The following is a 71,175-nucleotide window of genomic DNA, read 5'->3' on the forward strand; positions in this document are numbered from 1 at the left end:
TGTCGAGGATCAACAATTTTTATGGCGGCCAAAGCTTCCTTGTAATAAGTTAACTGGCAGAATGAAAAGCGTGGGTTCGTAAGCTGGCTGTTGCTTGGTATGTTGCTTCAAACTCTTGATATGCCTAAAGCAAGCATATCTTGCTAAAGCTCTTTTTGGCAATGTAGTGTTTGCTAGTTTTGCTTGACAATGATGAGTTGCTAGCTGCAATATTGTAAGAATGTTAGATGTAAATATTGATCTGAGTTTAAATTAGAACTAACATAAGAAGCATGTGGTTTAAATTTACGAAGAAATGTTCGATGCAACATGGTGTTGCTTTTGGACCACAGACCAGAACTTGCATACCATCATTTCTTTTTACCTGGATGGAGAAAGTTTGATTTTAAGACAGCAACTAGGTGTAAAAGAGAAGAAAATGGAAGTGGTTTTAAAGAGCAGGCTTTATTCTATTTGTATCTTATGTACAGAAGCTGGTAGGGTAATCTATGTCACTGCATGTCCAATTAGCTGAAGCTTTATAATTACAAGTTCAAAAGGCAGTTCCGAGGAGCACTTCGAATGTATTCTTATAAAGCTTAGTATAAATGTGGAAAGGTGGGGGCAAAGACGTGTCTCTTCAACAAACCTTAAACTTAGCCATTAGGAGAAGTAATCCTGATCATTTGATCTGAGGTCAGTGGTCACTGGCCACTGGCCCCCATTCTGATTGGTTTTGGTTAAAAAGTGGGCAAGAAATGATTATTGAATCACTGGATATGCATTTTGTTTGTCTTAGTGGGGAACAAGAAGGTCTAATCTTGCCAAATCTTACTATTATATTGGGAGTCAAAATGCTTTGAGGCTGTTTTGTGGACCCTTTGTGTGTGTGGTCTTTTAAGGAAGAGGACAAAACCTTTTGTTTGTATGAATGGTGGTTCCTATTTGTGGGCAGTGGGTGCTTATCAGCCATCTGCAGGGTCTAACTCTAAATACTAAATGGCTTCAACACATCTGAGGTCATAGTGGAGGATGTGGACCACATTGGTCTTGGTAAATTTGTTAGATAGGTCAAAAAATGTAGATTGATGGAGGCCATTCCTCACTATTTCAGTAAGCTATGCCTTCTTCACCTTCATGATTGTGACTGGGGAACTGATGTGTATACGAGACATAAAGGATGATGGGATTCAAAAGCCACCTAGGGTTTAGAAATTAACTATTATGCTGTAAGTGGAATCGTGCCAAACATTTTTTTCCGTACTAATGACAGCTCCGAATAAGCTGTTGAATGTGTATTTTGCTCCCGAAGAGGAGTCCTGTGCTCTGTACACTTTTCTTGCTTTGGCATCTATCCAGTCAAGAGGGAAATGTGTTGAAAAAAAAGGTTAGAAGTGGGGAAAAAAATTACACCGTATGCATACAATGTGACTGCTCTAGAAGAAGGTGGAAGATGTTGGAGAGGAGGAGGAATTAGAAGCATACAAAGAAGAGCAGTGGTGGAAATCTATCTGTAGTCTCTTCAGGAGAGAAAAGGTGGAAACTGCACCTCTTTTCTCTTCCTCTTCAAGTTCTCCAACTGGAATGGCGGCAAGGAATCTCTTAATGAATTCTTTACAACACTCTTTTCCCTTGCAAATTATGTCCTCTTTATCCTTGGACCTCTCTTCCCCTGCCATTTCCTCCGTGGCAACATCTTCTTTCGCCACCTTCTCATACATCAAGCTCGAGTCGTCGAACTTTAAGATGTATGCCTGGCCGCAACCCTCAGAGAGTCTCTCACCTAGCGAATCAATGATATAATAAGCTTCAGCATCTACCTTCAACACGAAGAAATGGTCGTTCCAACTCACAATATATATCCTCTGCTCATAATCGTTTGTGTTGCTGGTTATTTCTTGCCATACGTCATCGAAAGATGTGGCTCCCTTTAAGTTTTCAAATTTTTCAGGACTGAAAATCCCAGTAAAAGACTTCTCGTGTGAGATGGTCAAAGGCCGAAGATCAGCTTTCAAGACAGTTTCAAGATCAAAGTGGTTGTCGGGGAAGGAGTTCATGTAGGCCTCATTGTCGCAAAGCTTTCGCCATTCCTGTGAACCTTCTGTTATGAGGTTGTCAAACTGAGACAATGTTGGCATGAATTCTCGGTTTGAGTGAAGCCAATCGGCAATGACCGCAACTATTGCCGTGCAGGCACCCTCTCCGGCGGCCTTTTCACTTCGTTGATCAAAGGAAGCAAGAAACACGTTGGCTTCGAGTTTTGCTTGACCATCTCTGCTGACTAGTTCCTTGACTTCCCACTTATCTTTCTGCAAGAACAACAGTGGAACCAATTAGATCTCAAACTTCCCTTTCCCATAACTTTCAAATGCAAATGAGTTTGTCACAGCAAATGACAAAACTAGGGACATGGTGACCATGATGAATTTTTTGTGGTCCACCTCGCCATTATGCTCCAAGGCAAGTTCTTTCATCATTTCCAGAGCAACTAAAAAAGCTTGCATACTATTCCTGGACATGAAAAGTTCTTTCAATTGCTTATTTTGGATTGATTGAATTATGAAGATTTAACTTTTGAAACCGACGTGACACTACTATATGGGGGCATGTCTATGGGTTTGGCCGACACAACACCATCAGAGATTCAACAAGTAATGCAGGAGTATCTTAATATATAACATAATCTAATGAACAGACAGGATCTATGTACCTGTGTGGAATCGGATTTGTCCACCTTCGCATCAGTTTTCTCAACGAATGGCTCAACTTTCCTCCTGGACAAGCTGAAGCTCAACCTTCTCTTCTTCCATGAGAATAACCCAACCTTGGTAGCTTGGTCTGACCGAGTCTCCAGGGATGAACCCGACTCGATCCCTGAACCCATCTCTTGACTGCTACCGTAGCTCGTGGAAGTCGAAGTTCCGGCCGAATCATCTGAGTCAAACATAGTTGACTCATCCGAGTCACTAGAATTCACTCGGTTTCCTCCGTCCATTTCATTCTTAGAAGCTGTCCTGCCCTTGAAAAGCCCTTCCTTAGTATCTGAATCACCCGAGTTTTGAACAGTTCCTGCTTGGTCACATGAATTTCTGACCTCAGCGAAGCTGACACCAATCTGTACGAAATGAAATAGTCATTGATTAAATTAAATATTTAAGCCAAGAGTAATTCAGATTATATTTAAAAAAAAGGTCAATAGTAGCTACACATCATGTAAGTTACAAGGAAAATATAGACAATGAACAGGTCAAATACTATGAGTAATTGTTTATTGTAAAATTTCGCTGTTTCATTCAAGACTAGGACTTTCGATGGTTGAGTTTTGCTCTTTTTTTCCCTTTCCTTATCTGGCGAAACCTCCAAGTTATTTCATCTCAATTGGTTGCTCAGAGCTGTGTTTTTGTTTTTTACTATATTTTTACAGCTAAATCTTCCATATCAATAAAGGAAGTGGTGCAAACAGCTCAGATACGCTGTTTCCATTTCACTTAATAACACAATTTCTCTTGTTTCTTTCACAGAATTGAACAGAGAGGGTATCCTAATCCTATCCATGGCATAGAATTTGGACACTCTAAAACTCTAATTTGATCGGTTTCTTACAGCCGATAACTATGAAATTTGTAGCTACAGATACAAGTGAATCAATGCAGGCATTTATTACAAGTCAATTACGAAATGTTAGAGAGATTTCCTCTCCTCAATCAAAACATTTTGTGTAACTGAAGATCAGTTTTGATTGAGAAGAGGGAATCTCTCTGATCTTCATTTACACAATGTTTTTTTTTTTTTAGCAGAACAGATCAGCTACAGAATGTGGTCTGCAGCTGGAAATGAAACTTACCAAAAGAGAAGCTTGGCAGTCAACTCCATCAATATGTAAAGAAATTGGCAGCTTTTTTTCAATATGGGAATTCATCCTTGAAGCCAGTTCTGCTATATTCAGTGTAACATTTCCCAAGACTGCCATTTTAGCCATGGATTTCTCATCCTCACCCTGCAAAAAGACCATCACCATCACCATTTTAGTCCTGGATTCATACAAAAGCAAGGATGAACATGACCAGAACAATTTAAAAAAAAAGACGTTATGCCAAAACAAGAAACTTACATATAAAACGCTGAAAGAAACATCCCACTGAACAAAAGAATTGTCTTTGGAAGGAATCCAAACACTCTCAAATTCTTCACCATTCCATTCTATATCAGACTCCCCTTCCTTGAGGAATTTCTGGCTGCTATAATTTCTTTGGCACTTGGAAACTCGATAAAATGGAACTAATCCTGACGACTTGGGACCTTTCCATTTCATCTTGACAACAAAAACCATTCTTTCTCTTCCATTACCATCAACCTTTTCTTTACATAACAATCCTTCTAGCTTCAATGGCCTCACCTTGACATGAACCTTCTTGGTTGTCCCAGCTGCCTGATTCCATGACCACTTCATTGTTATCTTCTTGTTTTGATTTCCTCCTCAAAAACTCATCATCCTGACCTGGTTCAAGCCTTGTTTGTTTGTGTGTGTGTGTGTGTATATATTTATAGGTTAGTCAAAGAGAGAAAGGATTGCTTAATGGAGAATGAAACAGCAAAGACTTGTTCTTTAATTGGCTCCATGACAGCTTATATATATTTATTTATTTTTCCTTTGTAACTACTACTTTTCTTGATTTTCCTTGGCGTGTGTGTTTCCGTGTGAGCTAGCCCACCTTCCTGGATCCACACACCCATACGAAGTCACGTTACTCTCGCTTGATGAGTTTCTATTCTAAACTTGTCATTGTTTTTTTTTTTTTTTCTTTCAAAAATTGGGAGATTAACACGTTATCCTAAACTTGGATATATATATATATATATATATATATATAGAGAGAGAGAGAGAGAGACTTTTTTTTTCCCATTATATATAAAAACTTAGAATATTCTTGATAAAATGACCAAAATAGAGTTTTGATAATCCCAAAGCATTATCATGATATGATTCATATTTCAAGCTTTATACACTAAATATATTATTTTTGGTTATCCAAGAGGACAAACAAATCTTGAATGACATAATAGAAGATAGTATTCTTGTTTTTAGATTGTTTTTTCTTCATGTCCTAAAATAAATAGATAAAATATAGAAAATATAAAAATATATCAAGAGGGAATAACAAAGATAAAAAATATAAATAAGTTCATAGAACAATTTTGAAATTAATTTCTTTTTTTTTAAGAAGGTGTTTGAGAATATGATAGAGATTTTTTTAAAAGTATTTTTTTTATTTAAAAATATATTAAAATAATATTATTTTTATTTTTTAAAATTTATTTTTGACATCAACATATTAAAAAAATAAAAAATAACAATTTAAAAAAATTCAAAATTTAAAGAAAATCAGATTGAATCTCAATGCTAAATACCCTCTAAATAAGGAGTTATATATATAAAAAAAATATTTCCTTTAAACTTTATTATTTTCATCTTTTCTGTCTCGAGAAAACAGCTAAACTGTTTTCTTAGTTCTTAGTTATTATTTGATATTACATAAGATTTTTTTTGTTTTGCAAATATGGACAAAAATTTCAAAAATCTTTACCACATGAGAAGGAATTTTATAATTTTAATACAAAAGGTAAAATACAAATAATTTTTCACATTTCACAATTATAAAATTGGTAGAAATTCTAGATTTTAAAGTGGATGGTGAATCCATCATCATTGTTAGGTATAATCTTTTGAATAATTTTGATAAAAAAAAATTGTTATTTTAAAAAATCCCTTAAATTATCTGAATTCTTTTTCAAATTCTCTAATCCAAAATGATTTTTGAGCAGCGATCAGCCCTCGTCATCAATGACTGGATCATGTCTTCGAGGTAAGGCAAAAGGTATTGGAGTCATGAGGGCATGTGGGGTGGTGACACGTCAGCTCGAACGCAGATAATATTGACTACGCGGTCTCCGCGTCTAAAGATTAGGAGGTGTGAACAGAGGAAAGGCGTGGGTTTTGCGCATATGACCTGTTATTTTTGTTCAATCCATCACACGCTTCAATTGCTAAATTCCATCTCTCTCTCTCTCTCTCTCTCTCTCAAAAAAAAAAAAAAACTTGTAAATGCCTAATATAAAGTTATATTTGATAGCTTATTTTGAGGTTTAACTTTTTGTGTGTATTTATTAGTATTGCAATGAAGGGTGTTTTTTTAAAATAAATTCCGTTTAAAAATAATTTTTTAATATAAACTCATCAAAATCATTAAAAAAATAGTAAAATATAATCAATTTTATATATTTTTAAATAAAAAACACTTTTAAAATACATTTGAAAACATAAGTTACCACATTTTTAAATATCTATTTAATAGCTAATACTTGTTTAATATCGTGATAATTTCTGCTTTTTAAAGTATTTTTTAAATTGTTTTCAATTGAAAAAAAAATTAAATTAATGATTTAAGTATTTTTATGGTTTTGATATGTTGATGTTAAAAATAAAAATAAAAATATATAAAAATATCATTTTAATATATTTTTAATTGAAAAAAAACTTTTTAAAAATATCTTTACCAGAACACCAATCACATTAATACACATCCTATAATATGTTATTTGGTAACTAAGAAGTACAAACATTGAATTGTAAAGACCAAAGAGGGTCAGAGTTTCAATTGATGTCCTATACCATGTTATTTGGTAACTACGAAGTACAAACATGAACATGGATAAAATATATGGCAAAAAGAAATTAGGACATGATACATTATCTTTGTAAAAATAGGGTTTTTTTTTTCTTATTATTTATCTAATCATTCATGTTGATTTCTTTTATTATTTGCAATCTTATCCGAACAAGGCTCTTGCTTTTTATTTTTGAGAATGTTTCTTAATTTTGCTTAAAGATATATTTCATGCCTTACTTAAAGAGTGTTTGTTTGATGAAAAGTGGTTTTCTGGAAATCACTTTTCAAAATTTCATGTGTTTATTTGTTATTAAAAAAGTTGGTTGATGGAAAATACTTTTCAGTCAAAGAAAAATTAGGCTTGGTTTTCAGGAAAGTGTTTTTCTTTTATTTTAAGCGGAAAATACTTTTCGGAAGTTGTGAAAAATTTAGAAATATTATGCTATATATATATTGTTTTGAATATTTTTTTTTCAATTTCATACATTAGAATTTAATTTTTATATTAACTTTGGTTCTCATTTTTATAATTGTTATTTGCTTTTTCCCTTATCATTTTTTAATTGAAATTTTTCATCTATCAAATTTGATCCTCATTATTTTAATTGTTACTTATTTTATTTAAAATGATTTATAAAATGTTAATTATTATTATTTTAATTTCTTCATCTTTTAATTTTTTTACTTGTTAGATTTGATCTTTATTATTTTGATTATTATTTATTTTATTTGAGATAACTTATGAAATTATTTTTTTTCAATTTCATTCTCATTCAACTTTTTAATTTATAAGATTTGTTCTTTATTATTTCAATAAACTTGAAAAAAATAAAATATTAATACGTTATTTTCCGACTCATTTTTCATGACATAACCAAATACTGAAAAATATTTTCTAATTTATTTCCATTACACTATCAAATATTAAATCTGACTAAATTAACGGGGTTTGACTGAATTTTCTCATAGCTAACTAAATCATGGATTAACCTAAATATTTAATTAGGAGAAACCAAGTCAATTCTTTATTTATTTTTATTAAAACCCAGCCCAACCCAATCGATAAATCACCCAAGCAAACCCATCAATCATATTCGATGGGCTTTGATCCCTTCCTTGTTGCTGTTGTTTTGTGGGCTTCGGTAATTTCCATCGTTTTTTGTTCTTTTAAATTCGCAGATAAAAGGCGTTAGTCTCTGCATCGTGAATGCGCAGTTCTTGAAGCCAACCTATTCTTGAAATGTCCTTCTCTTGCCATCGTGAAATTGCAGTTCCTTCAAATTCAATTGCAAAAAGAACTGATTCTAAAAAATAAAAAAAAATTGAATGCAACAACATCTGTTAAACTACTGGGCTCAAATCACAAGACTGGATTTTGAAGGTAACGTATATCCTCACCTTTTCCCTTTATTCTTCATTGCAATAACAATTGAAGAAGAAATATATACTTATTAGCTTTTCACTTGTGTTAACAGAGTAGAAGAACTAAGGAAGATCTCTTGAAAGCTTCTTCTTCTTCTTCTCCTTGCCGAGCGGAGGAGCTACTGCTAATATCCAAGTTTTTGTTTTCTCTTCCCCTCTTCTTCATTCATGAGCTGGGGGGCTCTTCGTTCATGTTCTAGGCAGTTCACTAGTAAGGTAATTCTTTTGGTTGTTGTTAGAGTGTTTGTGTATATATGAACAGAGGAAGTTGAAAGTAGAGTTGGTTTTATACTGTCTTTAGCGATGGCAGTAGCTAATCAAGAACAAGATTTTCCGATAATAGAAGAACGAGGGAGGTAATTCCTTGAATCTGAAACTGAAAATCCGGTGCAGAGGTAGTCCATGTTAAACATATAATTGAATATGGCTCAGCATCTCACAGGCCCGCTTGACATCTATAGCATTAGAGTTTAGATGATCAAAAGGAGACAGTATCGCCACTTTTTTCAAGACATTAGGCGTTGAAAAGATTCAAGGATCAGTGGGTGTTCTGAACCAGCAATGAGTCGCTGGTTCAACCGGCAAACCGTCAGTTCAACCGGTGCACAACTGACCAACTTACTGACTATAGCTGTCAGAGATCTTACCCAGAAAAGATTTGGGTCGGGAGTTCCTACAAGGACGGAAACCTTACGCAAGAAGGAAACAGGAAAGCCACCTTACAGACAACCTTAGGGCACACTTGCTCACCCACCTCGGCGAGCTTCACGGCTCACATTAAACAAAGAGAAAAAAGGGCATCTTAAATGAAACCGATCTCATGCCCGCCGATAGTGGAGTTTTCCCGGATCAAGGCACCGAGATGACTGAAGAAGATAGAGAGAAGTCGAGCAAATCGAATAAGATAGAGGTAACGGCAATTAGTTTGGATCTCGACAGTCCGGCATTTCTGACTGCGTAGGGGACTCAGCTGTCATCGCCGGCAGAAGTGAAAAGTGTATTGTCGAACCACATTAGAATATGCCTTGTGTAAACCTATCCCAATCCCAGTCCAGCGTTCTCTGTCCCTTGTCAAACAGGCAACAATGGAAATCCATGTTTGATTTAAGACACCATTCTCCGACAAGACGCGAGGCAGTTTGCTGCCCCGATTAAAGTCTCTTTCTCCAGGTAAGACGACTCCAGAAGATCAGCAGCCCAGCTGCTTCCTTTCCAGTCGCTTCCTCATATTAGGGATCCCTCTCTCAGGTTCGTCGATCCTCGCGAGTTTCTTATCTTGTTTAAGTCTATTTGTCTTATCGTGTGCCCCCAAAACGTCGAGCTTACCCGGCCGCTTGAAGAAGGTCTCTTAACTCTCCGTGGGCGTGTACCAGACGCCTAGTCTTCACTCATGAACTCATTCAATCGTAATTGAACTCTTCTTCATTCAATCAGCATCTAACTTAGAATAAGAATCTGGATTGCGAGCTCAACCCTATCAATTTTGTCCAAAATGACTCGATTCAGGTTTTTTTTTAAGAAAAAATTATTAGTTTTGACGTGTCAGATTTGGACGGTTTGCCCTGTACTGTATTTTGAGCTAATATTTTTTTAAAAAATATTTTTTATTTTAAAATATATTAAAATAAATTTTTTTTATTTTTTAAAATTTATTTTTAATATTAACTTATCAAAACTATTTAAAAATACATAAAAAACATTAATTTAAATCTAGAACCTTTAATTTTTTTAAAAAAACCATAATTGAACCACAATGCTAAATAAAGTTTAATTCACCCTAAATTTGATTGATTCAATATCAAAATAGACTTAAGTTTAAATGCAGCCGGGTTGCAAATTTGATTGATTCAATATCAAAATAGACTTAAGAAAAAAAAACTTCAAAAAAAAATCTCTACTATAAATATATAATAAATTTCTAAACATGACAATCATATTATTATATAAAAGTTTTGGTAAGCATGCTAAGTATATATTTAAAGAAGCATAAGAGATTGAAAAACAATATTAGCATAAATGCTAAACTAAAAGGATCAAACAAAATAAAATAATGATTATTACTTGTTGAAGCAATTTAAAATTAATGAAACTTTGTTGTTGTTGAGGATGAATTGCTTGTCCTTAACATTTTATCACTCATCTTTTGGGGCAAAGTATATATGTAATAAACCTTTTAAGATTTTAATAACATTATTTTGAATTTTGTAAGTCAAATATCTATCAACAAAATAAACTTAAACATTAGATTTGGAAGAAAAACCAAAACATAAAAAAAGAAGGAAAATACTAAAAATGAGGTGAGGAAGAATATATAAAAATATGAAAAACATTGTTTTTAGCTCTTCCTTCACCCTTTTTATAGTGAATTTTGAAAATTAAAAGGTTAAAAAATTAATTATAGTAATAATTAGAATTAATTCTCATTATTATCAACCTTTAATGATTAGTCACCATAGAAATAATTCTTCATAAATCAACTTCAAGTCTAAGTTTTAGCTAACAAAAAATAATTTCTTGTGATTCAAAATATTATTTTTATAACAAACATAGACCTGAGTTGAGCTATTAGGTGAAAATAGGTTTAAGCACAAAGTTTACTTTACTTAGAATATCTCACCTTTAAAAACTGGAGTGTTTTTTTGAGCTTAATTTTAACTTTTTAATATCCTACTTTATAAACACTAATAAAGCTTTTTTTTTTTTTTTATGTGGGATAAGTTTTTTAAAAAAGATTTGAATTTTACCAAAACATGTCATTCAAGAATTTCTTAAGAATAATTTCTCAATCACCTAAAATTTATTTAAAACATATTAATGTTCCATATTAAAAAGCTTATGTTGAAAATTAAACTCCAACAAAATTTTAACCTAAAAAATAAGTAATCTTACATTTAACTTGATCTAAAATATACCAATTAATTATATTTTAACAAATTTTCCTGCAATATGATCACCAAAAAATATCATTAAATTTTAAAGCTAACAATTAAGTAAGTGTTTGATATAATAGATAAAGATGGACTGAAAAATTGCTCAATTTTTGTTCAAGAATTGTTATTATAAAATGTATATATTGCCCTTTGTATAAAATGTATTTTTAGAAACAAATTTCCGTATGCTTCATGGATTATAGACGAACCTTTTTTTTTTTTAACAAAACCAATTATTGAATTAACGATTCACCAATACAATAAATAAATAATGATTTATCAAGTATTAAAGAGTCCAACAGATATTAACTACAATTAAATTATTTTTTTTTCGTTTAAGAATAATAACGTTTATTTATAGCATGTAAAAATAAATAATCTAATGTCTTCTCAACAAAAATTATTCTGATCTCCTCTTTTCCTTGACACCTTCGTAGGCAAATAAATTCATTACATACATCAAACTCAAAAGTTTTTTTTAAAACCACAAAACTCAAAATCCAAAATTACTCCCATTTATATATTTACTCATTATATTAAAAATAATATAAATTAAATCTTGAATTAAAACATATATTATAATCTATATTTCAAACATTGTACAAAATAAAGCACAATAGATTATTTTCTCTTATCTAATATTTATTAAACATAAAATATAACAAACTATCCAGTTCAATTCAATACATACTAAACAATTCAATTATCCAGTTCAATTCAATCCAATACATATTAAACATAAGATTTGATAATTATTTATCTAGTCTAATTAATTCCCTCCTTCGTATTAAACACTACCTAAATGTTGGAATTCTAATTTTGTGCCTGTCTCTCGGCATTAAATAATTATTTCTCTTATCTTTTATTTTAAAAATGAAGAAAAAAACACCACTAATTTAATTACCTGTAAAAGACTGTAAGATAAGATGGGCCGTAAAGGGTGTGGGCTGCACTTATATTTATTGGGCCAAGAGTTTATCTGGGAAAGATAAAAACTTCCCTTCCCTAGCTGCTGCCCTAACCAAAAGCTTCTCTTGATTGCTCCCACGATTCGAAAATGGAGTTTTCAATTCATCAAAGATATTACCATACACAGATCATGTGCTCCAGCGGATTTTGTAATATTAATTTGTAGATCAAATCCTTCCTTCGATTTTTGCTATTTCTTCATCCAAAATTAAAAATAAATGGCACTTCCAAGTCCTATAATTATATCTCACCATGAATCCTTAATTATTTTTTAAAAGGGTAATTTGTTAGTCCTAATACATGAGGCTGTTAAAGAATAATATAAATCATATCTCAGAACCTTACCTAAAAGCTTAAACTTTTAGGTTGAGATGGTTTTTTAATATGGTATCAGAGCCTTAATAACCAAGCAGTCATGAGTTTGAATTTTATCATTTTTATTTATTTGATAAAAATTAAGTACAATGTAATGTAAGGATGTACAAGTTTCAAGTCCAAAATGTTTTTATTTGAGAGGGTGTGTTAGAAAATAATATAAATCACATATTGAAATCTTATCTTATATCTTAAATTATTGAGTTGGGATTGTTTTTTTTTTTTGATAAAGATCATTTTTTATTTTTAATTAATATAAGGTTTGTTAATTATAAAATATTATATTCTTGTAATTATGAGGTTTTTGCACTTTACTCATATATTCATTAAACCAATATCGTGGATTTTTTTTATAAAAGAAAAGTGATTGAGTCGATTTGGGAAAAAAGAAAAGTTGAGGGAGGTTGATTCTGAGATTTTTAGTTCAAGAAATTCCAGGAAAGTAATTCTAATTTAATAAATAAATTCAAGGGGATGAACTCGCACCTTCTGGGAAAATAAAATAATTAACTTTTGGTTTAAGGATTTATGCTCATCGTCTTTACTGAGGGCAGCATTGTTTTCGCTCGTTCTTATAGAAATTAACTTCAGAGGAGAAAACACACGAAATCCACTGTACCATATATTATTTTCTAGATGCATGTTTCTTGCTCTTGACTGAGCGTCTGGACCGCGTTTTAAAAAATTTAATTTTAAAAAATAAAAATTAATTTTTTTTAATATGTTTCAAATTATTTTGATACATTAATCTTAAAAAAATAATTTTTAAAAAATAAAAAAAATATTATTTTGATTCATTTTAATACAAAAAACATTTTAAAAAATAACTACAATCACACTTTTCAAATAAATCTGATTTAGGATTATAGATTGATTCAAAACTTAATTTCAATTGATTAAATTGATATAATATAATCTAATTATAATTCAGGTTAACTCGGATACTTTTATTTATTTTTCAAAATAATGGGGTTTTAGACTTTTTATTATTAAAAAATTTGAATTAATTGATATCTCGGGACGCTCTAAATTTAACTTGAATCGAGCTTAATATCTATAGTTATTGATATTTCAAATGTGAAAGAGAGACTTCTCGACAACAATTTTTCAGACCTCTTACAATTTTATATATCTCAGACGACATTAGAAAGTTAGTCCCCTTGGGGATCTTCCTTAAAGTTCCTTCCGAGCTTTCTTTGTTGAAATTTTCAAACTTTTAAAAGGTTTACCTAATACATTTTTTTTTATGTAAAACTTGGTTACAATTGGTCTCCAATTTTTTTTTAATAAATTAAAAAAATATTTTTTTCAATTTCACAACAATTGAAAATTTTAGCCAAGCCTTTTTCAGTTACATCATAATAAACTATTTAAAAATATAATTATGATTATTTTTCACTCAGAAATGTATTAAAATAATATTTTTTATTTATTTTATAAAAATTATTTTAACATCAGTACATCAAAATAATTTAAAAATATAAAAAAAATATTAATTTGAAGTAAAAAAACATAAATTTAATTTAATTTTTTTAAAAAAATATTTTTTAAAATACAAAAAGAAATAAAAATGTCTTTCTTTTTGTTACCTACAATACTATACACATATATAAAGGATTGTTGCAGAAGATAAGATCCAATGTAGCTAATCAATGAGCTAAGAAACTAAGTAAAATATGCATAAATCAGGCATTTGCTTGGTTGAAAGTCATAATTATAGTTAATTAAGTGGACTAATGGTGATCAAAACCTAAAAACCTAACAACTAGGCCACAACCCCATGTGTACGTGAAATTGTTTTTTAAGGAAGACAAGGACTGCTACCTAGGACATGATATTATTGGATCTGTCAAACCATTTGAAACCATCCATAGCTTGACGTTTTGGAACTTCGAAGACAAAACCCATCTCAACTCGGATCTCTTCAAAGACTTTTCAGCTCTTGACTCTTGATGACAACAGGCAAAGCATACACAAAACATTTTGTTTATGGAAGCCAGCCAGCCAGCCAGAACAGATAGACTCGTGAGGTGATAGCTGCACCTACCAACCTGTCTGTTTCTCTAACACTTCACCTTTCTCCTTCTTTCAGCTATTGCTCAACAAAAGAACTCAGCTTTCTTTGAATCTGCACACTCTTCTCAGCTTTCACATGTTGTCTGTTCCTACAACGATGTTGGTCTGAATTTATGGTCGATATGAAGAGTGCCCATCTATGAAAATTGATGGTTCTCTTCCTCCTCCTTTAGTACTTGTCAATTCTCATAACTGAAAGGTACCTTTCAATCAGCTGTCATTCTTGATTATGAATTTGGCTTTTCTCATGAGTGGTTCTGGGACTTGAAGTTGTCTGTGTACCCTGTTCTTGAGAGTACATAGGCTGTATCTATTGGCTTGTTTCCTTGACTGACCATTATGGTTTCTCTTTCATTTTGACCAAATTTCGGTACCCTTTCAATCAGCTGTCATTTTGTCCAAATTGAAGGGAAGAAAGTTTAGAAGAGGAGCCATCTTCTTTCACATTTATTCATGTTGAATTTTGTGTTCACGCAATTCTATACTTTAGAATTCAGTAGCCTAGCGTTAGCCTTTTCTTCTGATACCTGAAATTGTCCTCAATTTGGAATTGTTAGCTTTAGATGTACAGCAACCTGCTTCCATGGTTCACCTTGTTTCTGTTGGGAGTACTGATTCTAGATTCTTTGCAGAATGTAGAGTTTTGTCATTGGTTTGTATAATATAAAATGTCCATCAAAGCCCTTTTCTTCGTGTCCTGGATTTCGGAGCTGAATTCTATTCTTTTGTTCAGTTAATTCGCCCTCCTCTTCTTGAGTGGTTATGGACCAATGGGGTTTAGTTCGCTTCATGGGGTCCATTTCAGTGTTTGTCCTCCTTTTTCCTGGAGGTTGTAAGGCTGGTATCCAAAGTGTGGGCAAGATCTATCCAGGGTTTCAAGGGTCTCAAATGACTTGGATCAATCTTGATGGGATGTTTCTTATATCTAACAACTCGGATTTCGCGTTTGGCTTCACAACTACTGAAGATGTTACACAATTTCTGTTAACCATTGTCCACTTGGGTAGCTCGAAGGTCATATGGTCTGCAAATAGAGGTTCTCCAGTTTCAAATTCTGATAAATTCATCTTTGGTGATGATGGTAAGGTCTCTTTGCAGAAAGGGGAAGATGTGGTTTGGGCAGCTGATACTGGCAGCAAGAGGGTTTCTGCAATAGAGATGCAGGATTCAGGAAATTTGGTTTTGCTCGGGAATGACACGAGTGTACTGTGGCAGAGTTTTAGCCATCCTACCAATACACTTATATCAAAACAGGATTTTGTAGATGGTATGAAACTTGTAAGCGATCCCAACTCCAATAATCTGACGCATATCCTTGAAATGAAGTCCGGAGACATGATTCTTTCAGCAGGTTTCCAAACTCCACAGCCTTACTGGTCTGTCCAAAAGGAGAGCCGGATAACCATCAATCAAGGAGGTGGAGAAGTTGCCGTGGCATCTCTCAGTGGAAATTCATGGAGGTTCTATGATGGAAACAAAGTGTTCCTGTCACAATTTATTTTCTCAGACAGTGTTGATGCAAATGCCACTTGGATTGCAGTTCTAGGAAACGATGGTTTTATATCTTTCTACAATCTTGATGAAGGTGGCGGTGCTTCACAAACAAAAATACCAAGTGATCAATGCAGCGTACCAGAACCTTGCAATGCACTTTTTGTTTGTTCTGGTAACAATGTATGCCAGTGCCCTTCAGGTCTTAGTACCCTCTCAAATTGCCAGACAGGTGTTGTCTCTACCTGTGATGGTTCACATGATTCTACAGAGCTTGTGAGTGTTGGGGATGGGCTCACTTATTTTTCTCTGAGGTTTCTTCCACCCTCTTCGAGAACCAATATGGAAGGTTGCAAATCCGCTTGCCAGAGTAACTGCTCATGCCTTGCTTTTTTCTTCCAGAACAGTTCTGGGAACTGCTTCCTGTTCAGTGACATAGGAAGTTTCCAGAACTCTAAGGCGGGCCCTAGTTTTGTTGCATACATTAAAGTTTTGAGCGATGGAGGCAGTGGCTCCAACGCTGGAGGGGGTGGAAGCAGCAAAAAAAGCTTTCCAATTGTTGTGATAATAGTCACTGCCACATTGATTACCATTTGTGGTGTACTTTATCTGGCATTTCGTTATTACAGGAGAAAGAAGAAAATGCCGGAGTCTCCCCGCGAAACCTCAGAAGAGGATAACTTCTTAGAGACTTTATCTGGGATGCCGATCCGGTTTGGTTACAGAGATCTTCAGACTGCAACTAATAATTTCTCGGTGAAGCTTGGACATGGAGGATTTGGCTCAGTTTATCAAGGAGCTCTCCCGGATGGAACCCGAGTGGCTGTGAAGAAGTTGGAAGGCATTGGTCAGGGAAAGAAAGAGTTTCGAGCTGAAGTTAGCATCATTGGTAGTATCCATCATCACCACTTGGTTAGGCTGAAAGGCTTTTGTTCTGAAGGAACTCATCGCCTCCTTGTTTATGAGTTCATGGCAAATGGCTCTTTGGATAAATGGATCTTCAAGGGAAACAAAGAAGAGTTCCTGTTGGATTGGGAAGCAAGATTCAATATTGCTGTGGGAACAGCAAAAGGACTAGCTTACCTCCACGAAGACTGTGATGTAAAGATCATTCATTGTGACATAAAACCGGAGAACGTGCTTCTTGATGGTCAGTTTCTTGCCAAAGTCTCAGATTTTGGCCTGGCTAAGTTAATGAATCGAGAGCAAAGCCATGTTTTCACAACACTAAGAGGCACCAGAGGGTACCTTGCACCAGAATGGATCACAAACTATGCCATATCAGAGAAAAGTGATGTTTATAGCTATGGCATGCTGTTGCTTGAGATCATCGGTGGAAGAAAAAACTTTATTGCAACTGAATCTTCAGAGAAGTCCCATTTCCCTTCTTATGCATTCAAGATGATGGAAGAAGGGAAACTGAGGGAAATCCTTGATTCGAAGCTGAGGTTCGACAAGGACGATGAGAGGGTCTCCACGTCTATCAAAGTTGCGTTATGGTGCATACAGGAAGATATGCATCTCAGGCCATCAATGACCAGAGTTGTCCAAATGCTTGAAGGTCTCTCCCCAGTTCCAATGCCACCTACTTCATCACCATTGGGCTCTCGCCTTTTTTCAAGTTTCTTCAAATCTACAAGTGGGGAAGGCACTTCCTCAGGACCATCAGACAGCAATAGTGATGCCTACCTCTCTGCAGCACAGCTTTCTGGCCCAAGATAACATTTGCTGACTGTTGGTGGAATTCTTATGTTTAGATGTAGAATTGAGCTATTCCTGCGTGTGTTTCCCCAAAGTTCTTATGTTTGGAATTCTTATATTTTTTATATTACTTGAAAGTTTTGTAACTCTAGCCATTGGTAAAGCTGATATGTAAATGAAGAGTGTTGATTAAGACTAAGTGATCCTGTATAGAGAATTTTGACTCGAAACTTTGAAATCCCGTCTTATTTTTAACAAGATTCCATGATTTTAAAGAAGGGACTAGCTGTAAATGATAAAGTTAGGAGAAATGATTGCCCAATCTTATAGCCAAAGTTTACTGGGCACACACAATCATACATCACCTTTCTAGTTGGGAAGGAAACTCATCTCCAGAGTTTTCCTTTTATTTTGGTTTAGTTGCCTTTTTTCCCCCTTGTCTGAATGTTCTCAAACCTTGTACTTCCTTTGGCTGGATCCTAGTCAAGCCATCAAAGATGAATTGACGAGAAAAATCCTTTCAAGAAAAGCCCAGATCTTAAGCCAGCAACCAATAAAAACACCAAGCCTTCCACTTGTGTAAGAAACTAACCAGTAGGATGGAGTCTTCTTGTTCCTTCCACTACTCCGACCTCATCCGATCATTATCTTTCCAGCTTAAAGACCTCCCTGCACTGCACAGAGAAAAACAATAGCATTCTCTAACATCATCCATCAGAGATGGGTTCCTTAACTATCCTCAACACCACCAAACCAAACCCTCCTCTCCTCTGTTCTCCACTCTCCCCTCCTCTTCTCTTCAAGAATTCAAATTTCCCACCAAATCCAGCAACAGTGATAATGGTTCTGGTTAATTACCTTTTTGCTGCATAAGCAAAACCTCTTCTTGTTGTTATTTTGCTGTTCGAGTGCGTCTTGGTGGATTAATGGATTCAAAATAGGATGTTGATGGAGTCTTATTCGTCTGCAGGAGAGAAAGATGATTGCTTGTCAAGTGGAAGGACATTGCTTGTCTGTATATCAACATTACCTTTTCAATTTGGTCCCCATGAATCTGTGGACGATTTTGATGCTTAAAGCAACCCAGCAAGTTTAAGGAATACACCAGTAGTTGTTTTGATTTGGATTTGTGTTCTCTTTCATTCTGAGTTTTGGATGATTTCAGTGGATAACATTTGAGGCTTCAACTGGGGTCCTTGATTAGTGGTTGCTTAATGGAGTTATTTGCATTCTTGACATGTAAATGATCTGCCTTGATATTTGTTCTTAAGTTGAGCTTTGCCCTTGAAGATGCTCTCTAATCTGCAAATGCCTCTTATTGCTTTTCACAGTGGATGATATCTTAGTAGTTTTTCGAGGCTGTTATGTCTCTAAATTCCAACAATTCCGTATAGGATAAAGGGAAAGACAACGTCTCAGTTTTAAATAATCCAGCATCTTCTTTTTCAAACTTGAACAATGTACCTAAATTATTATAGACAGCTGTACATAAATCTCGTGAGTTCTAAGTCTAATTATAATTTTATGTGACTAAGACACCATTTTTCATTGGGTTTGTACCTGCATTTCATTAAATTTTAATATTTTTATTTTGCTAAAATTGAGTGTGATTTGTACTTTTTGGATCGTTTTGATGTGCTGATGTCAAAAATAATTTTTTAAAAAATAAAAAAAAAATCATTGGCATGTATTTCGACACGAAAAGCTATTGGAAAAGCAACCGCTACCACACTGTCAAACACGCTCTAAATCTACGTGATGTTATTATATTCATATAAATATATATTTATTATAAATAAGAAAGATATATTTAAAAATTATGATATATTGTTCGATGGTGTACTTGATTTTTAAATATAAATTAATTAGTTATTAAATTGATAATAAATTAAATTGGGATAATTAATTAAGTGTAACTTGATTGAAAATAATTTTAGAAATTAAGCATTGAAATGTATTTTAATTCAGTTATTATCTATGTATATTATTTAAGGAGCAAATAAATATTTTGTTATTTATAGGGTTTTTAAGATTCCCTGTAAATATAAGATTATTACTCTTTTTCTTTAAGAAATTGTCTGTTATACAAAAAATAACGTAGATCATAAAATAAAAAGCTAGCACTCTAGACATAGTAATTCATCTTTTCTAAATAGGAATTTGGGAGATTTCTTGCCGGTGAATTGTGATAGTTACTATTGAAGACCGAACAATTAGACGGTTTGTGGTTTGTGACAATCTAGTTTTTAAAAAATTATTCAAAACTGAAAAAAAATTAGATCTTCAAGTAATAAATTCTTACATAACTCTAGATCTGTTTAACGTGTTTCTAGAAATTCCTAAATAATTTTGTTTTATTATTTTTATTATGTATATGATATTCGAGAACCTAATACTATGATATCTAATCTTGAGTTCAATATTGACAAATATATATTTATTTTTAATGTCTTCTTCTTCTTTTGCAAGTAATTAATTGAAATACAAAGGGTTGTTAAAAAACAGAGTAATGCTCCAGTTTCTCAAGAAAATTTAGAGTTGAAAAAAAGAAAACTGAAACTTTATGTTTAAATGCTATATTTCACCATCTAGAAAACTATGAGTTGTTTGTAAATGGAACAATACCTAAATTTTCTAGAAAATTAGAACTACCTATTCAAATACAATATTTTTCCATCTAAAAAATTAGAACACTAGCTTTCTAGATTTCCAAAATTATACCAAGTTTAAAAAATATATTTTAGAGGTTTTTTATTACTTTTAAACACATTTTTTCATTGTTTTTTGAATAAATACTTTTTGGCATAAAGTATCCATAAAGGTGGTGAAATCTGCTTCCAAACCCTAACTTGATGAGCTCTTCATAGTTTTTAGATCTGGTCCGGTCCGGTCCAAGACCCGAGTTTTGACCGGGTCATCAAGTCGTCTGGGTCAAAAAATTTTTTTTTTAAAAAATCAAAACGATGTCGTTTTAGTATAAAAAAAATCAACGTGTTGCAATCGAATTTTTGACCTGGTCACCGGATCAACTAGCCAGGTCGCACCGGGTTTTACTTTTCCCTATTTTTTCTTTAACTCGGCCTGGTTCCAGCTCCAAGTTGACTAAATCCTAGATCGACTCGTTAAGCCGGGTTAGATTTCAAAATTATGATTATACCCTTATCAATTTGGACGTTGGAATAATAAGCCCTTATTGGACCATGAAGTTTTTCCCTTCGACCATCATTTTCTATAATATATTTAGTTATGAAGTCATATCGAATACTTACAAAAACATCAAAACTATCACTATTAGAATTTTTGTAATTCAATATCACATGTCTTAATAATTTTATTACTTTTATTAGGCATATTGAAAATATCTCTCATTGCTTATGTAATGGGTGATATCCAAGTATTAGTTTAGAGACAGTTATATCTCAAAAAATTTGCAAGTCTTTATATGATGAAATTAAAGGCAATGTCTCAACATTAGGTAATTTAGTGTTTTTTTCTTTTAAACTTAGAAGGTGTTTGGGAGTCTGATAGCGATTGTTTTTTACTTGGAAATATATTAAAATAATATTTTTTTATTTTAAAAAAATTATTTTTAATATCAGCACATGAAAATAATCTAAAAATACAAAAAAAAGATTAATTTAAATTAAAGAAAAAAATAAAATAAAATTTAAATTTTTTTCAAAAATACTTTTAAAACACAAAAATAAAGAGATCCTAAACCATCTACCTGAGTTCTCATAGGCTATTATATATAAAATTAAGTTCTAAGTAAGATTTTTATTATATGGTCACAACCTTGTGTTTAATATTAACAAATATTTTTTTTTCATGTTTTTATTTAGAGGTAACTCGTTAAAATACAAAGTGATTGTTTCTAGTAAATCTATATTTTTTTTGAAAAACTAGAGCTAGGAAAAGGAAAATTAGAACTTCATGTTTAAATACATTATTTCTCTATCCAAAAAATAAAAAAACTAGGGGTTGTTTAGAAACAAAATAATATTCTAATTTTCTGGAAAACTAAAGTAAAAAGAAAAGGCGGTTCTTCAATATTTATCCATAAAAACATAAGAAAATATATTTTTTTAGTTTTTCAAATTTATATTGAGTTTGGAAAACATATTTTTCAGGTTCTTCGTAATTTTAAATATAGTTTTTTTATAGTTTTTAAAATAAATATATATATGTTTTACAATAAGTTATATCTAAATAGTAGAGCCTATTTAGGATTATGGTTGATGTTTCATTTAAAAATATATTAAAATAATATTTATTTATTTTTAAAATTTTATTTTTGATATCAATACATTAAAACGATTTAAAAATATTAAAAAATTAATTTAAAATAATAAAAATATAAAAATATAATAAAAAACCTATTCAACTGCAACCCTAACGATAATTGTAATGTAGAGATTCTTCTACAATAAAGCGAAAGGCAGCGTCTCAACTTTAGATAATCCAATTCAAACTTAAACCATATGCATGAGTTCTCATAGGCTATATTATATATAAATTCAAGTTCTAAGAATGATTCTTATTCTAATGGTCACCTCCTTTGAGTTTAATATTACCAAATATATTTTTTATATTTCATGTGTTTTCTTTGGAACTAATTCATTGAAATATAAAAAGGGTAATTGAGAAACAGTTAATACCCTAATTTTCTTAAAAACTAGAGTTAGAAAATTGAAAGGTAAAACTTTTTATTCAAATGTAATATTTCTTCATCTAGAAAATTAAAAAAAAAACTGGTTTTTTAGTTTTTTAAATTTACATTGAGTTTGGAAAATATATCTTAGAAATTCTCCGTGGTTTTTCAATGCCATTTTTTTGTATTTTATCAAATGAAGAAAAAAAATAATAAATTTTTTTTCTGTTATGTACAGGAGTTTTAAGAGATTAAAAATATTCTTATATTTTCTTAGTTTTTTCATAAATTAATTTTTTTTATAAACATAATATATATATTTTTTGAGTTATCAATATAATTTTTTCATTATAATTTTAATTTGGATAAAATAAAATTAATATTCTATAATTAGATTATTATAAATATAAAATATTAAGATGACTATAGCTTTGATTTCTTTTTATATAAAAAAATTAACTGCAAGGTGCATTTGTTTATTTTTGTATGGAAAATTTTGTATTCATTTTCAAGAAATGAACATGTTTTTAATTTTTTTATAAAAACTGAAAAAAAAAACTATATATTTTTTCTTTTTTAATACACCTACTCATAGTATTTAGACCCGGCCTGGTCTAAGACCAGGGTTCCAGGTTTTGACCAGATTACCGGGTTATCCAGGTTAATTTATTTTTTTTAAATAAAAAAAAATATTATTTTAATAAAAAAAAATCAACAGGTTGCAACTAAGTTTTTGACCAGGTCTTACTAAGATAACTGGATTGTCAGGTCAACCCGCCAGCTCAAACCAAATTTTTCCTTTCTTTCTTTATTTGTTTTTATTTTTAACTTAGTCTAGTTTTAATGACTACATCCTAAATCTACCTACCAAACAGGACCGACTTTCAAAACCACACAACCGCTAGCTGTTAGCAAACAACAATGCAAGTCCAAAGAGATACGCTTGTGGGTCAAGCCCAAAAGTTGATCTGATGTCATTGTATACCTCTTTATTCCATACTTATCTGGCAAATAATTAAACAAACAATGACCAAATAAGAGGGGAATTCAAAAAAAGTCAAAACTATAGGTTCTCTATTCCATGTTATCATTAATTAATGTGAAAATCTCTTCAATTTTTTTTTAAATTAATTTTTTTAATTTTTTCTTCACTTCAAATTAATTTTATATTTTCATATCATTTTGATGTGAAAAATAAATTCTAATAAAAAATATTATTTTAATATATTTTTAAACAAAAACAAATATTTCACACATGGGATCATAGTTTTGCAGCATAAGCCAAGAAAATAATGATGAAGATGGCATATGAAATTAATGAATGAAAAAAATAAACGTAGAATATCAGAAATTAATTTTTTGTATTATATGCATTTGATCAATTAAGTAAATAATTAGAAGGATGAGAGTGAGAAAATATTCTCCATGTGTATTATTGTCAATGGAATATAATCTTCTCCAGCATTTAAAGCCACGAAGAAAAAATCACTTCACGTCTCTAACAATGGTGACTGCTCTGACTCTTTGGGCTTTGCATGGTTCAATGTATCTTTTAATGATTTTTTAGAATGTTGTAGTGGTTATGTTTTAAAGTATTTTTTGTATTGAAATATATTAAAATAATTTTTTTATATTTTTTTTAATTATTTTTAAAATTAGAGCATCTAAACGATCCAAAACATACAAAAAAAAAATTTGAATTTCTAAGCCATGTTCCCAAAAAAATGCTAAAGAGAAAATAATGAGTCTCTTATCAATTAATTTTTTGTTTTATAAAGTAATCAGTCTTTAAAATACAATTAACTTAATTATCAGATCTGATCAAACATTAATCTAAAAAAATTGAATTATTAAATTAATTATTTTTAATAAAATAATATTATTTTATTTTTTCAAGGTTAAAATCTAGATTACTAGTTTTTGTAAAATACAATTATGTTTAACAATTAATGAAGAAATAGATTTATTTATACACAAGATAGCACACCAAAAAAATGTCGGGCCTGGGTGTCTACTGGACTGTTGCTTCTATAGATGGCAAAAATATTTTTCTTTTTTGAGAAAGACAATTCCTTAATAAATTATATTTCAATTTATTGTCCCTTTCAATCATAATCCACAACAAGAGTTTCCCTACTATTAATGATGAGATAGGGATTTTTGCAGGCCTAACCTTGCGTTAAAAGTAAACAATAATTAGACCTTTAAGATAAAAATAAATAGCATAAATAAATTAGGAAGAGAAAAAAATCAAAAAATTAATTAAATTGAGAAATTAAAAAATAACAATTGAAAAAACTGAACCATGAAAAAAAAAAAATCAAACCGATTAAAATTTTTAAAAAAACCAACCATTCGGTTCGGCTTCGGTTTTATAAGTTTGAAACTGAAAAAACCGAACCGAACCTGAACAGAAAAAACGGGAAAAAAACCAAGCCAAACTGGAAAAAAACCAAGCCAAACCAAAAAAACTGAATCAAATAGGTTTGAACCAGTTTTTGTCAAAAAAAAAACAAACCAAAACCGGTTAATTTAAACTGGTTTCAGTTTTTTATTATTAAAAAAATTAATTTTATTACTTTTTTTTTCTATAAAAATAAAAAATGATGACCCCAGCACAAATCTTCTATTTTATCAAGAATAGCAAATAAGAAATTCCCCCGCAAGAATCATTTATTTTGGAGAAATTCAAGATTAGCAAATTTAATTTATTATCAATATTAAACTCACGAATTTCGAATTAGATGATAAAGGGGGTGTTTGAAATTGCAATTGGGTTATACTTTCAAAAAATCTTAATTTTTTAGATTATTTTGATGTATAAATATCAAAAATAAAATTTTAAAAATAAAAAATATATTATTTTAATATATTTTTTAATAAAAATTACTTTAAAAAATAATCTTTATCATATTTTTAAATAGATATTCAATAAAATTGTTTACCAAATTATCATTTCAGATTTAAATAAAAAGAAAAAAAAATTGTGGAAAAAAGATGTCGATGAATGAATGGATAATTTACTCAAAATCTAAGCAAGGTATAACCCAATATATATGCCATTTAAAAAAAAAATATATATATATATATATATATATATATATATATATATATATATATATATATATATATATATATATATATGTTCGAAGAGTAGAAAGAATACAAGCAAGAAACAAGGCCTAGCTAAACTGATGACTCTTACCTTTGACTTGGGTTGACCCTCAAACATGCCACGTGCTGGGACCCAATCTGGTGTAGTAGGACTCACATTACACGTTCAGATGCTAGAGAATGTCTGAAATCAGTAGGGACACTTGCATTCATCGCTAAGCAGCTCTGGGTGTAAGCATTGCCTCTTCATGGGTGCTCACCCTCTGGATCGCTCACGTGCCCACTCTTTGGCCATGTGACTGTCAGAAAATTTTGTAATTATACGGTATTATTACTTTTCTTATCTTTTCTTCTCTTCTTAAGAAAGCTTTATTACTTTTTTTATTATTATTATTAATATGGGCTTTCAGGTTAATTTATATATATATTTTTAATTAATTTTATTAATTTTAAAATTAATAATTATATAAATCTCCAATAACTTTAAAATTTATAAACTCAAATTATTGATCTAATGGCCCTAAAATTAACTTTATTACCATTTTAATTATCCTAGTGGAAAACCTTTTAAACTCTAAATATCCACATTCTTTGAATCAAATATATTAATAAAATATTATTACCGTTTTAAGCTTTATTATTATCTTTATTGTTATTATTATATTATTATTAATTACGAGAATAAAAATACTTTTATTATTGAAAAAAAAATGGTTTAGGTCTAGCTTCACCACCACAACAACAACTATTATTATAATTATCATTATCATTATCATTATTGAAATACTTTTCTCAAATTGACATTAAGTTATTTTCAAAATAATATTTTTGTTTAATTTTTTTTTTAAGCAATGAAATATTTGACTTTGCAATTTATGAAATGCCCTTCAAGTAATAAGTATCTATAAGAAAGAAGTCCATCTAATTATCTCAATTATAGTATTCATTAAGATAAAGATAGTATTTATCATCATTATAGCAATTATTTTCAAAGTATTTTTTATTTAGAAACATATCAGAATAATTTTTTTTATTTTTTTTAAATTTATTTTTAATACCAACACATCAAAATAATTTTAAAAAAAATAATTTAAAGTATAAAAAAAAACTTAATTTTTTTAAAAAAACACAATGACACTACAAAAACAAAAACAGATGTAACCTCAAAGTCAATACCCGTTCAATTAATTTAGGTTATTTTTTTTCTCAATATATTCTATATAAATAAAAACATTTTACTAGTATTGCACCCACCCACTTTGAACAACCCGAAATATGTTATAGTACTCATCGATTCGTGGAGAAACAATTCCAAGGTTGACGAAACCATCACACAGTACAAAATCTTATCTATCCCTACCCATCTTGGCTTAAAAGTATTTGTCTCTCTTGTCATGAAGGTGATGCAAACGCACTCCATGAAAGCAACCCTATTTCTTTAAATTTGACCATCAACCTTTTCTTCTCATCTAATTATCTATGCAACTTTGATGATATTATAAGTTGATTGGAGATGAAGTAGTGGTTGTGTTTTATAATAATTTTTATTATGAAATGTTTTAAAATAGTATTTTTTTGAGATTATTTTGGACATTAGTACATCAAAAATATCAGAAAACATAAAAGAAAAAAATTAATTTGAAGCAAAAAAAAAAAAATTATAAAAATACTTTTAAAATACAAAAATAAATAAAACTATTAATGAAAATCAAGAAAGATAGTACTTGAAACCCCATAGAGTTTCTATCATATAATTTGTGATGAGGGTGCGAGGTATTTGAGAGTGTGATAACAATTCTTTTTTTAATGTGTATTTTTATTTAAGATACATTAAAATTTCTTTAAATTCCCAACCGTCCCATTGAAATTCAAATTTCAAACTAGCATGATAACATGGTGCGCGTGGCCCCTTCTCCCTATCACAAAGGACCTTGCATTTAATTGTAGTTATACAACACTAGTAGAAAGGTATATTTATAAAGAACACTCACTTCAAATAAAATCGAAGGAAATTATTCTAAAATTAAAATAAATTTTAACTAAATTAATCTAGTTATTTGAGTTTTATCTAGTCAACTGTCCCCTAATTATTATTTTTATTTTAACTATCACTTTATCATGAATTAAATAATATGAAATAAAATAACTACCATTAAAAAAATATTATAATGATATTTTGAAACTTGACCTGACTCGGCGAGTTGATCTAGAATCTAGGGTTGGAACCATCCCTCTATCCTCCATGGATGAATTTAAATTTTATTTTTTTAATAAAATCCAATTTGAAATTTTAAAAATGTGCATGACAAATAGGAGGACAAAAGTACACTCCCCCCTCCCCATATATCTTTCCCATTTCATAATAATAAAAAAAAACAATACCCAATAATCACAAATAAAATAAAAATAAAAAGTGGTTAATAAATTTCATCCTAAGTAGGACAGCTCCATTATCAACGGTTACTTGCCCACTAATTACTAATCAGTTACTTAAAATAACCGTATATCCTTATCTACTTACTCTTCTATAACCGTATAATTATACGTATACTGTACACCATACCCCCTTCCCCTCTCTTTTAAGCATACAGCGTGGGTGTAGAGTGAATGACCTGGAAGGAAGGAAATAAAATGGATTGGAGTCTTCAGCCTTTGGAATCCTAAGACATAAAAAAATACACTACAAAATAATTTTATTTTTATTTTTAGAGAATAATAATCCGAACAGAGATCGATCTTACTCTTTCGGGTCGGATCCTGCGGTTCACTGTGCCCGGTCTTATCTCAGATCCTTCATAGCCATTGATACATCTGTCACTATCTTCTACTTGATTGATGAAGTTTTGATTTTCGCTGCACGCGTTTGGAGGTAAGGAAGTTGTCGGGAGTTTTGTTGTTTCTTTCTGTTTGGTTGCTGAGAAAACTTTTTCATGTTAGTCTCTCTCTCTCTCTCTCACTGTGGAGTTAGATTTGAGTGGTTAGTGAACTTGTTTGGTACTTAAAGGAGTGTTGGTTTTTGTTTGCTTTTTTTTTTTTGGCTATGAGCAGATCAGTGTTACAAGGAGGGATTTGAGACTTGGAAATGCTGACATTCTCTTAACTAATTTGTTGAGCAGCATTGGCTTTTGTACTGATTTGATCCTGATTTTCTTGAGGATTAGAAATTCGTTTGTTTAAGTCTTGTTTGGTTGCTAAGAAAGTGGGGGAGGGAAAAATGGTTGGGATTAGTTAAATTGTTATAGATTGAATTGAGTTGACTAGGTTACATAGCCATCCTTTTTCTTTGTAATCTAGTGTTTTGTAAACACAGTTTGTTAGACATTTTTTCTGAAAATTGTGCTGGTTAATGGATGCAATTTTGGGTTTTGAAGCACAATGAAATTTGTGAGGGGATTGTTTCTGTGTGGACAACGAAGGAGGGTGAGATTGAGGATTGTTTTCGATGTTTAATAGCTTTGGGTTTGTGATTATGACTCGGTTATTATTTGGAAACAGAGAAACAGTTTTTGCAGTCTAATTGTTAGTGCTCAGTTTATGCTTTGTGTTTTGTTAAATCATCTTTTAGTTGCTTAAGTTTGTTTTATTTATTTAACTATTCTTCCTTGCAGAGTTTGATGGATTCTGATAATCATCTTTTCGCTGATGATGGGCTTGAGACTGTCCATCAAAATGGTGTTCATGAGCAAAGTGCTGCTGCTGGAGAGGATGGTGTTGTTTCGAATAATTTTAGCGGGAGCATGGGAAACACTTTTAAGGTTGATGATTGTACCAATGATAATCTGTCCACCAGGGAAGTCGAGGGTGAATTAAAGGTATATGTGGGAATCAATGGATTTTCTGTTTCTAAGGTATGGAGATGTTTGGCTCTGTGTGTTTTGTACAACGGCTAAAACTAAGCCTGATTTTAGACTTGGTTTTTTTATCACATAGGAAGGAGAAGCCAAAGTGAAAGATGCTGATAAGTCAGAGAAAGCTAGATCACAGAAGGGTTCAGGAAAGAGTGGCAATGCAAAGCCCTCAAACCCAAAAAATATCTCAGCCACTCAGGTGAAGGGTAAGGATGGAAGAGATGCTGTGGCTCAAACTGCTGTTTCAAATGGCTCTGTTGCTGTAAATTCACAATTAAAACAGCCTTTGAAAAGTAACTCAATCAATGAGGGGCAGGGTCAGGCATCCAAGGTATGGTCGACAATGCTTTTTGCCTTCAGATCATGTGTTGGTCATTATCTTCACATTTGCTAATTATTTTTCTGCTCTTGTCTGCTACAGCAATCTGGGAAGTCTGATGAAGTGCTGTCTGCTGGCCTTGTGTATGTATTGCTTGTATTTTTTTTATTTGTCACATTTTCTTTTTCTTATTCTTTTTTTACCTTAATGCCCTGGACTTGCTTGTCAATAATTACTAATTGTTAACTGGTTAAATTCGATCCAGAATGTGTCTGTCTGAATTTTTGAATCACATTTATCCACAATGCTTGTTTCTCGAGCCATTTGTTAAGGGTGATTTTGCTATATACAGGGAGAAGGCGAAACTGAAACCTTTGAATAAAGGGCCTGTTGTGAAAGCTGAAGGAGAAACAGAATCTACTTTGTATCCTTTTTTCTTTGAAAGTCCTTTCTTTTTCTGAGCAGAACTAGTGTGATCTTCAGCTTTATGTCCATAGGCTACCCTTATCTGTGGAGTGCACTTGTTTTTCCATAATTTCATTGTAGAAGTCCCACTGCAGAAGATGCCAAACCTCGCAAGTTCGGTACACTTCCGAATTATGGTTTCAGCTTTAAGTGTGATGAACGAGCTGAGAAAAGAAAGGAGGTTAGTTTTGCACTTGAACCTTCTTTTTTCTTCATTTAAGCTTCCCTGCAGCTATTATGGTGGGGACATAATATCTTTAATGTTATGTTCAGTTCTACACTAAGCTTGAGGAAAAGATTCATGCAAAGGAAGTGGAAAAGAGTACCTTGCAAGCTAAGTCCAAGGTACAGAAATGTTTATGATTTCTATGGACTGTAATTTGTATTTGAATTTGTTTCTCGTCATGGAAATCATTCAGTTCTCTCACAGGAAACCCAAGAAGCTGAGATTAAGTTGTTTAGGAAAAGTCTGGCTTTTAAAGCCACCCCTATGCCCAGCTTTTATCAGGAGCCTGCACCACCGAAGGTGGAGCTAAAGAAGGTAACCATGTGTTTTTTTATTACTAGGGCATGCTTGTCTCTTGCATTCTTGCATTTTTGTTTTGTTTTGCTTTCATACAAGATATGGGTTAATGTGCATTCACTGCAGTTTTTGGGAATGCAAAATAGACTGGGTTATAGGATGCTCCAGTTCCAAATTGCTATCTGAGCATTTCTTGAATACATTTCTGCACTCCACTAGTCCCTTCAATTGCATCCGATTGCCAATTATTTTGGGTTGTGTTGTTTTCTGTTTTTCCGATCTCAGTTTTTTATCTGTCTAAGATTTATTTATTTAGAATTTGATTGTTTGAATTGAAGTAACCATATCAAGTTACTATCATGGATCATTATTTCCTTATCATTTGTGCTTTTGTCTTTGTATATTATATCCATCTAATGACACGATTATCTAGCTGCCATTTGCATCCTTGCTTGGTTAGATTCAGTTGTTCCATGGTCCATGCTTGTAGCATTTGGCCTTTTGTTGCAACTAGTGTTGGAGTTGTACCAATGATTGCTTGCTTACTCCTAACTACCTGCACTCTGCAGGTTTTTACCATGTCACTCTTTGAAATTTGGCAACAAAACTTGCATTGTGGAATACTATTAGGGTCTCACCATTTAGATGCACCAGTGATATTATAGTATTCCCTGGTGGAGCTACTGTTTGTGCCAGATTATGTTGGACAACACTATTGTTTACCAATATTAAAAGGCCACGTCATGACAATCTGTATTTTGAATCTCCTCATGACCAAAACTCAGTTAAGAGGTTATACTTAGGGAAGATTTTTCAGGGAAGCCCTCTAATGCTATCAAGATCCTTGTTATTGTATTCATCCTAGTTAACTCTACATGAACTGCTCTGTGTTTAAAGTCCTGCAGAAGTTTACTTTTGCATTTTCCAATGGGTGCACTACCATTGGATTCAGATGATATTATTTGACAATTTCTGCCTCCTGTGTGGCTGCATTGGTCTTTTAGTGATCTTGTTCTTGATATATCCGGCAGGACTGTTATCCAAGTGAAATTGCATTGGCCTTGATGTTGTTACTTTGATGCAGATACCCACAACAAGAGCAAAATCTCCCAAGCTAGGTAGAAAGAAGAGCCCATCCCCCGCTGACTCTGAAGGAAATAATAGTCAGAGCAATCGATCAGGTCGTCTAAGTTTGGATGAGAAAATATCTTCTAAGATTCCTATCAGAGGACTTTCTCCTGCCCATCCAAAGAAACCGCAGAGGAAATCCCTCCCCAAACTGCCTTCTGAAAAGATCAACTTATATGCAAACGATGAAAAAAGTAAATTCCCTAAAGCATCAAGTGAGGAAAATACCACGTTATCTGATCAAACAAATGAAGGTGTATCTGCCAACCAAGAGCAGGAAGCTGTTTCGAAGAACGAGGCAAGTGAATTTCTGCCCCCAAAAGAGGAGGTGGTGGTTCAAGAGGAAGCTGCCACGTTGGTTAAAGGTCCCATAGCTTTGGCAGTTTGACAAAAAAAAAAACAGGAATAGAATGCTGTATGAAAGCCCTCAAATCCATGTGCGTAAATAAAAAAGAAGGTGGAAGACCGGGATTATTGGACAATGAAGGCGTGAAGGATTTTGCATGATAGATTGTGATGTTGTGTTTGTCCCTAGTCAGCAGCATTGATTGTTGTGTGCATGATTTCAGGTTGCTGGTCTTTTCGTTAGGGTTCTACATTCTTGCATTATTGTATGTTGTCACTTGCAAAAGTTATTCTAGTTTTACATGTTATTTCTTATTTGCCTGCTGTATTGGAAATATTTAGCAAAATTTTGGAGAAGTCTGCTGTTAGATAGGTCATGCTCTTCTGTACTGTCCCTTCGAACCTGTTATATGTGCACAATTGGATTTTGTTAAGGTGAATTTAGTGGTGTGAACTGTTAGCCCGTTCTGTTTTTTGATTGTGGTTTTCTTACAGTCATTTTATCTCTCTCTCTCCCCCTCTCCCTCTCTCTCTCTCTCTCTCTCTCTCTATATATATATATATATATATATATATTATGATAATTTGCAAGTATTAGCTGCAGCACCATCGCTACTGTCATTGATTGCATAGTTACAAGATTCAGCCCAAAATATGATCCAGAATTCACCATGGTGATGGCTGGAATTCAATGCATGATCATAATTCAGTTTATCAGGCCAGTACTAGACTGTAAAGAGTAGAATGTGATCCAGAATTCACCATGTTGATAGGATTTGGGAATGTTAATGGCTGGAATCCAATGCATGATCACAATTCCCCTGGTCATAAATGTGAAAACAGACTGATGTTTATGCTAGAGGTGGAGGAAACAGAGGAAGAAAGAGGGGATCAAGAGCTATCTTTAGCAGATATCACTGATGTCGGGTTAGAAGAATATTTCGGGGAGCTATGTCGGATATCACTAAATGCTAGATTTGGTGGGGCTCAATACAGAACAGTGAAGGTTAGAAGTGAGAAGGAAAAAAAGCAGAACGAATATTTTGGTGGATACTACCTGTGAGTTAAAATCAAGCCTGTGAATGTGAAGGCTGCAGATGGAGCTGAGATTATCTGTGAACTTATGTGATAATTTTGAATGTAAAATGCAATAGAATACATTCAATACAAGAGCATTTGTATTTCAACTTGGGGTTTATGACATGATCCTGGGAATAGAATGGTTATATAATCTGGGGTGGAATTTGAAGAGACTGGATGAAGTTTTGGTGGAAGGGTAAACAGATAGAATTGAAGGGGAGGCTAACGCAAAATATCAGGCGTTGGAGTTGAGGAGGAGGTTGATACACTACTTCTCCATCGCCAAGAGTTGAATTGGTTGCAATTAACTAATTTGTTGAATCCTTCGAAAGAAAATATTGAGTTGCATGAAACGGAGTTGACAGTAGAAATGGCTAAGGAATTGTAAGCTGTATTGGAAGAATTTGGTGATGTGTCTGCAGAACCTCAGGAATTACCTCCCTCTCGTAGCCATGATCATAGAATTGTGCTCAAGTAAGGAGCTGAGCTAGTTAATATTCATCTTTCTCGTTATCCACATACTCAGAAAGATGTCATCGAGAAGAAATGCTGGATACTGGTATATAATTCAATCTAGCATAGACCTTTCTCGTCTTGTATTCTGTTGGTTTAGAAGAAAGACGGGACTTGGAGGATATGTGTTGATTACCGCAATGTTAATCAAGGATTAGTTCCTTATTTTATCCATCAAATTATGATATTACTGTAAGTTTATCAAAACCTTGAAAAAGGAAAAACAATCAACTCATGGAAGAGATAAATGAAGGCCCCGTATCTATTTGTTGAAATTCTTCACTTAGTATTTCCTTTACACAGAGAGCCTTTATATATACACTGACTATTCTGTTTTGTCTAACTAACTGGAAAGAGAAACGTGAAGAAAAATAAAAGGCATCTTCCAGCTAATTCTAGAGGCTAAATATACAAGTAACAGAAAAGGGAGAATGTACAAAATGTGTGTTATCTATCCTCTCGTGCATGTGATGAGAGAGCTGAATGACTAGTATTAGTTTCTTCTTTATTAACTGAAATATTGATGTCCCGTAATACCCCCCCACAAGATGGAGAATGGAGGTTGACAATTCCCAGCTTGAGTAAGTGAGTTTGCAGAAGAGAAGAGGGAAGGGCCTTCGTAAGGAGGTCAGCTCGTTGAAGGTGAGTGGGGACATGCATGGTGACAATGAATCCTTCCAAAATTTTGTCCCGGATGAGATGACAATCGAGCTCAATGTGTTTCGTACGTTCATGGAAAACTGGGTTTGAGGCAATATGGAGTGCAGCCTGATTATCACAGTAAAGGGAGGCTGCCTGAGGGTGCTCAACATGCAAATCAGTAAGGAGAAACCGAAGCCAAGTGAGCTCAGAGACTGTGGCAGCCATGGCCCGATATTCTGCCTCTGCAGAAGACCGAGATACTACGCTCTGCTTCTTGGATTTCCATGAAATAAGAGACTGTCCCAGTAGAACACAGTACCCTGTAACTGAGCGACGAGTATCAGGGCATGAAGCCCAATCAGAATCACAATAAGCAAGTAACTCTAAATTGGAAGAAGCGGATAACAATAATCCTTGGCCAGGCGCAGACTTGATGTACCGCAAAACTTTGTGAGCAGCTGTCAAATGAGACTGTGAAGGTTTATCCATAAACTGACTCAGAACCTGCACAGGATAACTAATGTCAGGCCTTGTAATGGTGAGATAAAGTAATCGGCCAATGAGTCGGCGATATGTGGAGGGATCAAGCAAATAGTCGCCTGCATCCTTGCTGAGTTTTGAATTCTGTTCCATAGGAATCTTTACTGGTTTACAGCCTAGAATCCCTGAATCAGCTAGAATATCAAGGGCATATTTTCGTTGGCAGATGTGTATACCCATGGGTGATCTGGCCACTTCTATGCCAAGGAAAAATCGCAAGAGACCTAAGTCCTTAATTTGAAACTTGTTATGCAAACAATCCTTGACTGCAACAATGTTGGTCATAGAACTGCTGGCAAGAATTATGTCGTCGACATATACAAGGAGGGCGGTGAAAGAAGTGCTAGTGGACATGGTGAATAAGCTGTAATCAGCTTTGGATTGAGTGAAACCAAAGTCGATCAAGCATGAAGTGAGTTTGGCATACCATTGTCTGCTAGCCTGCTTCAAACCATACAGGCTTTTGAGGAGTTTACACACTTGTCCAGTTGTTCCGTTATTATACCCTGGTGGTTTCCTCATATAAATCTCTTCTTCTAGGTCTCCATGCAGGAAGGCATTGTTTACATCAAATTGATGTAAATGCCAACCGCGAACAGCAGCAACTGATAGAAGACATCGCACAGTGACCATCTTTGCTACAGGAGAGAAAGTCTCATGATAATCGATGCCTTCCTGTTGAGTATACCCCTTTGCGACCAATCTGGCCTTCAATCGTTCCACACTGCCATCTGAATTTCTCTTGATTTTGTAGACATACTTACAGGCCACAACGTCTTTGCCAGGAGGTAGATCAGTGAGAATCCAAGTCTGATTCTCTTCCAAGGCTTGCAATTCGGCATCCATGGCCTTACACCAACCTAGATCCTTAACTGCTGTAGAATATGAGGTTGGCTCAACCATGATAGAAAGATTAGAAGAAAAAGCTTGGAACTGTGGTGAAAAACGATCATAGGAAAGATAATTGGACAAAGGAAAAGAACAATTTGAAGAAGGAAAAGATACCTGTGCCATGGATTGGAAATCTGAAGTGAGTGCAGCTTGTTGACAGTGAAAATCCTGCAAGTAGGCAGGGGCAGTCCTGGTCCTAGTGGATTTTCGGAGAGTTTGAGAAGGAGAAGGAGTATCATAGTCAATATGATCATAGGAGACATATGAGTTGTCAAGATTGACATCCTGAGGAGTGATAACAGGTCTACTAGAGGAAGATGAAATGTTTGGTGGAGTAGGAGGGCTGTCTACATTTGGTGGAGAACAATGAAAGTCAGATGAGGGATCCGGGCAAGGAGAATACTGTATGGCTGGTGTGAAATGGAAAGATGATTGTGCTTCACTGGTGGAAGGGGATGCTTTGAAAGGAAAATGTGTTTCATGAAAGAGGACATCCCTAGAAAGAAAAACGATCTTACTACTTAAATCCATCAATTTATATCCCTTGACTCCAAAAGGGTAACCCAGAAAAACACACTTTCTACCTCTCGGATCAAATTTCCGTCGCCCATTTGATATGGTTGTAGCAAAACAAAGACATCCAAAAATTTTTAAATGAGAATAATGTGGTTCAACATTAAAAAGGACTTCATATGGAGTTCGATTGTTAAGTATGGGGGTAGGTGTTCTGTTTATAAGGTAGACGGCAGTCAAGATACAATCATTCCAAAAAGATAGGGGAAGATTAGATTGGAAAAACAGTGCACGAGCAACATTTAATAAGTGTTGGTGTTTTCTCTCAACTATCCCATTTTGTTGAGGTGTCTCGACACAAGTTCGTTGGTGAATAATTCCTTTCTCATTGTAAAAATCACTCATCTTGAACTCAATACCATTATCACTACGTATGTTTTTTATTTTACAGTTGAATTGTGTCTCTACAAGGTGGTAGAAAGATTCAATGCACTTTCTGGTTTCAGATTTGGTTTGAAGTAAATAAACCCAAGTTGTTCTAGATAAATCATCTACTAAGGTCAAAAAATATCTAGAACCATCATAAGCATTAGTGGAACATGGCCCCCAAATATCACAGTGTACTAATTCAAAAATACTAGAAGACTTATGTGAGCTGTTAGGAAAAGGAAGTCTATGTTGTTTAGCAAGAGGACAAATGCAACAAGGAGAAGTTTTATTTATAAGCAAGTTGTCTCTTACAATAGGATCGTTAATCAATTTCATTCGTGAATCAGAAATATGACCGAGGCGACAATGCCAAAGACCATTCACATCCATACTACTTTTAACAGAAATAGCAACTGAAGGAAAATTGGGAGACAAACATGATAGAAGATCGGTCAGTGATGAAGGAGGGACTGCTTTAGAAAGGAGATGATACAAGCCACTTCTCACTTCAGCAATTCCAATCGTGGTCCAGGTGGAAAGGTCCTGTATAAAACATGTATCATTTATGAAAACCAAACAACAAGTTAAATTTTCAGTAAGCCTTTTAACAGAAATTAAATTGAAAGAGAATGAAGGAATGCATAAAACATCAGGAAGGAAAATCTTATCAGTAAGTTGAATGTTGCCTAGATGTGTGGCTGATACGAAAGTGTCATTAGGCAAACTTACCCTATAAGATACCTTTGTAATGTCAGAAGTAAAGAAAGATTGACTACACACCATATGGTCTGTAGCCCCTGAGTCAATGATCCAGGGAACACTATTTGGCTTTAAAAAATCAGCAGAAATGTTACTATTAAATATAATTTTACCAGACATCTTTGAAGGTGTGGCACTGTTTTTGGAATTGAATGAAGTTGGATTTGCCGTGGGGGTTGCAGTTAGAAGACTTTGGGGTTGGATAAGACTCATAAGATGATGATATTGCTCCTTGGTGAAAACCATCTTCTCCTCACTCACCTCCTCCTTATTAGGACTTGTGGACAGAACAGCTTGATTGGCAAATGAACTTGCAACTCTTCCCTTGTACAGCTTGTGGCTCGGGGGATACCCATGAAGCTTGTAACATTTCTCAACCATGTGACCACTTACATTGCAGTGAGAACACACTGGAGGCTCAGCATTTCCAGCCTTATAGCAATTTTCAAGTGTGTGTCCTTGTGTGCGACAATGTTGACAGTATGGTCTTTCCTTTCTGAGGCTTGTAAAATTTCTGTTAATTGTCTTAAAAGGAGTATGAACAAACTTACCAGCCAATGCCATAGATTCACAAGAAGGAGTGTTATTGGTAAGTTGATGGTGTTGTTCTTGTTGTTGAATCAAGGAAAATACCTTGTTAATGCTGGGAAGGGGCTCAATCAGCATGATTTGATCTCTAGCATTGGTGTATTGGTCGTTCAAACCCATAAGAAACTGTATAACATAATCTCTTTGATACCTTTCACTCAACACTTTCAACTGACCACATGTGCATAATGGCATAGGATTATAAACAATCATTTCATCCCAAAGAGTTTTGAGATTACCGAAATATGAACTCACAGAGTCTCTGTCCTGTCGAAGGGTAGCCAAATCTCTTCTGAGCTGAAAAATACGGGGACCATTCTGTTGAGTGAAACGATCCTTGAGTTCTGTCCACACCATTTGAGCATCATCCACAAAAGCTAAAGTATGTTTGATATCGGTGCTGACTGCATTTTGTATCCAAGAAACCACCATGTCATTGCACCTTTCCCACATTTCAAACAGAGGATCCTCCTCATTTGTTGGCCTAACAATGTTCCCAGAAATGAAGCCAAGTTTGTTCCTCGCTCTAAGTGCTCGACGCATTGATCGTGACCATGTAATGTAGTTTTCAGTAGTGAGCAGCTCAATGACGAGAACCAAAGATGTGTGGTCACCATTCTCTATACGATATGGGTTATTTGGATCTGAAAAGTTGAAATAAGGAGAAATGTGTTTGGGGTTTTGAGTATTTGTAGATTGTGAAGATGGAGGTTGTTCTTCCATGGTTTGATTGGAAAAGGGAGAATAAGTAGCCGAAGCTCTGATACCATGTAAGTTTATCAAAACCTTGAAAAAGGAAAAACAATCAACTCATGGAAGAGATAAATGAAGGCCCCGTATCTATTTGTTGAAATTCTTCACTTAGTATTTCCTTTACACAGAGAGCCTTTATATATACACTGACTATTCTGTTTTGTCTAACTAACTGGAAAGAGAAACGTGAAGAAAAATAAAAGGCATCTTCCAGCTAATTCTAGAGGCTAAATATACAAGTAACAGAAAAGGGAGAATGTACAAAATGTGTGTTATCTATCCTCTCGTGCATGTGATGAGAGAGCTGAATGACTAGTATTAGTTTCTTCTTTATTAACTGAAATATTGATGTCCCGTAATAATTACCACTAAGTTGACTAGAATTCAGACATTCATCATTTTCTTCTTCACTCTCATGATTTTTGTAAACTTTGCTTATTTATTTTTAACTTCCTTTCTTAATTTAATTTTCATAGTTTGGGTAGACAGATCTTGCAAACAATCTCAGCAAAAAGACCTTATCCAACTGGGCAGTCCTATGGCATAATGCCAAGTCAGCTACCTGTATCCAAGCGTATCCAATTCTAAGATTCTTAAGCCACAAATTGCTCATGTGGGGTATGCATGGTCTTTTGGATCCCAAGTTGTATTATGAAGAACTATAAGAGAATTGAGAGTGGCTTTCTCCGGTCATTTTTTGCGCATTCAAAGAAGCAAAATGGCAGCCGCCGCCATGATGACTGCTAATACCCTCCCAGGATTCCATGGCCTAAGACCCTCAGCCGCCCCTGTAAAACCCCTGGTTAGTGTTGCTAACAAGAGTTCTTTCTTCTGTTTATGTACTGTTTTTCTTTCTTTTTTTGGGTTAATTAAGTTGAACTTCTCTTGAACATGTATATACAATGATCAAAATCTGAAATATTTTGGACATCACGCAGGCAGCTGCTCAACCAGTGAGGCGAAAGGGAAATGGAGCTCTAGGTGCTCGTATGGATTTCATCGGTTCACCCACAAATTTGGTAACAATCTTACTGGTCCATGTATCTGATTTCTTGAAGGAAATCGAACGTCTTTCTTTTAAAGATGAATGTTCTCTCTGTTCATAGAAATGGTGGGACAGGAAAATGGATTCGTGAGCTTACGCAATCCCATTTTGTCAGATAATGGTGGCAAGCACAAGCCTGATGCTATTTGCAGGAAGATTTGGGCTAGCTCCATCAGCAAACAGGAAGGCTACAGCAGGATTGAAGCTTGAGGTGAGGGACTCAGGCTTACAAACCGGTGACCTAGCTGGGTTCACTCTAGCTGATACCTTGGCGTGTGGGGCTGTTGGCCACATAATTGGCGTCGGGGTTGTCCTTGGTCTCAAGAACATGGGTGCGTTGTAAGAATCTTCATAAGCATATGAATTGAAGTGCTCTGCTTTTGATTCTGTTCGTGTACCATTTTCCTACATGCAGATGCTTGTTGTCTTGAGGAACAATTTGTTCGTAACCCATCAGATTTTCAAATTAATTTTATACACAAGAAAAGAATATGCATGTGTTCATATATCTTAGAGAAATCTAATCAAGAATTGGGAATTTGATGCATGAGTTTAATAAAATGAATTGAAAAAATATATGAATAAATAAATTATAAAAAGAGCTTATTAATTTTTTTTATATTTAATTACATGACAATTAAAATGGGTTTTCTCATGAACATTAATGGTTTAGATTTTATAGAAAAAAATGTGATTTTTTAGTCTAAATTCTTATTTTTCTTATTAATGTATTTTTCTTTTGAAAAAACACATCTCTTTTAGCTATGTGGTATATTGCGTAAAAATTAAAGACAATTAAAAAAAATATCTTAAAAAAAAATAATGGTTTGAAATAAAGAGTAAAAATGAATTATTTATGTGTGTGCCTTTTCTCTTCTTCTTTTTTATTGTTTTTAAATAAAAATTCATTATAATATTAAAAAAAATTAATTAAAAAAAACATTAATTGATAATTTGACATGAATGCATTAAAAAACATAAAAATAATAAATTTATGAAAAGTTATATGAATATTTTATAATAAAAAAAACTAATATTTCATTCTCATTGAATATTCATGAGTAAATATTTTAGGAAATGATATATTATTAGATTCATATATAATTAGTCAAAAAATAATTTTTAGTATTACCATAAAATATACTAATATTATTTGAATATCATTTTTTATAAATTATTTAAAGAGAATCTTATTATAAAATACAAAAAACAAATTCAAACAAAAAAAAGTTAAAGGGATATTATAAAAAGAAGGGGCATATGTGCCGGGGCTGAAAGAATTAGCATGCATGTTAGGCTCACAAATACAAAATTAGGCATGTCTGGGCAAATGACATGTATTTTTATAATTCATTAAATAATGTGTCATCTACCTATAATTTTTTTTTTCATTGGAGGTTTATCTGTTGATTGAAAAATTATGAATTATGTTTTTGGATCTCGAAACTTAAATTTCAATAATTTTCATTTAAAAACATAGAAAAAAACATTTTATAGACCTTTAATAACCCATTTATAATAACAAAATATATTTTAATCGGTCTAAAAACTAAAAATCATATAAAATCAAAAACAAATTGAGACTCGATATACTTATCTAGCACTATTGAAGTAGAAACCACCTCCATTGAGTTTTTTACTTTTAAACTCGAATTTATAAACACCAAAATTAAAGTTTTAGTGGCTAGAATCTAATTACCAGAGAGTTTTTCTCTTTTCAAAATTTTCAATGACCTTTTTTTTAATTTTTAACCGTCAAAGACTGGAATGTGAAAAAAGCATTAAAACCAAAATGTAATAACCTAAAACAACGAGGATGAAATATGCAAACATAGAAACTTGGGAGATCAAATGGATTCTTATAAGTTTTTTATGAAAAGTATTTTGTTTATTTTTTATGTTAAATTTGGTCTTTAATCTCTTAATTTTTTTTTTAACAAAAATCTAAAATTTTATTTTATAAAATTTCAATGATGAAGTCTATATGAATTAAAGGGACTAAAATATAAAAAATTGAGATTTTTACACAATAAATTGAACAATGAATTATGAATATGTGGACAGTGTCTCGTGCACGGTTATGTTTGAATTCGATCTATTTTATTATTATTATTATTATTATTATTATTAATTTGCTAATTTACAAAATCAATAATTTTCTATTTTTAAGCCTAATCTTGAACCTTTCACTACTTAATACATGATTTCTTGTGAATGCACCAATCCATGCATGAATGAACTACTTAAAACCCAGTTGAAAATGCATTTAATTATGATACAAGAAAGCTGAACCAAAAATACATGGAATGGAAGGCCTGTCAAACTTGGAGGGCCCAGTTCGAAGCCTCTTCTTCTCAAGTGATAGGATTTGTCGAATCCAAATTCCATGGTGGGATTGATGAAGGCCAATTTCACCATGGATGGTGCTTGGGGACACGAGATATCTTGTGATTGATGATGGGATCTTTTGAAAATAGCACTACTTTATTATTTTAATGGATTCTTTGTGATTGATTTGAGAACTTGAATAGTTAACCAAACCACAAAAGAAAGATAGAAAAAGAAGAAGAGAATCTCAAGTCAAAGAACTAGTAATGAGATGGTGGAAGAGTGGTAGGCAACAAGATCGGTTTCTCACTTTATCAGATTCTTCTGCTAACCACCAAAAGATTTTTACATGAACAGCTTCTTGAAATTATGTTGCGTGTTTCACATCTCACCATGATCATCCGAGAGATTATGTGAACTTAATTGTATTGATAGCAAACCACCCTAGATTTCTCACGTCCATTCTTGATTATAGTCCATATACTTGAACAAGATCATCCATTGGAGCTAGGAGATATCATCCAGAGCTATGGCTTCAAATCAATGGAAGTTGCATGCATGGTTCAGAGAATTGTTGAATCTGTTGGATTATATTAATCTCTGTGACTAGTTCTCATGGTTTTGGTAAAACAGATAATCTTGTCAACAATTTCAGCTAAGAACTTAAATTTCCTGAAACTTTTCCCAACCATTATACAGGGACAACGACAACTATGAAGCTTCCTATAAACGTCCAGAACCACAGATAAGATAAAAAAACAGAGGTGAGCAAATTCAGTTCACTTGCTAGATGCATTGAACACAACTCAGCTTGATGTCACACCTAACAAATCAAAACCAAATTTCTAGTCAAGCAACATGTGCCCCCACAGAAAGCACCATGCCTCATATATATATATATATATATATATATATATATAGAGATGAAATTAGACTCAAGCTCTCATTAAATACGGCATGACCTTGATAATACCAGAAGCAGATGATACAATTTTCAGACGCAAAAACGTTGAGAAAACAAAATATAGGATTCCATGGTAATACTTGGGCAATGACTTCCTTTGATCATCAAAAGAAAAACCATCAACCATCATGGGATGGAAACAAGCAAGTAGAATTATAATAAAGAAATACACAGGTTTTATTTATAAGCATTCCGTTAAGATAAAAACATACATCACAAAGGGTAGATGCCTATTTCATTACACATGATAAAAAGGTTGCATGATACAGTTCGTGAAGAGATGGAGCCTGTAAAATACAAGGGCTTGGAAAAAAAACAACCCCTCTAGAAAGAGGAGGTTATCATGGCAGACTGTATAACTTGCTGCCACGGCCAAAACCCTCACCAAACAGACCAAATAGTTGAACTGCCAAAAGCAACCGTAACGACTGACTAGTAGTAGTAACACCTACCCTTTGAGGAAAACAGCGACCCAACCACCATGTTCAAAAACATGATAACAAAAACAAAAGGACTGAAAACCTGATAATGGACAGATTTGACACTGGTACTTCACGAAAAGCTTCAGCCAAGCGTGAATGCCATGGGGCTGAACTTAAAACACCAAGTGATAGCACCCTGAAACAAAAAAAAGAAAACCTAGAACCAGAACCTGGCAACTGTATTCTCAGGGAACGGTGGCCGCGAAGAAAGTAGCACTCCAATATTGGGAGGGGAGCTAAAATACTTCCAACAGATCTCCAGTGAATGGAAACCTGAGAAAAAAAGAGAGAATGGCCTCGTTCCCAGGAAAAGGGAACCCAAGTGCAAGTGGAAATGGAAAGACCCATAGATGATGGACCCAAAAAACTAACGAAGCTGCTGCTACTCACAAAAGTTGACTATTATATGAGGCTTCCTGCTTACTTTGAACCCCCGGACTTCACATCCACTGCCCCAATCTTGGAACAAGTTTCATCCTTTGCCCACTTACAAAAGAATATCACACCTCCACAACCTTTCCACAAGTATACCAACAGTGCTGCTGCTGATAGCATTGCAGTGCTGGAGATTCAACCCCAGGAGGGTCTGACCCAATTTTACAAGGGCAGGTAAGCTCTTGTCTGATATCATAGAGCAACCTGACACAGAAAGGACTTGCAGACAGAGCTGTTTTGAGCGAGCCATGGCTGCAATCCCAGAATCGGTGGTTGCACACTTGGAGACATCAAGGTCATATAGCAAGAAGCAATTCTCTGCTATTGCCACCAAACTTGCATCAGTTATCCTCCTACAGCCATCAAGACTCAACATCTCAAGAGTCCAACCATGCTGCTCAGTCATCACCGACACCACTTTGTCAGACAAATTGATACACCCACTAAGGTTAACCTTCACCAGACCAGCCTCACAGTTCTCAAGTACTGAGAGAAACCCAGCATCAGTTACTCCCTGAAGCCCACTCAATTCCACATTCCGCAGTTGTGGGCACAAGTTACCCAACAACGCCAGGCTACCATCACCAAAACCAGGGCAGTTGCGGATAGACAATGATCGTAGGGAAGTGCAAGGAGACAGCTCAGGCAAATCCAGCTTTAGGTCCCTAATCCCGAAGCAGTTCACCAAAGAAATAGCCTTCAGATTTGCACCACAGTTCAAAAGGGAACCAAAAAACCCAAACTGGGTGATCCTGTGGCACTCCTCTAATTGCAGGCTCTCCAGTGTCTCTGCTGCTTTTGCAAATGAGACTAGTCCGTTGTCAGATAAGAAAGCACATTTGTGGAGGCAGAACTGTTTCAAATTTGGGCAACCCTTTCCCACAGCTTCAAGTCCAATATCCGTCACTCCCAGACAGGATGTAACTGTCAAGGACTTCAACTTATGCAACCCTTGGGCATTACCCATGACCCAGAAGCCCCTCTCACTGACATTTGGGAGGCTTGTCAGAACAAGATCGGTAACTGCCTTGCCATAGTGTCCAACAACAGCCAGGGACACATCAGTAATGTTCAGTGATTGGAGCTTCAGCTTTGTCAAAACATTTGAGGCAGAAGATACGAGGGCTGCAATTCCTTGATCCCCAACACCTGGGCAGTTTGTGATTGAAATGGACTTTAGATTGGTGCAATACTGGCCAACAGCCTGCAGACCTTCATTGCCAATGTTTGGGCAAGATTCTAACACTAGATCAGTCAGATTGCTGCAGTTTTTTGCAATTGCAAGCAAACCCTTGTCAGTAATTGCGGGGCATTGGGAAAGATCTAGCTTCTCCAGCATGTGACAGCCATTGGCAATCTCTGATAAACCTTCATCCCCGACAGAAGGCAAATTCCACAGGGAAAGAACCTTCAGAGAAGGGCATCCACGGGCAATTGCTCTGAGGCCAACCTTTGTCACTCCTCGACTAGAATTGCTTCCACGGATAAAAAGCTTGCCCAATCCTCCACAATTAGCAGTTCTAACAGCAATAGCAGCAAGTCTAATATCTGTGGCCTTTTTCCCTTCCAAGCTCCTGGACAAGCATCCATCACCTTCAATTTCCTCATCCTCAATCTTGCTTTTCACCTCAGTGTTCTTTACAGCTGATCTATTCTGGCTGCAAAGTTCATCCCTACATATACCACTTAGAAGAATAAGCCAACGCTTTGAAACACAGGCACAGGCACTTCTCTCTTCACCCCCGGGCAAACGTCTGAAGATTTCAAAGAGGCATTCATCTGGCAAAACTTCAATAGAAGCTTGCTTCTTCTGCTCAAATCTCTCCTCAGAAAAGACAAATGGGGCACTGATGCGAGACCTCTTGCGTGAAGGAAAGAACACGTCCACAGGAAGACCAAGGGACAAGAAGAGGCTCGGCTCCTTGGGGTTAGTGTATATTGGCCCCCCAGGACAAAAATCATTTTCACCTGGAAAACCAAAATCAATAACTTCCATTAATAAAGTAAATCCAGCTAGTACATATCGAATAAATACAATAAATTTACTGTAATCAGAATTCTCCACAACCCAAAAGCACAAGTGTTTAAGTTGATAATTGATTCCTTTTACAGCTAAAGACCAAGACCTTTTATGTGTTTCAAGAAAAAAGAAACTGAAAGTGACAAATAATCATACAAACAAGGCAAGTTTATAACAGTGACAAAATGATTCTTGGTCAAACAACAACATGCATATATCTCAAATAAAGCTTTCCAATCTGGATCTAACATACAAATTCCAACCAACAATTATTCATCGATTAAGATCTAAAAGATTCCATCCTTTTCCACTATTAAACTGTATGAAAAGGTCAAATCCCGATCTAAAATTCATTAATAAATAATTACAAAATTTCATGTGCTCATGTGCCGAAAACAAGAACAAACAGTTTAGGTCACATTGAATTTCAACTGCCTAGATCCACCAATAGATAGCATCATCAAATCTCAAAGAACAATTTCTCTCATGACAAAACACATCACATACCTGATCTACAGCTAAAAAACAAAAATTAAATTAAATTCCGAAATATATATTTTACCACAACAAGAATCCTTGACGTTCAAGATCTAACTTCAAACATAGCACACATCCTAGTAAACCAAGTCTAGAAAGTCTATAACTTTAAAAAACCTCGAAAAAGAAGCTCTAACAGTCCATGTGTCCCAGACCACAAAATGAACCATCTCTCCCATTCCAAAATTCAATAAAACCTCTATGGTCAACAACAACAAAATAATCCTAAAAAAACTTTAATGTCTGAAATATATATATGATTCCCTGTGATCAAAAGCAAAGTGATCTCAAAGCTTCAGCCTCTACATCAAATTCCCCAGGAAATTACCAGAAAAGAAGAAGCTAGCTATACAACATATTCAGATACGAGAACAAATCAAGAAATTTAAGAAAATAAAAGCAAATGGTAGATTATTTACCAGCAAATTCAAAGACCTTAGACATAGGTACAGCTCAAAAAACCCTGAGAGGTAAAATCCACCAAAAAACCCTCCAAAGAGAGCAAAAAAGAGAGAGCCCACAAAGATGATCACCAACAAAAAACTGTAAGTATCTTCAAAACAAGAATTCATGAGAGAGATTTGAGCTACAAGGACATGGAAACCCTATTAGATAGGGAAAAAAGAGAGAGAGAGAAGATAAAAGGGAAAGAAATGAACGAATAAAGTGTGTAGCTAATGAAAGGATTTTATTACAAAGAGTTTATGGGTCTTGGTACATGACAATACACCCTAGTACAACTCACATGCAATGTATTTGCACCTTAGACTTAGAGAAGGTAGGGTTGCTTTGTTATGTTAATATTCTATTACCACTTTGTGATGCATTGAATACAAGATACCACATGTGGTTTTGCTTTTTGCTTTTTTCTTTCTTTTTTTTATTTATTTATTTAGGATTGTTTGGATAATAATGTTTGTTGGCATGTTTGAGATGAGATATTAAAATGGGGAGTTCTATTTTTGGAATTACATTCAATAAAATAGAATATTAAATTATTTGAATAATAATAACAAGAAGAAGAAAGACAAGGAAGGTTTTTACTCTATTAATCCATCTTAAAAAGATATAGATGATAGAGAAAATAATACCTACCAAAATTGATCATAATATTTCAATCTCTATACTTTAATTTTTTTTTGGGTTTATTTTTTCATGTGAAATGAGTATTGATAGTTATTTTTAAAATATTCTAAAACTTATTTAGAAATAAAGCTTGAACTGGAATTTTGTGGTCAATTTAAATCTTGTTTTATAAAAGAAATGAGGTAATTGTCCAAAAATCATCTCAATCTAAAAACTATATGATTTATATTATTTTCTATCACATCCTCTCAAGTGAAAGCTTTCATTCTTTTAGTTTGAAACTTGTATAGATATATGTTACCTTGTGTAATTAATTAAGAGAATGAGGGTGTGAAGATTTGAATTCATGACCGCTTAGTCAACAAGATTCTGATATCGTATCGAATAACTTTTTCAATCTTAAAATTTAAACTATTAAATAAGATTCTAAAATATAATTTATATTATTTTTTAATAGTAATCAATGCATATTTTTTTGTGTTTAATTCAATCAAGATTCATGATCATCGATGTGGTTAACATATTAATCTTTTAGTTATTTTGGTTTAAAACATTTTACCAATAAATATATTGATTGATTTTGTCACATCATTGTATGAATTGTTATTTAATTTGTTTGTGTATTTAATTAATTTTTCACTATATAAATCTAGAAATAAAAATATGAATAAGGAATGGGATTTAAAAATAAATCTTGATTTAAAAAAAATAAAAATAAAAATTGTAATTTCATTTGAATCCAAAGAATTTTAATCCTAAGCAGCCTGCAGCCTAAATGTGTGAGTACCTCACATAAATAAATCCATTTAAGTAATGATCTCAAAATATATCGGTACAATTTTTAGATAAGTGAGGTAATATCTTAGTATATATCTCAAAAATCTCAGAAATAGATAAGATAAGTCAAAATCCTCTCCTTCTAGTTCTTGATTTTGTTTCAAAATTTTTCTATATAGGGTAGATAAATACTAGTTAAGTGATCCGTGTTACGTTACATATCCACTTTTATTTTAACATAAAAATATATATAAAAAATAAATATTTCTTTGAAAATAAAAAAATTATTTTACGAGTACTATGTGTGTATAAAATTATATTTTCATAGCTAATTTCTAGTAAATTATTTGTAATATTTGCTACTTAATTTCTTCCCATTTATGTCACATGAATGTCACTGCCACAACACTTTGACAAGCATTGCCAATAAAGCAAATTCAAAGGAATTCAACTTCTCCATTGCATGAATGAAAAATCTTCCTTGTCAAGTTTTTTTTTTAATTATATTAATAGTTATTTTTTAATATATTTTTTGTTAAAAATATATTAAAATAATAATTTTTATTATTTTTTATATCATCGTATCAAAATGAGCTAAGAATATAAAATAAAAATAATTTTTTTATAAAAAAAAACAAACATGTTTGTACTAACACAATATATAGAATAATAACTAGTTACATGATCCGTGCGATGCCGCAAGTCTTTTTTTTACATAAAAATATAAAAAAACTAAGATTTAAAAGTCTTGGGTTTTTCTTGCAAAGGTATACTCAAGTGTCTTGGGTTTGGATGCAACATCTGACCCAAGAGTAATATTTTATAATATTAATAATAACATTAAACTTGCATGACCTGACTGCAACACTGGATCCAAGAATATTGAATGTGGGTCTGGCTATAAAGTTGTGTCATAAAAGTATGATAATTAAATAGATTAATTAAAAAGAAAAAAAACCAATAGGAAGAAAAAAGCTAATGAAGAAAAAGAAAAAAGAATTAAATTAATTAGGTTAACCCTTTAAACCAGGTTATCTCGTAAAACCTGGGATTCGCATCATGAAAGTTTGATAACTAAATAGAAAAAAAAAATTGACGGGTTTACCCATCAAACCAAGTTAACCATCAAACCAAATTAACCCGTCGAGTCCAGGAAACGTATCATGAAAGTTTGATAATTAAATAGAAAGAAATTTAACATTAAAAAAACTAAATTAAATAAATAAAATTAATTAAAAAAAAATCCGGGTTAACTCGTCAAATCAGGTTAACTCATCAAAACCGGAATTCGTATCATGAAAATCTGATAATTAAATAAAAAAAAATTCTAACATTAACAAACTAAATCAAAAAAATTTTTTTTTATTAAAAAACAAAAAAAAAAAACAGTTCTATAATAATATAATATAATTATAATTATATATTATATTAATAAGTGAAAGGTACGGGGAAGCGACAGTGTTTCTTTTAAAGTATTACTTAATTATAAGGAAAAAAGGCAACCGTCTTTGTCAGGTATAATTTGGAATTAATTTTGATCAGTATACCATGCCCACATACTTTAAATTCATTCAACCTAACCGAAAAGTTATAATCAACAACACAAAATAAATAAATAAAAATTAAATTCAATGTGATGATTGAAAAGAACACATTTCAATGTGGTTTGTGGACCAGGGCAAATTATGTCACAGTGAAAGAGAGTCATCAACACCACTTGATCAAGATTTAAATGATGGGTATCATTGAAAAATCGACCCCTCTCTTGCTTCCTTTTCATATAGTTCTTAGCATTTATACTTTGACTAAAGACCAGGAAATTAAGGTTAAAATAGAGTAGAAGAATATTAACCTCCCACAACAAGTGAGTAAACTATTTCTTTTTCATGGAAGGGATGCTAGGTGTTGCAGTGGTGTTGAATTTAAAAAAATATATTTTTTTTATTTTAAATTAATATTTTTAGTATTTTTAATTTTTTTTAAATAACTCGATGGAGAATAAATCTGTACTCTCTTGAAAGATCTCAGACTTATAATACTTATGCTTTCTTTTTAAGATAAAATTTATTTTATATGCTCTTGATTGATGGTACACATAGGATATTAAAGTTCTTATTATTTTATTTTTAATATATAGTGTTATATGACTTCAATTAATCATGATATAAGAAGCTTTTTTTATATCAATAAAATTTATATTCTTGAAAAATACTTCAGGTAATGACATGCAAGTTCTAGGAATTTTAGTTATGAGGCACCCAAATTATAAATCTAATTTAACAAAATATATAGCATGTGTATATTGCTATAATAAAATTACTATTTTATCCTTGAGTGGGAAAATATCGATCTTGATTGTGGGATAATTTAGTGTTTTTTTAGTGGTTCATTGGTCATTAGAAGATTATTTAGGGGCATTCGAGTCTTCTCCAAATTCTTTGCAAAATAAAATTATAATTTTACCCCCAAAGTCAATAAAATTTAGATATGTTGATCATAGATGTTTTCATCTTTTCACAAACCTTAAAATAGTAAAAATACTTCTTTGCCTTTAAGGTAAAAAAGAATAGAGCCGTTGATCAAGGGTTTATTTTGTTTTTTCCTTATTAGGTTATAGTTAAAATACATCTTTGACCTTAGAAAAGACAAAAAACTAAGGTATGTATTTACAAATGTTTTTGTCATTCCACATGGGTTTATTTGTAATTTCTAGGATTGTGAGGGGCATTTTAGTATTTTTATGTTTAGTTTTAAATTTTTTATTCCAAAAAGTTGTTTGTCGCATGCTCAATATGCGTTGCATGTGTGTGGCGTCCGTGCTCTTTGGATGACGTGTGCGACACCTCTCGGTAGTCAAATCTGGCCTTCCGTTGTGTCATCGAAAGCGTCATTGCGTCCTCTTACTCCTGGTATGATGCGTGGCAGCAGAAGATGAGCAGTTTATAATCGATAGTTGTTTCTTTTTTCTTCCTCCTCATTTACTCTCTCTACCAGAGAAAGTGCATGTTTGTTCTTTTTATTGTTTTTTTTTTATTTCATTCCTTATGTTTTTTATTGCTTGTTTTCGTCCTTGGCCTTTTTCGAAAAAAAATTATTTATTCCTTAAATCATAATTTATCATGTATTATTTTTACCAATTCGCTTTTTATTCTTTTGATTTCTAATTCTTTTCTCTACATCCTCATCTGCCATTATTTTCTTTAATTCGCTCTTCATTGTTTTCTTTACATCCTCATCTGCCAATTCGTTCTTTATTTTTTTGATTTTCAATTTGTCATGATTATTTTGTATTATATATGTTTTATCTAATTCTTTTCTCTACATCCTCATCTGCCAAACCTTCAACTTGGTTAATTAACTTATAAGATAATGAACAACTTGAGGATCTAGCTTCATGATTTTCCTTGTACATGCCATGATCCAACATGCTCTAATTAATTTCCTAATGTCTCTCCAACTCACACAATTTAATAGTCCCACGTACGTGCATCTAGTCCATTTCATCAAATTTGGTACACCTCCCCAGCCCAAATTGCTTGTAATTATCCCCCAACTTGAGCTTATTATATTTACCTTAATTAACAGATCCATTTTTTATTTATACACCCATGTCATGGCATCCAATTCCGAGGCATTTGGCTGGAAGATGAAAATATTCTTTTTATTATTATTTTTTTTTTTCAAAAACAAAGCCCATATTTCTAAGATTATAATTTTCCATGCCAAACTAATATTTTTGGCTGGGAGGGAATATTGTGTAATTGTGCCATGGAGTTTTGGTTCAACCATCCAATTGTTTTTGGACACAAAGGCATGTTGTGAGGCTTGATGAGAACCTCCATGCCCCATTTATTCGCACAGTTTGGGGAAAGTGGAAGACAAGGATGATGATAACGTGGATGCATTATCTAACAAGGAAGAGGTGTTTTTTTTTTTTTTTTATAAGAGTAATTGTATAAATAGGAAAAAATTGTATGAAAACACGAGGGGGTATATTTAAAAAAATACAAAGATATGTTACTCAGATGAAACTAATAAAAAATGACCGAAAGAGAAACAATAACTAAAAAAAAATAATAAACCTCCAAGACAAACCGATGTATTTATTTTAATCAGTCGCTCATATAGTTTTGAAACCTAATTTGGTTTGACCGGTTGACCATGAATCTGATTGATTTAGTTTTGAAATCGAGCAGAGTTGAAGAAAAAACAAAGAAAAGAAAAATTCAGTGTGGCCCGACTAACCTAGCAATTTGATAAGATACGGTCAAAAACTTGGTTGCAACCCCAAAATAAATCATTGATGATCCATCCACCGGTTTCGGGAAGGAAGAGTTATTATTTATGTACATGGTATGGCCATCTTGATGGCAGAACTGAGACTCCAGCATCCCATGTTCCTGTGCATGTATAATTCTTTTTTTATAAATAGCAATTTGCAATTTCATACAATATAATAAGTGAGAGAGGAACCAATGAGGCGTTGGGAGCTCACGGTTCACCCCCTGAAATATATGATTTAGGCATTAAATTTCCTATAGAATATTTGAATTCATGTCGAGGTCAAGAAGGGGCATGAAAACCTTTTTAAATGATTTTATTATACTAAATATAAAATAAAAATATTATTGTAATATATTTTTAATTAAAAATATTTTTTAAAAAACACAATAACAATTCTAACTATTCATCGAAACGCAAGGCAAGAAGGATAATATCCATATCTTTTTTTTTTTTTTTTTTAATTATGAGTATTCAAGTTAACTTATGTATATCTTAATCTTCTAAAACTCTAAAATTAATAATTATAAATTACTAATAGTTCTGAAGTTTATAATATTTAAATTAATTATATCTAAAAAATAAATTCAAAATCTAATCAATTAAACCAAACCTATTAAATTTAATATAATCCATGTCTTTTTGACTAAGGCAGGGGACTCATGCCTTCCTATAAAAGCAGGCACCTGGCTTCGGTGACGCTCTCTTCCCCGTCTGACTGCCCCTTCCTTGAAGCATCCACTTGACAATAATTTTCTCTGAATTTTGTCATATGCATGCTCATGGAATCCACGAGGCCAATATAAAAGCATTTTTGTCACGCTCAAAATCCTTGAATTATACGGTGTCACCAACTCAGGAAATCTGGAAATGCATGTACCGGCTCCATTTGACTATTCTGACACACTTCTCGACTCCAACGTTCCATAAATATTCTATAATTTCTTCTCTTGGTTAAGTTAACCATTGTTAGCTTTTGCTTAATTTTTTTATTTATTATGGGATTAAGTGTTGAGTTTCTAAAATTTTTATATTATTCTCTAAAAAAAAGCAATCGTAATCCTTACAGCATCCCTTCGAAACAAAGGTTGCCGGCTTACCTTGTCCTATACCTGACAATTGACATTTGCCCCCCTACAGGAAGACGACTCCACCGATCACCACCATCTAACTTGAGCTCATCGTCTCCCTCTCGTTTTTTTCTGAGGGGAATATGCCATTTAGCCAGGGCCCTTTTCTAGCAGGTCTTCGATGAGGTGGTGCTACAGGAAGACTTGCAAGTTTTTTGGCATCAACTCCAAAACATGTATATTTATGCATTATCAAACATACACCTGGCTTCGGATTTCTTCAATAAAATGAGTAATCGAACACAGAAAATCATATCTTTTTAGTTTGATGCGGTCTTCAGCCCAATTTTAAGGCCATACTATGAAAACTTGGATCACTCCTAGGGTTATCTGGCATCAGGCGCATAATCTCTATCTAAGATGAGCCTCCTCACAACAATGGCTCTCTCAACCAAAAGATCAACTGGCACATGCATTTTGTTTCATTTTAGATATGTGCAAAAACAATTCAAGTTTTTCCTGTGGCAAGCAATTCAATTGAGGGCTGCTTTAGTTTTGATGCAAACTTGCATACAGATGCACTTTCAATGGAGACATTGAGGAATCCAAACAAGCCCTCACGGATGAGGGTGGCCATTCAAGGAAGAAGACTAATATTATAAATTGGACCCAAGTTCGCCAATGGAAAGCCAGGGTGCTGCTACAATGATGATGCCTTGATAGGTTTTACGAAAACTGGTACCGGTAAAAGTACAATGCACTACAGTTTTTTGTCTGTCCAACCCTAAAGGTTGGAAAAAAAGAAAAAGGCAAACACCTATAAATCTATTTGCACCAAGGAACTGTATGAAAATCAAGACAAATAAAAATGGATTCATTGAAATTTCTGGGCTTATTCAGTCATACAAGCCTTCCTGCTCCCATACATCAACAAGAAAATCCACCATTTCCTGCCATTTGAATCCAATAAGCAATGGGGAATAGTGAACTAGATTTCCAAACAATAAAGCAGAAACCTGAGAGGGAAGGGACTTACAGCAAGAGGGACAGGTCGAGCAAACGGCTTGTTACTCCCAAGTAGACTCTCGTACGTGGCATTCCAACTGCAAAACATAAAGAGTAAAGAAAACATGAGCTGACAAAAGGCAAACACGAATGCCATAACATAATTGCAGACAACAAATCCCACAAGGATGTTGTTGCAAGGGTTGTAGTTGGACAAATTACTCCTCTTGAAAGGGCTGGCTGATAGACAAATTCCACAAAGGTGTTGTTGCATTTGCTATAGAGAGACCTCACGAGGACACAATCTAAAATGTGATTAACTAAGAATTTGAAAGTCAAGCCACTGTCAAAACTTGGAAAATCTCATGTTAGTATTTGACATTTCATATAATTAACTTGCAGCATGGACCGCCCAAACTAAGAAGAATTGCGAGAAAATCACGGTATTTAAATGGCTCCATGCCAACAAATTAGTGCTTCACATACTGGGGCATCAAATGCAAAGAAAGATATTTCACCTTATTGTAGGCTCTCGAACTTGCTTCCTGTTCTGAGTCTTTTTATTTCCAAGCCATTGCTGCCTTGTTTGGTTCCAGAGAAGAAGACCTACAGTCAATACTGCTTCTGTTATTGGGATACTTCACTTGAAGGATGCCTTGGTAAAGAGAAGGGCAAAATGAAAGCAAAGAAGAAAAAGACTTGCAAAATTCCTGAACACACACAGAACAGCTAAACTTATATAAAGGCTGTAACAGCCCGTAGCCTTGTGACAATTAAGCCAAGTTCCAAGTGGAAAAAAAGGCTAAAGTGGCATGTTAATTGAGAACTCCGCAGAAGTGCACATTACACACAGAGCAGGCAATAATCAACTTAAGCAAAATATTTAGCCAGCAATAGACTTGAACTTGCCACGATTAACAAATTCAGAAGAGTTGCTAGTGCTTCCAGCATTACTGGGATCAAGCTGCTGGTTTAATGTGCTAATTGATGAAAGGCTTCCTTGGGAATGCATTGTACTATTCTCCATATCACCAGCACTAGTGCTCCAAAAATTGTTCGATTTGCTAGACTTTTTTACTGATCGTTTTTGAACTCTCCGTCCCTTTGATGACGCATCTATTGCAATAATTGTAGGGGGTTTAGCACAGCATCCAAAACAACCTCTGCTCTGTTACAAATCAGGTTTCACCGCAGATATGATTAGCACCAGCTATCAATACTTTGATGCTCAAATGTTCCAGTGGAGGTAAAAAAAACGTTGAAGCACCGAAAAAGAAGAAATGTAAAAGAACTATAAGATATAAATGAATCATACCCTCCCCAACAAAGGCAAAATAAATAAGATAGCCTTCAACATTATTCTAAGAAATAAAAAATCAATTTCAGACTTGCAAACGAACCATCCAATAATTCACTCAAAACATAAGCAAAGCTTATTATAATAAACAGCAATAAAAAAGGGTGACCTAGTCAAGATACAAAGGGTACTGTGCAATAGTTGCAAATTGATTTGCAGGAAAAGAACAATGACATTAAATTATTTTAATTGTTCACCTGATGATGAGCACAGATACCAACCAAGGTAAAATTCTAAAAAAAGAGCCAGACGATGTATCTGAAAAGAATCATGGATCTTGCATATCTGATTACCTATATTTTGCTACAAAATTGAATCGACAAAACAACTTGAAATATACAAAAGAACATTCAGCATTTATAGAAACCTTCCATGATAGAAAGCTCTCATCACCATAATTTCCTAGTGCCTTTTTTGAAAAAAAAAAAAGCAAAGAAAGAAGAACATTTAGAGAAACAAAAGAAGAAAAGACAGAAAAGGAAAGAATCATAGATGTAGAAATATGATACATCTTCTGCATAATTCAAGGCTGTGGCAAACTATTGACGGAGCTAAAGGGAAAAAAAATATTCCGAAACATCTGCAGTTACTTAATCCATCAAAACAAACAGAACACATAATCATTCATCAGAAAAGACACAAACTTGACCACTCAAATGCCCTTGACATGAAATCAGTTCACACCACAGTTCTAAACATGACACACGTACAAATTTCTAAACATATATAAACACTCTTATAATACAAGCATCGCGTGATTCCAAATTAAACCATTAGTTCATTTCTCAGCTAATACTAAAAAGAAGAAGAAGAAACAGATAAATAAAACAATGAAACAATCTCCTCACACTGAAAACAGCCTTGCATTTTCTCTTAAAAGATTCCATCCCCAAAAGCAAAAGAGCACGAAAATAAGCCCCGGAAAACACTGCAAATGAACAAAAAGGTTTCTTCCCAAAGCTTCTCCCAGTTTGAGTCAAGAAAGAACACCTAGAATGCATACCTCCTACAAAAAAAGAAAAAAAAAATCCTATTCAAAAGAACAGCCCTGTGTATGTTATATCTAATTAGCCATTACTTCAAGGAAAGAATGGCAAATCTGAAAAGCCAATACATGCTTCTATTGTTCACTCCACATAAAGCTCGCTTACAAGACAAGCAAACACAACAACATAAGATTCCAAACTTCCAAACCTTAAAAAAAAAAAAAAAAAGTCAAACCACACAGACATCTTAAAATCCATGTATTACAGTGACCCAGAAAGCTAGGCAAACCAAAATATACAAAAGAAGAAGAAGAAGTGCCCCTTCCCCATCAAGTGTCAATATTTGTAAAAAGCTTCAGCTTTTACTAATAAACACAGTTTTCAACAGTTCTTTTTGTCTTTAATTTTCCTGAAAGACTTTCAAGAAAAATGAAAAATTCTCCACAAAGTAAACAAACATGTGTTATAACGTATAACAAATAAAAAAATTTCGCGAAAACTGAAAAAATTATAACAGGCCGGCCGCCCTGTATTATTAAGGGAATCAAAAAGCTTACCCCATGCATGCAAAGAGATAGATCCAAGGAGGAGGAAGTCCACACAATCGCATTTACAAGCGTGACAAGATAGGATTTTGTTGCCAAGAGCTAAATCCAGGAAGGAGAGGACTATCAATCCTGCACCCATAATTAAAAAAAAAAAAAATCAATTTCTAAAAAAAATTGAAAAGAAATAATGGGTTTGGTATGATTACCTCAAAAATGGCATGACTTAATTGGATAAGAAAATCGATTGATGGATTTTGCTCTCCTTCCTGGAAAAAAATTGCCCCCCCTCTGGTTATTGATTCAACCAAAGGGTTCTGTGTCTCTGTTTTTTTTTTTTCCTTTTTTTTTTTTTGTTTTGCAAAAAGAGGCCTGGTTTTGAGGGATGGAGTAGGTTAAAGTTTAGCCGTGGCAGTAAAATATGCAGTTTTTGGTACACCTGATTTCTGTACTCTTTAATCACCGTTCAGATTTTGATGATTTAATGGGGCCCACGGCAGGACGCTGCTAATTGGCTGCAACTGCAGCAGCCAGTACACTTTTGTTACCGCCGTGCAACCTGCATTGCCTCGCAACAAAAACATCACGCTAATGAATGTTTTTTAAAAAATATATTTATTTTTTTAAATATTTTTTAATAATTTTAATATACTCATATCAAAATTAAAAAAAATTATTTTTATATATTTTTAAATAAAAAATAATTTTTTATAACACATATCACACCACAATATTTTATCAATCATGTTTTTGTTGCAGGGCAACTTATGGGTACTTTGCAATACCAAAAGATGTTTTTGAATTATATTTCATTTTAAAAAGTATTAAATTGATTTTTTATGTAAAAAATAAAAAATATATAAAAAAATATTATTTTGACTCATTTTCAATTAAAAAACACTTTTAAAAAATATCATCCACCACAATACTAAACACTTACACCTCTAACTACCTATTTTGAACATAGTTGCCAAACTTGACTTGCCTATCTTAAACATGGCTATCCATCTCTAGTGTAATTAAGATTAAAAAAAAAAAAAGATTATGATAAATGTTACACATGGGGTTATGCCCTAGTGATTGAACCAGGGTTCAAGCCTCACTTGTGTATGTCTGTCACCCCTACGGTGCCTTATATGCTCACTGGGCTTGTAGGATGTTCAGTGAGCTCAAGAATTAGTTTTGTTGCGCGCAAGCTGACCCGGACATCCCGGGTTACCAAAAAAAAAAAAAAAGATTATGATAAATGTTACACATGGGGTTGTGGTCTAGTGGTTGAAGGGACTTGTTCCCTTCCTCCACACCAGGGTTCAAGCCCCATTTGTGTACGCTTGTCACCCCCGCGGTGCCTTACATGCTCACTGGGCTTGCAGGATGTTCAGTGAGCCCAGGATTAGTTGTGGTGCGCGCAAACTGACCCGGACACCCTGGGTTACAAAAAAAAAGATTATGATAAATGTTGCTTTTTAAGATATTTTATATTTAAAAATATATCAAAATAATATATTTTTAAAATTTTTGATACTAGAACATCAAAATATCCAAAAACACTAAAAAAAATTAAATTAAAGCAAAATATTTAAAAATTTAAAAACACAGTTGGACTGCTAAAATAAAACACTACCCTCGAATTGCCTATTGAACATAATTAAAAACTCAACTGGTATTTATAATAAGAAAGATTTTTTCTTACTAATACTTTAAGATGCTACAAAAAATATTAATTTAATATTTTTTCAAGCTAAAAAAATTTTTAACCACACACTTGCATATAACTATTAATTACAGCTATTAATGCTTTAAATTTTGTTATTCTACCAGCAGCTTATTTGGAAAAACGGGGGCTTACAATGAGTGGAATCATAATTCATTAATAACAAGTGGGCACCTTTCTTTCTTGTCATGTATGAATATATGAGAAAGGAGATGCCCACTACACTAAACGACTGAAAATGATGAAGGTGTTTAGAAGTGTAGTTGTTGTTGTTTTTTAAAGTATTTTTTATTTAAAAAAATATGTTAATAATATTTTTTTTATTTTTTAAAAATTATTTTTAAGATCAACACATCAAAATAATTTGAAAACATTAAAAATATATTAATTTAAAATAAAATAAAAAATAAAAAATTTTCAAATTTTGTTCGGAAATATTTTTGAAAAGCAATTCCAAGGCTAATCATCGTATTTTTCCCACCACAGGTTAGATTTCTATTTTTTTTTCTTCTCTCTTTTCACTCGTAAACCAGGCTGTGAAAACCTGTGAAAAGTGGATTTAATCTTCGCATTGCCTTAATTTCTTTCTCAGGTAACTGTTGACAGAAGACAGAAGCTTAGTTTTTCTGCTGGCTGCTGCAATGGAAAATTTGTTAAATGTACCTTGCCTGAGCTAATCTATGGCCTCATCGATGGCTTTTCTGGCATAAGGGCAAGAGGAAACCATGGTGACCCCACAAGCATCAATCATAAGAAGACATTTTCTCTTCAGCCAAGCTGTCTGAACGTGCTTCTGGGTCAGCACATGGAGTTTTTTCCACCTTCACATCTTGATACCGCAATGCCATGTCCAGTCAATGCCACCACCGATAGAGGCGCGTCAGAACAATTATTACTTAGGAAGAGAGTGACTGGTACCGTGGGAACACCGTTGTTTTCATGAAATTTGAATCTTTTATTTTATTTTTTGTGCGGATGTTTTTAAATTGTTTTAATTTATTGATATATATTAAAAATAAAAAAAATATTATGATGGATTTTTAAAGTAAAATATATTTTAAGAAATAATTGTTACTGCAATGTCAAAACATGCTTAAAGAATTTAGAAGGAAATACTAGAATATGTTGGAGAACTTCTATACATGTTTCTTTGTTTATTGTGGATTGTAATAGTAAATTGATAATTTTGCTCTTTAAAAAACTGATATTGAATGTCTTTTAAAGGGTAAAAAGATCTTTTTCCTTTGCTCATTTGTCTTTTTAGAATCGTTTAGGGGCATCTTGATATTTTTATTATTTTTTATATAATGAAATCACTTTATTGCTCTTAAAAGAAAAAAAATAAAAATGGCTAAGGGCCTTTTTGGTACTTCGTATTTTTCTTGCCTTTAGATTCAAACTCTTTGAAATCTTGATTAGAGGAGTTTATTTGCCATTTCAAATGGTTTTTTTTGTAATGATTTTTGGGTTTCAAGGGCAATGTAGTATTATTTTTAAAAAAAAAAAAACTGTTAACACGTGCACACATTGGTATCTTTCGGAACGGCGCGTGCAGCTGATATTGATGGTCAAAATTATTATTTCGCTGCATCATTGGATTCATCTTGATCTTTTTTTCCTCCCCATGCAGCTCGTGTGGTTGAAGGACCTTTGGTTTGTCGCTAGAGGCCTTTGTTTCCATTCTTTCCTTTTTCCTCCTAGAAATCCATGTCTAACCCTTCAAATTGTCCTTCATGTTATTTTTCTTTTCTTTTCATCCCTTTTTTTTATTTTAATTTGTTTTATTTTAATTAATTTCTCAAATTTGATTTTGTTTTCAATTTCATCATCCTTTAATTTTTATTTTGTTATATTTAATTCTCATTCTTTTAATTTTAATTTTTCTTTTATTTAAGATAGTTTTTGAATTTGTTTTCTTTTCAATTTCTCCCCCCATTTTTTCTTCTTCTTTCATATTGGATGCTCATTTTTTTTATTTTTTTTTCTTTGGTGATTTTTTTAATTGGGAGAATCTTCTTTCTCAATTTCATTTTCAATATTAAATTAGTTGAGAATTGAATTTGTTAATTGAACTCGGATATACAATTTCTCATGTTGTAAATTTAAAAAATTAACTTAAGTTTAGAAGATTTGTACATATCAATTACTGTGGATTGAAATAGTAAATTTATTGGTTTTTTCCTTACATTACCTTTCATACTCACCCTTCTTCAATTATTGTGAATTATATATTTTTTAATTAATCAATATTACTATTGTCTTTTTACTTATTTTTCACAAAGTTGAATTATATATTATTGGAGAACTTTTATACCCTTTGTTATGTGGATTGTAATAGTGAACTGATAATTTACAAAAAAACCGATATTGAATGGCCTTTTAAGGGTAAAATGATCTTTTTACTTTGTTCATTTGTTTAATCGTTTTTTTATTTTTATATTTTTTATACAATTCACTGCTCTTAAAAGAAAAAAAAAAACCTTTACTATTAAGGGTTTAACTCTTGAAGCTTGATTAGAGGAGTTTATTTGGCATTTCAAACATCTTTTGTAATGATCTTTTAATGTAATATTGATTAATACGATTAATAAAAAAATTATTTTTCTCATTGGATTCATCTTGATTTTTTTTCCTCCTTGCAGATTGGTTGATAATAAACATCGCTAACGGTTTTTGTTTTCCATTCTTTTCTTTTCCTCCTAGGTGATCCATAGTCATAACATTCAAATCATGTTACATTTTTTTATTTTATGGTTTTGTTTTAATTTTTAAAATTATTTCAGGTATCTTTTAATTTTTAATTTTATATAATTTAATCCTCAAATTTTAATTTTTTTTTAAGAGTTTTCAATTTTTTTTGTTAAACCCAATTAAATCCATGAACCGAGTCAATTTTTTTGAACTGAGGTAATATTTTAAACATGCCAATCATCTCAATTTTTTTAAAAAATTAACTTTCATCTTGATTTTTTTTATATAAATTATTAAGTCATGCTTTTAAGGTCATTGGATTACTTTTAAACTCATAAAATCAATCAATTCACTTTTAATTAGCTCTAATACTGTTTAATTAGAAAATACCGGTTAAGAAAAACCAGTAATGCTGATACAATGTTTAGCGTGAAGAACTAGATTTTTTAAACAACTCTATAATTTAAGTGAAGACTTGACAGCCCTGAACTATGCTTCTTCCATCATCAGGATTGCGAGGGCACAGAAAGCAATGCACCTTCGAGCCATTGTAGTACTCTTCAGTTTCTTCATCATGGGTTGCCATAAGTCCATCCTTCTTAAATTCTTCAACACCTTCTTCTTAAGCAGCTCCCCAAGTTTAAGTTCACCTCCTGGTTTTGACCCTTAGGGATCCCTTGTCAAGGTTATTTCGGTAAATACAGACCACCCAGTTATGTAAATTAGGTGTTTTTCATTGCTGATGGCATCAAAGATGTTCTCCCAGCATCTTTGAGCTTCATAAAGCTTTCCTGCGCAATAAATCATCGGAGAAAAACTGTCTGGAACTTGAGCATCTTGATATAAAGTAACCTCGCAACCCTTTCGTTGGTTGAAGTACACGTAAGGAATGCCCTCGTATCGTGGACTTCTGATTCCCTGAGACCATTGCTGTCTTGGTTGACAACAAAGTCATTTAAAAATTCTCAGAAAAAAAAAAAGAGGCGGTTTAATTAGCTGCGAAAGAGGGAAGGAGTACCTCTGATGACGGGCAAGATAGTGATCTTTTGACTGTTGGCTAGACATCGTTTGCATGCTCCGAAACCCTTCAGTCTCCAAATTGTAAGGAAACAAAGCATAATGATAGGGGGAGTTAGTGCAAAAAGATTTTAGGCATCATAGGTAAGCAAGTTCATGTTACAAATCTAAAATCCTGTGAGAATCGAGCTCATCAACAATCTACCAATTGGCTGTGCAGGAAAAATTAAGTCTAAGCAAACATCCTGGGAAAACAACACTTGGAGATGATACAAAGGTTTTTCATGTAGGAAACCTGAAGCCTGACTCTAGATGTCATCATTCAGCACTCTTTTCCAGAACTAAAAAATTACAGAACTGAAAACTGATCTAGATTTTCGAAAAGCTACCGATCGCCCTCTGACGTTTTGATTCAGATAATTAAAATGTTGCAATTAGAGCAGCCTAGGTGACTGAACTAACTCAGAAACAGGCTTCAAAGCAGTGAAAAGTAGCATTGCAAGGATGGTCAAGTTTTTCAGGAGAATGTTTCCAGTGCATCATGAATCAGTCTCAAATATACCATAAAAAAATATCAGTTTTTAATAACTCAAAGAAAGATTCGATAGCACCAGCTTCTTACACCATTAGAAAACATCAGATCACCCATGTTCTTATCGGCAATCATCTACTCGAACTAGAAGTGAGCTCAAGACACTCTATCCATTGGCATGCACAGAGTCCAATTCAACCCCATTTAAAGCAACTGTTATGTTTTCCATTCTGTAAACCAAAGCTTTACTAGCTCTAATCAGCTCCTATTTCATGGAACTGAAGAAGAAAACAGTGAGTAACATAGAAGTAAATTACTCCATCTCTTCTGGTGTGCTTTACTAAAGAGGCTCTCAAACACAATCATTTCACCTTGGCATCAAGAATCTCAAACAGCACTTTGTTTCTAGCAAGGATGAAGGCTAGATATGATCTTATGTAACGTACAGTTTGCTCTCCCCCCATCTTAATTTTAGCTTCAACAACCACCTCTTCTTTTTCATGGTCAAGCAGTAACCATTTTATCGATCAAATGTAATGTTTGAAATTGTGGTGTTGGTTTTTTGAAGTTTTTTGCTTAGAATTCCATGCAAGCATTGCTACAGATGTTTTAAGTAGACTATCCTAGCTGGTGCTATTAATGCTTGATTAATAATTTTTTTTTTTATGTAATTCTAACTAGTTTAACTGGTTAGATTTTAAATTTTTTTTTTAAAAGATTACCAGGTCGAATCTCATAAATTTCAGGAATTCTGAAGACTTACATGAACATTAAATTCAAGACCCGTGAAATTAATTGATGTGTGTTTAAATTGACCTAGGCTCCTTTATTAAACTAAAAAAAATAATTTTTTTTTCGTGCTTAAAATTATTTTTTCATTAAGAGATGTTGAATAGTAAATGATCTCTCTTAGTAAGTTTGTTTTGTCTTAGGGTAATAAGTTTGTTTTTGTGAAAAATATTTTATTTTCTAGAAAATAAGTTATTTTTTATTGTTTGTATATATCAACAAAAAATATATTTTTTATAAAATAAATTATTTTTCATTTATGGTCTTTGAATAATAATAATAATAAGATGAAAAAAACATCAATTATTGTGATAAAGATGATGATGATGATTGTGATAGTTATAATGATAGTGTTAATGATGATTAATATAGTTATAGTATTTATAATTCTAATAATATTAATGATGATGATGGTATTCATATGCTGATTATTGTGATAGTGACAATATAGATGAAATGATAGTTAAGTGATGATGGTGATGAAAAAAGTAGCTGTTGTGGTTGTGGTTTGAAAAAAGTTGTTTTATAAAAAGTGTTTTTAGTTGAGGTTGGTTTGAAAAAAATAGGTGTTTGGTTAAAACTGTGGTTGAAATTGAGGTTGAAAAAAAAAAATAGTTTAATGTGTTTGGTTAAAAATGCTTTTAAAATTGAGTTTATAAAATAATTTTAAAAATATATATTAATACTGATGATTTTTAATTTAAATATTATGGATTTAATTATTGTTATTATATCATGAAATAAATCATACTTTTATATAAAATATTTTTTATTATTCCATGAAACCATTTATAATTTCATTGCGTACGAAATACATAAGACAAAAACTACAGTTTTTCATAATATTTTTAGCATGTAATAAAATTGGATAAAACATTATCATGTATAAAATTCACGTTAAACTAGTTTTTTTTTTTTTTAAAAAAAAGTTAAGTTCACACAGTGCAGTGAACAGTGCAAGAGAATTGCACCGTTCACATGAACAGTTTACCATGTACATTGTTCATGTTAATTGCACTGTTCATTGAACAATGCAAGAAAAGCAGGAAAAACTTGCTTGCGCAAAACCGCAGGTGAAACATCAATTTTTTGTGGGTCTCATGACCAAAACACAGTTGCTGAAGATAATCAAACACCATGCTACTGCGTTTGAAAAAAAAAGCAAAAGCTAACGCAGCGCCAAACACCATCGAAAACAATGGTGTTGGAGATAAAGTGGTGGTGGTTGTAATGATAGTGATAATAATAATATATGGTGATAAAATGATGGTTATATTAGTAATAAAATAGTGGTTGGGTGGTGGTGATTAATGATTATGATGGTGGTGATAATGGCAGGTCATGGTGAAATGATTATAAAATATTGATTACATTAATAAATAAAAAGCGAATATAATGGTGATGGATGGTGGTATTGGTAAATATTATAAGTTAATAGTGTTAAAGAAAACATTTTATTTTTTTTAATTTTTTATTAATTTATTTTTTAGTGTTTGTTTTGCATTAACCAAAAAAAATTATATTTTTTTTAAGAAATATTTTTATATAAAACAAAGAACTCTTAATTTTCGTTCATAATGGAATAAGCTACTAAAAAGAGTTTATTGATGGTGGAAAAATCATCACCGTATTAAATCACCATTGTTACCTTCCTTTTGGAAATAAAAAGCTTCCTTATTCTCTTCCAAATCATTAAAATAGATAAGACAATCATGTTTAAATCAAGAAGAAATTACCGTCTGATTTTTTTTTTTTTACTTTGCAATTGATTTTTCAAAAAACTACACTTTTTATTATGGGTTAAAGTAAATTTTAAAAATTAATGAAATAATCATAATGCTTTTATATATATATATATATGAAAACATTAAAATTAATCATTACCACATCGATAAATCACTCTGTTTTTTCCACCGTCACCTTCTCTCCTTTCTCATGCTATCTCTATCAAATACATGCCTACAATACAAACAAAAACATAAAAAAATTCATTTATTTGATGGAAAGTAATTTTTTTTTTAAAAAATAGGTTTTTATAAAGTAAATTATTTTCTGACATTTTATAGTCTCATGAAAAATAAATTAGAAAATACTTTCTAGTGTTTTGTTATGTCATTGAAAATGAGCTGGAAAATAACTTATTAATATTTTTTTTTTCAAGTTCATTAAAATAATGAGAAACAAATCTTATAAATTAAAAAGTTGAAGGAGAATGAAATTAAAAAAAAAAAATCTAATTTTATAAATTATCTCAAATAAAATACATAACAATCAAAATAATAAAAATCAAATCTACTAGATAAAAAATTAAAAGATAATGAAATTAAAAATAATTATAATTAATAATTTTATATATTATTTCAAATAAAATAAGTAACAATTAAAAGAATGAGGACTAAATTTGATAGATAAAAACTTTCAATTATAAAAATAATAATAAAAAATCAAATAACAATAATAAAATGAGAACTAAAGTTAATATAAAAATCAAATTCTAAAGAATAAAATTGAAAAAAAAAAAGATTGAAAACAAAATATATAGCAATCAAAAGTTTAAGGACCAAATTTGTTATAATAAAAAAAATGATATTTTTAAATTTTTTCACAATTTCTTAAAAGTGTTTTTCACCTAAAAAAAAGAAAAATACTTTTATAAAAACCAAATTAAATTTTTCTTTAACTGAAAAGTATTTTTTATTAATCAATTTTGACTAATAACAAACAAACACAAAATAATTTTCAAAAAACCACTTTCTACCAAACAAAAGAGGTCTCATAACCATTTTTTTATATTTTTTATTAGAAGAATAATATAAATTATATTTTAAAATATTATTTAATAGTTTAAATTATTAAATTAAATTTTTATTTTAACACTTTTCACCAATTAAATCAGAGTCATCATTATCTCTCCTAGAACTAGCATTAAATCTTAAATGACAATGTCATAAAAAATATCAAATAGCAAATGACTCATGTTAAAACTTGAAAATTTTTGTTAAACTTGTCAATATTTACTAAAATTTCTTTTATGAAAAGAAAACGAAAAAGAAATCATATTCAGTAAACTACATTTTTTTTTTTTTTGAAAATCTATAAGTCGGGCTGTTTATCTGAGTAGAAGCTGATATTGTAATTAAGGAGTTTGGTTTGGAAATCAATGCAAGTCATTGAATAGAAAATTGGTAAAATCGAGTTGCTCTCCTTACACAAATATCATTATTTTCTATAGTTGGAAGAATGTGCTTCTTGGGTATAATAAATAGTGTTTGAGAATGTAGTTAAAATTATGTTATTTTAATTTATTTTTTTTATTAATTTTTTTTAATATTTTTAGATAATTTTGATGGGCTAATCTCAAAAATAATTTTTAAAAAAATAAAAAAATATTATTTTAATTTTAACATAATTGTAAACAGACGAAATCAATTGGCTAAATTTTCGCCACATTTGAAGCCGTCGCTGGCATGTTTTGGAAATTTCAAACTTTAGCTGTAAACTTTGAGCAAAATATTGAGGTCAAAGCTTGTTTTCTGCATACTGTTGTAAGCTCTTGGACCCTCCATCGCTTAAAGGATTCTACGGTGACTATTTTTTTCCGGTGACAATCATAACTTGAAGTGAGTCACTAGCACAAGCATCAAAAGTTGTGTTGATAAAACTTATACAAGAAGGGAAGGGTAATCTGCCAATAAAGTGATCAAATCTTTTTATTAACTTAAAGAATTGTTGTAGTGCTCTAAAATAATGAAAATTTATTTACTCAAAGCTTTAAAAAGTGATTCAGATGCATACAAAGATATGTTTTTTTTTTATTATTTTTTTATTAATCTAAGTGTCCGGGTTATTTGTGCGTAGTTCAACTAATTCCATGGACCTTAAAAGTTAACGATAATATAAGTTTCCAGTAGCCATGAGATTTGTGAGACTCGAACTGGTGAACTTTAGAGATCAAATCTAGAGCTTAACTAGTTGAGTTATACCCCTTAAAATTACAAAAATATATTTTGCCTGTTATAGAGGAGGAAGATGAGGTGATGAAGACTAAGGTTTAACTTATTATTTGGGGGAAAGAAATTTAGTGATATTTTTTGTTATTTTTAGGTTTTATAAGCCATTTAATTATTAATTAAAATATAATAACAATCTTATAAATAAATAAATATTGTTTTTATTGATTTTTATAATCTTATCAAATCTAGAGTTTAATTAGTTGAGTTATACCTCCTTAAAATTAAAAATATATGTTTTGCCTATTATGAAGAAGGAAGATGAGGTGATGGAGACTAAGGTTTAACTTATTATTTGGGCGAAAAAGAAATTTGGTGATATTTTTTGTTATTTTTAGGTTTTATGAGCCATTTAATTATTAATTAAAATATAATAACAGTAGATATTTTTTTTATTGATTTTTTTTGGTGCGTTAATTCTAGAAAATATAAAGTATCACCCGTATTCAAAGTTAATGAAGTAAATTGTAATTAAAAAAAAAAAACCCAGCTGTACACAATGAAAGATCGTAATGATTTTTTCTTAAATCAAATTTTCATCTTTAGTTTTTATATATATATATATATATATATATATATATATTCTCTTAACCAAATATATTTATGTTCATCTTATATCTTATTTTTCTGTTCTTGGATGCTAACCCAACATAATTTTAATGGGTTTTTTTTTTTTAAAAAAATATATTTTTAAAAAAATAATATTTAATTGGTCACCACAATCAGTAATCAAATTCAGAAGAGTCATATGAGATCATTAATGGTTACAGCATTTGCAAAAAAGAAGCAAAGAACATTAGTTTCAACCATAATGTTGACGAATATCCGCACCAAAATCCAAAAAGATCATTAATGTTGACAATATTATGCATAAAGACACCCTGCTCGGTACAGGGCCAAGAAGACGGACTTGGTCCTCTTCCGCGAATTAATTCAAATATTAAACTTTGTTTTTACATTTTATAAATATTTTTAAAAATTTTGATATTTTTAATATTTTTATTTTAAATTAATATATTTTTTGTGTTTTCACTTTTCAGATCATTTTGATGTGCTGATATCAAAAATATTTTTTTAAAAATAAAAAATATTATATTAATATATTTTCACATAAAAAATATTTTAAAAAACACGCACCTATTATTTAAAGTCAATTAACTAATTAGCAGCTTCCAACTGAATTAATTAAGCCAGCTGCTGCTTCGTCAATTCATTCCTTGCCATGGCTTATATGAAGTACTATTGGATTTTGATTCGTTTCAACTCTCATGAGCCAAAGTCATGCCACATTATTCATGTCCTTGTAGATTAATAAGTGCATGTTTGTTTTTTACGGCAGAAACGAGGTTTTTTTTTTTTTTTTTTTTAAAAAATTATATATATTTTTTAATTTTTAAATTATTTTGATGTAATGATATAAGAATGAATTTTAAAAATTAAAAAAATATATTATTTCAAAATATTTTAAAATAAAAAATACTTTGAAAAACAATCATTACCGTAATATCAAACATGCAGTAAAATAGAGTAAGATTACATAAGAGATTTTGTTTTGAGATTATTTCCATGATTTCTTAATTTTTACTTTAAACTTTGAAGCTACAATTAAAAAAATATATTTTTTAAACACATTTTTAAAAATAATATTTTTAAAGAACTTCAATGTACTAATCACTAGTTTTGCTTTATAAAAATATTAGAATTATAAAATTAAATTTTTAACCGTCCCAATATTAAAAAATAAAATTGATAAGAAAAAAACAAAAGGAAAAGAAAAAAAAAACCATGTGTTCAAGCCAAAATTTTAAAATTCAGCTTGGCCCGACAGGTCGACCTGAGACCGGAACTTGTTGGAACACATGTTCAAGCAACACAAAAGAGCAAAAAAAAAAAAAAACTCATGTATTCTAGCTATTTATCAATGTTAATTGTCGAAAATAAATATCAAGAAATACTGCAGCAATCTGTAATGTTTTGTAAGGAAACTTACAAAGCTTTTCTCACATGTTTTAGCTTTTTTGTTAATATCTATTTTTTTTTTATTGAAACAAAGTAAAAGCAAATAGATACAAATATGGATTATTTTAGAAATTACACTGCCTTTTATACACACACACACACATTAGATATTTGACTTGCACGCTGCCACGGGTCGGAAATTTTTCTTTAAAAAAAATACCTTGAGTATGCATGCTATTTTCTAAAAAAAAATAAATAAATTATAAATAAAAAATGCTTATGCAAGTATCTAATCAAATAAACTTATAAAAAGTCGTTAACAATAATAAAAAAAATAGAAAAATTAAGAGCTGGATGTAAACCAAGATATTCAATATCGTGATACGAGTCATTTACCTAGTTATGTTTAACAAGTTTATTTGATTAGATAAAAAAGACGACGTGATGTCTATTAATTCCAAAATTCTTTTTGGCAAAAAAAAAACAACGGTAAAATATTTGATTACAACCTATTGATTATTCATTTGGACTAAAAACAAGACTTTTTTTAACCCAAAACTCTTTTCAAACCTTTTTTTGACCCAAACACATAGAAAACACCCTAAGAACATTGTTACATCAATTCATGGCCTCCAAAAACAAAAAAAAAAAAAACCATCTCGAAATCTAAAATCAACCCGAAACTAAAAAATTTTCTAAGTTCAGATATGTTTTTTTAGATACTTTCAAGGTAGAAAAAAAAAAAACCCACATAATCTTAACCCCTCTCATCATATGAAATATTTTGATATAAAATTAGACTATTTTGATGGCCTAAATCTTCCTCAACAATA

The 71,175-nt window shown here is 32.2% G+C and overlaps 7 protein-coding genes across 15 annotated transcripts in view; 4 read left to right on the top strand and 3 right to left on the bottom strand.

Annotated features, from left to right (window-relative positions):
* Positions 1-190, top strand: part of LOC118051226 (uncharacterized) — a 2,921-nt gene extending 2,731 nt beyond the window's left edge. For both annotated transcript variants that reach the window (XM_073406431.1, XM_035061835.2), the window contains exon 5: positions 1-190. This exon is cut by the window's left edge and continues 811 nt beyond it. In XM_073406431.1, the coding sequence (XP_073262532.1) occupies positions 1-82 (82 nt within the window). In that variant the 3' untranslated portion in view covers positions 83-190.
* Positions 191-1,352: 1,162 nt separating this feature from the next.
* Positions 1,353-4,585, bottom strand: LOC118051223 (uncharacterized). 2 transcript variants are annotated; one of them, XM_035061829.2, is made up of 5 exons: positions 4,091-4,585; positions 3,824-3,976; positions 2,690-3,094; positions 1,833-2,288; positions 1,581-1,762 (listed from the first exon to the last, which is right to left on the bottom strand). In XM_035061829.2, exons 1-5 carry the CDS (start codon positions 4,427-4,429, stop codon positions 1,721-1,723), a joined length of 1,395 nt encoding a protein of 464 aa, XP_034917720.1. In that variant the 5' UTR covers positions 4,430-4,585; the 3' UTR covers positions 1,581-1,720. The 2 variants fall into 2 exon arrangements, with proteins under 2 accessions (XP_034917719.1, XP_034917720.1); XM_035061828.2 differs by having other exon boundaries at positions 1,353-2,288; positions 4,091-4,583.
* Positions 4,586-14,164: 9,579 nt separating this feature from the next.
* Positions 14,165-17,841, top strand: LOC118051218 (G-type lectin S-receptor-like serine/threonine-protein kinase SD2-5). Its single transcript, XM_035061823.2, has 2 exons — positions 14,165-14,618; positions 15,153-17,841. The coding sequence occupies exon 2, from the start codon at positions 15,182-15,184 to the stop codon at positions 17,630-17,632; it is 2,451 nt and encodes an 816-aa protein (XP_034917714.1). The 5' UTR covers positions 14,165-14,618; positions 15,153-15,181; the 3' UTR covers positions 17,633-17,841.
* Positions 17,842-27,975: 10,134 nt separating this feature from the next.
* LOC118051224 (protein WVD2-like 5) lies at positions 27,976-32,480 on the top strand. 2 transcript variants are annotated; one of them, XM_035061831.2, is made up of 9 exons: positions 27,976-28,245; positions 28,985-29,188; positions 29,307-29,555; positions 29,646-29,686; positions 29,896-29,967; positions 30,090-30,189; positions 30,282-30,353; positions 30,439-30,549; positions 31,616-32,480. In XM_035061831.2, exons 2-9 carry the CDS (start codon positions 28,991-28,993, stop codon positions 32,045-32,047), a joined length of 1,275 nt encoding a protein of 424 aa, XP_034917722.1. In that variant the 5' UTR covers positions 27,976-28,245; positions 28,985-28,990; the 3' UTR covers positions 32,048-32,480. The 2 variants fall into 2 exon arrangements, with proteins under 2 accessions (XP_034917722.1, XP_034917721.1); XM_035061830.2 differs by having other exon boundaries at positions 27,977-28,245; positions 28,985-29,224.
* A 6,899-nt stretch (positions 32,481-39,379) lies between these two features.
* On the top strand, positions 39,380-40,144 carry LOC118051238 (photosystem I reaction center subunit psaK, chloroplastic). The gene is made up of 3 exons (XM_035061852.2): positions 39,380-39,514; positions 39,651-39,731; positions 39,873-40,144. Exons 1-3 carry the CDS (start codon positions 39,431-39,433, stop codon positions 40,098-40,100), a joined length of 393 nt encoding a protein of 130 aa, XP_034917743.1. The 5' UTR covers positions 39,380-39,430; the 3' UTR covers positions 40,101-40,144.
* Positions 40,145-43,202: 3,058 nt separating this feature from the next.
* LOC118051221 (EIN3-binding F-box protein 1) lies at positions 43,203-47,194 on the bottom strand. Its single transcript, XM_035061827.2, has 2 exons — positions 46,943-47,194; positions 43,203-45,934 (listed from the first exon to the last, which is right to left on the bottom strand). Exons 1-2 carry the CDS (start codon positions 46,965-46,967, stop codon positions 44,019-44,021), a joined length of 1,941 nt encoding a protein of 646 aa, XP_034917718.1. The 5' UTR covers positions 46,968-47,194; the 3' UTR covers positions 43,203-44,018.
* Positions 47,195-54,373: 7,179 nt separating this feature from the next.
* LOC118051232 (uncharacterized) lies at positions 54,374-58,032 on the bottom strand. Of its 6 annotated transcripts, none has more exons than XM_073406434.1 (8): positions 57,840-58,032; positions 57,643-57,762; positions 56,948-57,105; positions 55,655-55,910; positions 55,261-55,348; positions 54,965-55,085; positions 54,774-54,840; positions 54,374-54,687 (listed from the first exon to the last, which is right to left on the bottom strand). In XM_073406434.1, the coding sequence occupies exons 3-7, from the start codon at positions 57,098-57,100 to the stop codon at positions 54,805-54,807; spliced, it is 654 nt and encodes a 217-aa protein (XP_073262535.1). In that variant the 5' UTR covers positions 57,101-57,105; positions 57,643-57,762; positions 57,840-58,032; the 3' UTR covers positions 54,374-54,687; positions 54,774-54,804. The 6 variants fall into 6 exon arrangements, with proteins under 6 accessions (XP_073262535.1, XP_034917731.1, XP_034917735.1 ...); XM_035061840.2 differs by having other exon boundaries at positions 55,652-55,910; positions 57,840-58,027; XM_035061844.2 differs by lacking the exon at positions 56,948-57,105 and having other exon boundaries at positions 55,652-55,910; positions 57,840-58,026.
* Between the last annotated feature and the right edge of the window lie 13,143 nt (positions 58,033-71,175).

This window comes from Populus alba, chromosome 18, assembly GCF_005239225.2.
Source record: "Populus alba chromosome 18, ASM523922v2, whole genome shotgun sequence".
NCBI lineage: Eukaryota > Viridiplantae > Streptophyta > Magnoliopsida > Malpighiales > Salicaceae > Populus > Populus alba.

Excerpts from the sequence above, each read along its gene's own strand:
- LOC118051238 (XM_035061852.2), top strand. The coding sequence starts at position 39,431 with ATGGCAGCCGCCGCCATGATGACTGCTAATACCCTCCCAGGATTCCAT. Across the intron at positions 39,515-39,650 it reads CCGCCCCTGTAAAACCCCTG|GCAGCTGCTCAACCAGTGAG; the intron begins GTTAGTGTTGCT and ends GACATCACGCAG. Across the intron at positions 39,732-39,872 it reads TCGGTTCACCCACAAATTTG|ATAATGGTGGCAAGCACAAG; the intron begins GTAACAATCTTA and ends CCATTTTGTCAG.
- LOC118051218 (XM_035061823.2), top strand. The coding sequence starts at position 15,182 with ATGGACCAATGGGGTTTAGTTCGCTTCATGGGGTCCATTTCAGTGTTT.
- LOC118051221 (XM_035061827.2), bottom strand. The coding sequence starts at position 46,967 with ATGTCTAAGGTCTTTGAATTTGCTG. Across the intron at positions 45,935-46,942 it reads TAAGGTCTTTGAATTTGCTG|GTGAAAATGATTTTTGTCCT; the intron begins GTAAATAATCTA and ends TTGGTTTTCCAG.
- LOC118051223 (XM_035061828.2), bottom strand. The coding sequence starts at position 4,429 with ATGAAGTGGTCATGGAATCAGGCAGCTGGGACAACCAAGAAGGTTCAT. Across the intron at positions 3,977-4,090 it reads TTTCTTTCAGCGTTTTATAT|GGTGAGGATGAGAAATCCAT; the intron begins GTAAGTTTCTTG and ends GTCTTTTTGCAG. Across the intron at positions 3,095-3,823 it reads ACTGCCAAGCTTCTCTTTTG|ATTGGTGTCAGCTTCGCTGA; the intron begins GTAAGTTTCATT and ends CATTTCGTACAG.
- LOC118051224 (XM_035061830.2), top strand. The coding sequence starts at position 28,991 with ATGGATTCTGATAATCATCTTTTCGCTGATGATGGGCTTGAGACTGTC. Across the intron at positions 30,354-30,438 it reads CCTTGCAAGCTAAGTCCAAG|GAAACCCAAGAAGCTGAGAT; the intron begins GTACAGAAATGT and ends GTTCTCTCACAG. Across the intron at positions 30,550-31,615 it reads CGAAGGTGGAGCTAAAGAAG|ATACCCACAACAAGAGCAAA; the intron begins GTAACCATGTGT and ends ACTTTGATGCAG.
- LOC118051232 (XM_035061840.2), bottom strand. The coding sequence starts at position 57,100 with ATGCATTCTAGGTGTTCTTTCTTGACTCAAACTGGGAGAAGCTTTGGG. Across the intron at positions 55,911-56,947 it reads AATGCAAGGCTGTTTTCAGT|AGCAGAGGTTGTTTTGGATG; the intron begins GTGAGGAGATTG and ends GATTTGTAACAG. Across the intron at positions 55,086-55,260 it reads GTTCGAGAGCCTACAATAAG|TGGCTTGACTTTCAAATTCT; the intron begins GTGAAATATCTT and ends AAGTTTTGACAG.